General features: G+C 48.1%; 1 protein-coding gene across 1 annotated transcript; it reads left to right on the top strand.

Moving 5' to 3' along the window:
• Positions 1 to 34,573: 34,573 nt before the first annotated feature.
• LOC148592319 (olfactory receptor 6C4-like) lies at positions 34,574 to 59,595 on the top strand. The gene is made up of 3 exons (XM_088535193.1): positions 34,574 to 35,481; positions 43,777 to 43,939; positions 59,515 to 59,595. The coding sequence occupies exons 1-3, from the start codon at positions 34,574 to 34,576 to the stop codon at positions 59,593 to 59,595; spliced, it is 1,152 nt and encodes a 383-aa protein (XP_088391319.1).
• Positions 59,596 to 71,736: the final 12,141 nt, after the last annotated feature.

Raw genomic sequence — 71,736 nt, 5'->3', positions numbered from 1 at the left:
GTACCACCGCGTTAACGGAATATGGTATGTCTAAAGGGAGTGCGAAAGATCTAAAGACATGGGGAGTGATATGGCAGCTCCTCCAGAGAGCAAGGGAGGAGAGGGAGACTTGGAGGGCAGCACGGGAGGCGCTCGGGAAGAGCGAAGCAGTGGGAGTGCAGACGGAGGCTGATGAACAGACCCTCTGCAAGCTTTCGATCTGGTGCAGAGAGAATGGGTTCAAAGCCAAGCCCCACCTAGTATTCAAACCCGATGTGAAAGCCAAAAGCAAAGTGGCCGTTGGAGCCACGGCAGCCTTTGCAAGCACTTCAGGACCGGGACCGCCACGCCACTGAAAACCGCTGGTGTTTGGAGATCCATCGCTAACCCCCCCGCCTGTGCCTGCCTCTGTGCCTGCACCTGCGGCGCCTACACCGTCTGTGCCCCCGCTTCCGCTTGTTAGATCGCCTTGAAAAAAGGAGAAAGGGGGGCCAGGGAAGAGAAGGCGAATGAGATCAAGGAAACTTATGTTGCTGAGGGCTTGATGAAAGCCAGGAGGGAGGTGCAGAGGAATTTGATCTGTCTTTAAAAGTGGGGGTTGAAGAATTGTAATGCTTTAAGTGAGGATAGAAACCGTTATTAGGGCTATTATTTCTGTTTGCTATGTTCATCTCTATTATGTGTTGTATCCTTTGTATATTGATGCCGACACGAGGTATGGTTGAAAGGTGGAAATTTGTATGAGCTGTAGAGTCATAAAATTGTTGTGAGAAATAGAATCCAAGACCCTGAGAAAGAAGATGTTTGCCTGCCCAGGCTGAGCGATAAGGAGTGCGGAGGCGGCTTCCCAGCCAGGCTCAGAGCCGACCTCCTCTGAAAGCAGTTGAAGGCGGCTGCTCAACCGGGCTTGTAGCCAACTTAACTGCAAACATCCTCTAAATTAGTTTGAAGGTCAAACACCCGAGAGGGAGGGAGATGAGAAAGGCAGGACCCTCAGATTGACGGCTGAGACAATTTACTGGCATGCGCACCTGCGCACCCACGGGGGAAGGTTATGTGACTGAAGGCGGAGTTTGTCCGCTCCCTGGTCTGCCTGCTGACACGTACTGGCCCTACGTGGCAGGATGCACCGGGCATAAACAAGACAGGGCAGAGAGAAAGGAGGGGTGAGACTCCTAACACTGAGACCCACGTTGTCTCTGCGGGGACGCCCGCCGAGTTAGGAGCCTGTCAGCAACCCTCTCATCTGCCAACTCGAGAGAATGTTCAGTCTCAGTGTCCTGCTGACAATCAGTGGAACTCACCAGTGGAGTGCACAGCTACGTGAGGTCGTGCCACTGGATGGAAATTGTGTTTGTGCTGTTTGTGTGTGTGGTCTTTAGATCTCTATTATGTAATATATATCAGCAGAGAGGGCTAAATAAGCACAACAAGAAAGTGAAGAATTTGAAAGCAGGAAAGCCAGGAATAACTCAGACTACGGCGTTCCCCCCCCACCTCCCCCGCCCACCCCCCCCCCCACCAATGGAGGACTGGGAGCCGTACTCTGACTTTTATCCTTGGACAGAGCTTAGGGGAATACTTAATTGATTTAAAAGATCGTTTTTTCACCATACTATTACATCCTAAGGACCATGACATAGTGGACCATATGAACCAAATGCTGAAATGCCATATATATATTAAAAAATAAAATAAAATAAATAAAAGAGAGAGAAGAATTGGGAATTATGCCTGCAGAAAAGTTGGCAAGAGCAGAATATGTTTTAAAAATTTTTGAGATTGCCCCAGGATGGCCTAGTCCCTCTGATGGTCAAACACAGGGCTGGGCTAAAGGGAGCCCTGACAGAAGTAAAAACGGGTCCGTGTAAGGTGATGCTGAGAGACTGGAACACGGGAAAATGGACGGGAGCTTTGGACTTGATAACCTGGGGGAAAGGGTATGCTTGTGTTGTTACAGATACTGGAACCAGATGGGTGCCAGCAAAATGGGTGAGACCTTGGCTGGAAGCAAACTCGCATACATCAAACGTAGCAGGCAGGCAGCTGGTACCCTAGCTGTGGAAAGTGTGAGCCTGCAGAAGAACAACATGGGAGGAAGAAGTGTTACTGTTATTATTAGCTGTATATTGTGGCTTTTAGGAGGTAATGTTGCTTTTAACGCTATTATAGAAGCTGATGCTACTTTTAACACTAATGGATATGTTATGCTTCTTAGGCGTATTGTTAATTATACCCAAATTAAGAGTTGTTGGCTTTGTAGGACAGCAGATCAATTGATGCACTGGTGTTAGGTATTCCTCAAAGCAACTGGACAGACCCGGACAGACCTGAATCCATATAGCCTACTCAATACATCATATCAGTGCACACAGGAGAGTGGTCTCCAACCCAATCTCGGTGTTTGCCCTCATCATGCAGTGGCAAAAGAAAAAAGGGGGAGAAGACTACCTTGCGGTTTTAGAATGGATTTTCTCCTCAGTTCAACTGCGCAAGAGCGTGACCCCTCGGTTGGAAGCGGTGGCTCACATGGTCTGCCGTGGGAGAACTCGGGTGCTGGCAGTCTAGGGGGGTGAGCCAGCGGCGATCCACCTTCCCCTGCAGGCGGCGGATCTGGAATGGGCCCTGTGGCACTCCACTGCGCTGCAGCTAGCGCTCCTGGAGTTCCCTGGGGAGGTGACTTCGGAAAGGCCTGCAGGAAAGCTTGGCCACTTCCTCACCAGCTATTCGTGGGTAGAAAGACCAAAGTGTGTAGAAAGACCTCTGCGTGATGGCCTCACGGTATTCACGGATGCAGGGAAAACCTCCAGAAGGGCGGCCATCACCTGGAAGGAGAAGGACCTATGGAAAGCCCACACCCTACAAGCGGTGGAAGGTGACTCGTTGCAGACTTTAGAATTGGCGGCTGTCGCATGGGTGCTGATGCACTGAAGGGACACCCCATTGAATATTGTATCGGACTCCCTGTACGTCGTCATCGTAGTACAGCGAATTGAGGATGCTCTTTTGAAAGAAACTCGTAACCAGCGATTGTTCCAGTTGTTTCTACAAATCAAAAGAGCTGTGAGGTGGCGCTCGACGGCGTTCTGTGCCATCCACGTCCGGAGCCATCAATGGACACTATGTTTGGGGGAAGGTAACGATTGGGCTGACCAGTTAGTGAGCTTGGTGCGTGAACATGGGCCACTGAATCGTTTTGAAATCACCCGAATTGCTCATGAACAGTTCCACGCTAATGCCAAAGGCCTGACATGGATGTATGATATAACTGTATCTGATGCCTGTGGAATTGTGCAGGCCTGTCCCCAGTGTAGTCATCATGGGCCAGGTCTGGACATTGGTGTGAACCCCGGGGGCCTGAAGGCATTAGAGATGTGGCAAATGGACATCACACATGTACCTGAATTTGGACGCCTCAAGTATGTCCACGTGTCCATAGACACCTACTCTAAGTTTGTGTGGGCCACAGTGCACACCGGTGAAAGGGCCCTACATGTCTGCAGGCATCTAACCACATCTTTTGCAGTCATAGGCTCGCCCGAGCACATCAAGATGGATAGCGGTCCGGCCTATGTCAGTGAGTCTGTCCGATGCTTTCTGATGCTTAACCTGATAGCCTTCTATGATGAAGTGACCGGTCAGGTGAGGGAGGACCGAGTGAGGGGCCGAGAACCAATCGGAGCGACCGTTTGAAAAGCGCGCCTCCGCGAGCAGGAGGCGGGGCGAGCTAGGGAGGGGGGAAAGTAGGCGGGGCTGGAGCCCAACGAAAAGGTACCGGAGCCCGGAAGTGACCAGTCAGTCGAGTTCCAGCTCCAGCTCCGGCTCGGACACTAGTGAGGATGGGTGGCCCACAACTGATTCGAATTTGGGGAGGGAGAGAAGGAAGGTGAACGGGGCTGGGAGCCAAAGAACTAGGAGCCAGGGTATTCCCATTCGAATTAAAGAAAAACCGCGAAAGGAAGAAACCCCTCTCACGGACTGGAAGGAAATAAAGATCGCGTGTGCCGAGTGGGCCCCATCGACCGCGCTAGCATTCCCAGTCCGGGTGACAGAGGCGGGACAGAGGGTCTACACGCCGATAAACCCTAAGGATGTGCAAACGATTGTTAAGGCAATTGCAGATAAAGGGATTAATTCTGCCATGGTCTCAACTCTCATAGACGGTATCTTCGGGAGGGGCGATATGCTCCCGTTTGATATAAAGCAAACTTGTAGGCTAATCTTTGATGGAGCAGGGATGATCGTTTTCAGACAAGAATGGGAAGACAACTGTACAAAGTGTTTAGCCCAAGTAACTGGGGCAGATCATCCATTACACGGTTCCAGCCTGCAGCGGTTAATGGGTACAGATCCAACAATGATCACCCCCTAGGCGCAGGCCCATGGCCTGCGGGCCCACGAAGTTATGACAACTACTCGTGCGGCCAGAGAAGCTATTCGCACAGCCTGTAGAGTCGTTGCCAGACCATCGCCATGGTCCTCAATAAAACAAAATGAAAGTGAGAGCTTTACACAATTTGTAGATCATCTCCAAGCAGCGGTCGACTCTTCGTCCCTGCCTGCGGAGGCAAAAGGCCCGGTCGTAGCGGAATGTTTACGCCAACAATGCAATTCCGCAACCAAAGAAATCCTGCGATCATTGCCGGTAGGGGCAAGTATCGCAGACATGGTTAAGCATGTTGCAAAGGAAGAGCATTTGACCCCAATTCAGGTGGCTGTTCACACCACAATAGCCAACGTAATGATATGTTCTAAATGTGACCAGGCAGGCCACGTTGCAGTAAACTGCCCTTGGCTGGGGGACTTGCTGGCAGCGCTCCCCCCCATGCCAAGATCGACCCAAAGGTCACTGTCAGGAAAGATGGCAGAATCAAGTGGTGCCCGCTTAAGTCTATTAAACCAGACCTTCAAGATAAAACTAATGAAATTGTGAGTTTCTGTTCACAGGACCGGATCATCGGATGCCCCGGTGACAGGCGTCCCGCCCGAGCCTATGAGTTCCACGCCGACTGAATCCAGAAAACAACAAAACAGCCTTCACAAGAGGGGGCCGCAATGCCTTTGCGTTATCTTAACTTTGCAGCTTGTCACTATAGGTTATGATACATAATTTTAAGATTGTTATAAACTATAAGAATAGAATAATATAATACTAAGAATAAGTAAGAGTAATATAATAATGAGAATAAGTAATTAGAATAAGATAAGTAAGAATAAGATAGTTATATTTTAGCTAGTTTTGTTATGCATGGGTGGGGGGAGATGTTGTAGATAGTTAGGGTCCGGCGGCCGGAAGATATCGTGCTGTACGGAAAGATAAGGCCCCTAATAGCCAATAGTGTTTAGTCTATGATGTAAGCAGACGGATGTGACATTGTAAACCTTAGCTATATAACACCTTGTTACCCATCAAGAAACGCCATTTGCAGCATCCTCATATTGGTGTTTGTGCTCTTTGGCCCTGGCACAGTTCGGGCGTGCTTGGCCGTCTCGGCGGACGGAGTCGATTGCCAATGTCAGGCAACACTGTTGGAATGACCTGTTCCTTCAGGGGAAGAAGAAAATTTCTGAATGAGCCGTCCCCACAACTGCACCTGGGCTTTTCCTTGGTGCAAATAAATGGAATAGTCTTAGTGCTACAGTGACTTTGAGGAGGATTTTTCACAATAAGGTGTCTAAGGTAGCTAAGCTAAATCATTACCTGTGATTCCAAAGTCTCTCCTGTGAAGATGTGTTGGTGGGATTCTTTGCCAGCTTAAAAGGAATCGGAATCATCTAACTAACTTCAAAATTTCAGTTATAGGTATCTAAGACTAAACTCCCCTATCCTGGTTTTCTGTACTATAAGGAGGGAGTGATTTAAATAGTAAAAAAGCCTCTCAGACGGGATGGCAATCTCATATTTTTATTGAAAATGAATAAACAAATCTGATTTTGATTCTTATTCCAATTCAATATATTTTTCTTGCAAATCACAAGTGAAAACTAATCCATAGGAACTACAAAACGGCAACACCAAGACCAGGATAAAAAGGGGGGGTGGGTTGTTTGGTTTTGAGGATTTTGTAGAGACCTTAGTTCTAGATCTAATTCTTGGCACTGCAATAAGGATGGGCCTCATTGAGCTAGAGCCCCTAACCTATGTAATATATGAGATATTGCCCAGCATGTGAATCACTGCACCCAGTATTTCCTATTAAAAAGTTGAGCTTCAAATTCTCTGCTTAGCATATGTCCTTTGAAGGACTATAGTCAACTAGCACAAGAGAAGATATAATCCTCTGGACTGTTGATTCTCCACCACTGGCTACTAAAGGAGGGCAGGCAATGAACTCGGCTTTGGACATTTAAGTTACAAGTGTCTATTTGTGGACAAACTAATTCCACTGCATGAATAAGTTCTATGAACTAAAGCATTGGCTCTGACAGTACTGTGTCATAAAGACTGGATATTTATTTCATTAAGCTTGATCTGGGGACAACTGCCTTTTTTTTTTTTTTTTTTTCCCCAGCAATCAAATTAGTAACCAATATTCTGGATTTTGTTGAAGCTTAAGAGACAGGTGATGTTAGATGGATAATTTAGACTTTAATTTGGCTAACTTCTTGTCCTAACCAGAAGGCTAATGTGGAGAAGCAGTGTTTGGTAGAGAAATAAAGCCATTCTTCTTTTTTGTGTGTGTGTATTTCACTTGTTTTCTGTCTCTTTCTGAAAACAAAGAGGTTCAATAATAAAGTTCTGCCCTGCCACTGAAATAAGCAGGGAAAACAGGTTTTGTGACAATAAGAATTATCCAAAGCTGAGGAAGATGATCTGTCTCGGGAATTTGGTGTGCTAAAAACAGGAGAAACTTTTAGCTTTTACACGTAGAAAACACCATCACTGGGGTATTCACTAGGATTTGTAAAGTGCTCTTAGACCATTTGAAAGGCTCCCCTATCTAAGAATTTGCCTTTAATATTGCCCAGTGAGGAAGGGATAGCATTAGGGAAGCCAAAGCTCCCCTGTTATAGACAATTCCATTGTCTATACACATGTCCCAGCACGTCATGGGAATAATGAAGAGTTGCTACTGCTTCAGTTACCATAAAAAGGAACACAGAAACTGTGATGTCACTGCTGAGTGGGGCTGGGAATCTAGTACTAGCAGGTGCAGGGAGGTGTGAAGAAATAAATGGCTACTTTTCTTTAGTCCTCAACAGACAGGTCTCCTGGGCTGCTGTGCCTTAAATTGGGGTGGACAACCAGATGGCTGAAGAGCTGGTTGGAGAATCATGTTCAGAGAGCAGGGGTCAGTAGCACTCTTCCAGGAGGCCAGGCTGAAGTAGAGCACACAGGGTCTCTCCAGGAACATATCCTATCTAATACCTTTACTGGCAACATGGAAGTAGATACTGCAGCTGGGATGAACCAACACTCTGTAACAGGCTGGGGGACTGGGAAGTGGCTCTGAGGGAAAAGACCTCAGGGTCCTGGCAGGCAGAAGGCAAAATAGGAGCCAGCAGTGTGCCGTGGCTGCAAAGCAGGCCAAAATCAGCCAGGGCTTTATGAACAGGAGTACAGAGAGGAGATCAAGGAAAGTGATTATCCCCCTCTTCTTGGTATTCATTAGACCGTGTTTACATTTCCCGGATGTATGGTGTCAAGATTGTGTTGTGGTGACACATGACCCAAAGGAAGTCTGTGGTGAGCCCATGACTTTGTGTGTAAAGGACCTGCAAGAATAGAGAGACACTGGTAAAGGCGGGGAGACGCCAAGGTGAGAGTGAAGTAGGGAAGCAGATTGGGTGTCTACAGGCTATGGGGAAACAGGCCCAGGTGGGGTCTTGCTGCTTCCTCATCTCCAGAGAGACCAGGAGATGCTGTACTGTTGTCCAGCACTCAGGGTTGCATACCTCGACCTCTACGGTGCCCCCAAGGAAGAGCCCTGAACTAAATGTGAGGGAAAGGATCACCCTAACCAGGGCCTGCTTGGCACATCTGCTTGACTAACCCATCAACTTTTCCTTGCCATCAGAGACATCTGCACATTGCCTTTGGCTACCAGCAATCAGTGCCTCCAGCTTCTCACTCTAATCAGTCCCTGGAGAAGCTCTGTTGGTAACGGCCCTCAGTGGGACCCATTAATGCTCCAAGAAACTTTGACATTCGATTCTGATTTTAACTTCTTGAGAAGTTTGTTCAGTCTTGTCTCCGTAGCTGAGGTTCATGGACTCAGCAACAAATACATCAGAGGCATCATTAGAATGACAAAAGCCTTAACAACCCATGTTACTCCCACAATTTTCTTCAGTTCTTCTGCAGCTAATTTGAGAAGTCTCCAGAGTGCATTTAAAAGAAAGATTTCATTGAGCATGTAAAGAAAATAGTATTTCTGCTTCTTAAGTTTGATTTATTTTTCAGCTTACAGAAGAAGTGATATCAATATTCTCTAGTTCATATTGTTTTAGAGTGTCTCCAAAGAAATCTTGATGTGCCGGCAAACCACAATATCAAAGTATTTTTGATATGAGTTATGTATGGACAACCTTGCTCCTCACCTCCCGAACCCCACAATTTCTCTCATCAGCCACTGGGGACTTACATCATTCTTGTTAAAACTTAAACTTTTTTTTCCACTTGAGTCTGTAGCTGAATGTTACAGCTCATACGAGCCAACTCCCAGCTGCTTTCCTTAAGGAAGTAGCTGCCAATTGATACAGAAGGATTTTGATCAATTCAGGATTTTTGATCAAACCCAAATAAAGCAAGACAGAGTAATTAAAATAAATTACAGTTGTATTATATGTACAGTTATTTTTCACATATTTCCTACTGTCATTCAGAATGGAGAAATTTTCTTCTGAGGAGCTACTATATTTAAATTCAGACATTTCTTCTCTATTCATGCTCTCTATGAATGGAGACCTGTGGACATCATCTAGTCCAACCCCATTCTCAAAGCAGAAGAAACTGGATGAAACTGCTTGGGGACTCACCCAATTATAAGTTGTCCAGAAACATCCTCAAGAGTGTGCTCCATCCTGCCATCCAGGCCAGCAAAACAGTGTTGCCCCACTCTTTAAGAACCATTATCTGGGACCATGAGACTTCCTCCAGTTGCCTAGAGAAGGTTTCAGGTACCGCCTCTTTGGCCTCAGGCAGCCTGTAACAAATGCACACCACAGCATGATGGTACTGGTTCCTTCTTACCCCTACTAAAAGCTGTTGACTGGCATGTGACCTGCTCCAAGGCAAAGGTCTATGCACTCCAGCCACATAATTCCACAAATCTCTCTCTACTTCCTTGCTGTCCTAGCCTGCCTTCCTCAGGAGCCTAGTTCCATCCTGCTGCCTGACTTGACCCTCTACATTTGTGCAATCCCACTGGTGGAAAAGAGAGAGATGATCTCGAAGGGCAGGGCTCTGGAGCGGATGCTCGTCCCGGAGCTCCTTGTCTAGAGGCAAACAACAGAGTGAGAAGCAGCCCCAGCGCCGACCCCGTGCGGGCAGTGCTGAGCTCCCGGCCAGAGGCAGCTCTGACTCAGCGGGGGCGGGGCCAGCAGGGCAGACAGGGTTTTCAAAAGCTGCCCCCAGGGAGCGCAAGCGACCAGGAGCGCAGGGCATCAGGCAGGGCGTGGTGCGGCAGTTGGTGCAGGCAGGGGTCAGGGAGTCTCCCCCCAGGTGTGGATAAGAATCTTTTCCCCAGACTCTTCCAGCAGCGGGAGATTAGGTAAAGCCATGGTCTCCACTCGGCAGAGAGCTTCCACCAGGAAGGCTGTGGCGACACAGACTGAACCGCCACAGAAACATGCAGCGGTCCAGGTTTCTGGCTGTGGGGAATGCCTGAGCCTCTCCATGTTACCGGGGAGTGGCAAAAACACAGCCTGCCTTAGGTGTGATCAGGTGGACGACCTGCTCAGCCTGGTGGCGGAGCTAAAGGAGGAGGTAGAACGGCTGAGTGTTCTCCTCTATCCTGTCAATGAGGGGGATGGATTCAAGGAGGAGAAGGTGGTTATGGCAGATTAACAACTGGCTGTGCTGCTGGGCTTGGCAACAGAGTTTTGGCTTCTATGACCATGAGACTCTTTTTTATAACCACCAGCTAGTGGGAAATGATGGGATCCATCTCAGCAAGAGGGGCACACGTCTCTTTGCCAAAAGGCTGGCCAACTTGGTTAGGAGGGCTTTAAACTAGAGAAGAAGGGGGAAGGCAAGTGTCACACAGACACGGTGAACAGTACCGCGCAGCCTAGGTCAGATGGCGTCCAGCGGGACTATGGTAGTGGAAAAGTGCAGATAGGAAATAATCACGGAGCATTCTCTTTCACTCCTCCTGGGAAACCTGCAGGCTCGGTTACTTCCCTGAAATGCCTGTACACCAATGCGCGAAGCATGGGGAATAAGCAGGACGAACTGGAGATCTGTGTGCGGTCCCAGCGTCATGATCTCATTGGAATCACAGAGACGTGGTGGGATAGCTCGCACGACTGGAGCGCTGCCATGGAAGCCTATGTGCTCTTTAGGAAGGACAGGCTGGGAAGGCGAGGTGGTGGAGTTGCTCTTTATGTGAGAGAGCAACTGGAATGCATGGAGCTCAACCTGGGAGTGGAGGATGAGGGAGTTGAGAGCTTGTGGGTAAGAATTAGAGGGCAGGCTAATGTGGGAGACACTGTGGTGGGTGTCTGCTACAGGCCACCTGACCAAGACGAGGAGGTTGATGAGGCCTTCTATAGTCAGCTGGTTATTGCCTCACAGTCACAGGCCCTGGTTCTCATGGGGGACTTCAACTACCCCGACATCAACTGGAAGGACAACACAGCCACGCACAAACAGTCCTGGAGGTTCCTGCAGAGCGTCAACGATAACTTTTTGACGCAGGTTGTGGAGGAGCCAACGAGGAGAGGTAGGCTACTGGACCGCATGCTATCAAATAGAGAGGGACTTGTAGGAGATGTTAAGGTGGGGGGTAGCCTTGGCTGAAGTGACCATGAGTTGGTGGAGTTCAGGATCCAACGAGGAGGTGGCAGGGCTGTAAGTAGACTTGCAACAATGGACTTCAGGAGGGCCAAATTTAGCCTCTTCAGGGAGCTTCTCGGAAGAATCCCATGGGCTAGAGCTCTAGAAGGTAGGGGGGCCCAAGAGAGCTGGTTAGTTTTCGAGCGGCACTTCCTCCACGCCCAGCAACAGTGCATCCCTGTGTGTAGGAAGGCAGGCAGAGGGGGCAGGAGACCTGCGTGAATGAGCCGGGAGCTTGTGGCAATGCTCAAGCAGAAGGCGACGGTATACAGAATGCGGAAAAAAGGACAGGCGCCCTGGGAGAAATTCAGGAATGTAGTCAGGGAATGCAGAGATGCGACAAAGAAAGCTAAGGCGCGGTTGGAACGCAATCTGGCAAGGGACGTTAAAAATAACACGAAAAGTTTCTTCAAATACATGAACAGCAAAAGGAAGATCAGGGAAAACGTGGGTCCGCTGGTGGATGAGATGGGCACCCTGGTTACAAATAACACAGAAAAAGCAGAGTTGCTGAATGCCTTCTTTGCTTCGGTGTTTACCAAGGGCAGCCCTTTAGAGCCGCAGGCCCTAGGGACAAGAGAAGAAGCCTGCAGAGAGGAAGACTTGCCCTGGGTAGGGGAAGATTGGGTCAGAGAGCACCTAAGGAAACTCAATTCCCACAAATCCATGGGCCCTGATGGGATGTACCCCAGAGTGCTGCGTGAGCTGGTGGATGTCATAGCTAAGCCGCTCTCCATCATCTTTGAAAGATCCTGGAGAACGGGGGAGGTGCCGGAAGACTGGAAGAAGGCCAATGTCACGCCAGTCTTCAAAAAAGGCAAGAAGGAGGACCCAGGCAACTACAGACCAGTCAGCCCCACCTCCGTCCATCCTACTTTCCTTGCTCATTTGCTCTGGATGAAGAGCAAACAGGAGGTGATGAGGAAACAGCTCCTCTCCTGCTCCTCCTGTACACGTCACCTCAGCCCTGTGCTACTCTGGCTGCCTCTCGCTGGTTCCCGCTCAGGGTCGTGGGCTCCTCGCAGCAGAGCAGAGCCGAGAGCAGTCCCAGCGCGTGGGCTCTCCCAGGCTCGTCGCGACGTGTGAGGAAAGGTCGCAGTGTGCGCTCTGACTGCTGTGCCTGTGACACGGGATGTCCCCTGTGAGCACAGCCCATGTCACAGAGGGGTCTGACCCTCCTCACCACGGGCCGTGCCAGGGCTGGCCCTGCAGTTGGCAAGCGCTGCATGGAGCACTCAGGGGCTGCCCCATGCAGATTGTGCCACAGGGAATAACCCCCTTGAGTCTTGTTCTCGCTGGGCACTGTAACTGCGCTCACATGGCCACGGCTGCGCACACAAAGCCCAGCCAGGGCTTTGCCAGGGAGGGCAACGAGCATCACGCCACATTCACCCCATAGCCACACAGTGCAGGTGGCTGCTGCCACCGTGGGAGGGAGCGCTAACCACTGAGGCCACCAAATCATCCAGATGCTCCTTGGCAGCCACAACACTCTTCTTGCTGTGGCAACCAACAGCTCCTTCCCTTGATAGTTCCTCAGCCACAAAACCTGCAGGAACCTCTGTTCATCCATGGCCATCCTGCAGACGCCTTTTGGACCTCATCACTGCAGCATCCTGGTGTCTGGGGTGGATGGGAACTGAGCAGGGCAAGAGAGAGCAGGCAAGAGAGCTCAGCATCTCCTAGCAGGAATGGCTCTGAACATAGAGCAAGCAATTGATGTCCCAGGTGCTTGGGGTCACTTAACTCTGTACAAGACATACAAGTATATTTTTTTAATGGTGTGGACCTGAATATGAAAAAATGTCAATCAAAATGAAATAAGAAATAAACTTTGAAAAGGATGTCAAGAAGGAGGTGGTTAGTCAACCCTCTTCACACTTTACCGTTCTTTGCTTTTATAGCCCTCCTTAATTATGTTTATTTCTTTTGTTGGTGGTGGTCTTTGGAGGAGATTTTGTGTGTGATCTTTTTTAAGGAGAGGGATTTGCAGTGGAATGCAATCACAGGGTCATAGAGATCTGGATCCATTGCAGGTTCCCTTGTCCCCCATGCTGAGCCTCTGTGGGAAGCCCTGTGGGGCTCTGGTCTCCCACAGGTATTCCCAGGATCGGTAAGATATTGCAATAGCTCTTTCATGACAGAAACTCTGCAATTTCCTCTCATTTATAAGCAGGGAGTCCTTTAGCCTCTGCTGCTGCCCATTTTCCTCTCCAGTCATGGAGCGAGTGCACCTGAGAAGCTCCTATTGCAAATATGGAACTCATTTGCTTGGAAATGAACATCTGTGGGTTTGCCCATGTTTCTCACAGTTCCTCACAAACGCTTGGCTTTGCCTCTCATCCCAGTGCAGAGCTGCCTGTGCAGATTCCCCACAACCTGCAGACAAGCTATCTGCACTCTCTGGTTCAACCACTGCCTCTCGGGCTCCCTGGCCCCGCTCCTCTCATAGACAGAACTGCATGTTTGCTAAATCACTCCCAGGATACCTCCTGGACTGCCTCCATTTGCCATAGCTTTCCTCAACTCTTCCCAAATCTTACACATTATCCTAGGACTGAAGAATGCCACATCTCCCCAAGGAGAAACTTGCCGTCATGTGATGCTAGGAAAAGGAGAGAAGGGAAAAACACAAGACATGCAGGAAGCAGAGCTGGCAGGGAAGGGGCACATGACAGGCACTTTACTCTTCTCCATCAGCGCAGCACGGGTCAGAGCCCAGCAGCAGGGAAGCAGCCAGCATGAGCCCCCTGTCAGAGGATGGTCTGCTCAGGAGGAGACCACACTCACGTGGGCAGGCCGGAGGCTGTGGCCACAGGGCTTTTCAGGAGGCACCTTTGTGCTGGCACCATCCACCCCTTTGCTGGGTTTTGTTCACGCTCACGCACGGACACGGGCCATGCATGGGCAAAGAGTGATAAAATGCAGACAGACGCTCCAGGTTTTTGTCAGGCCCAAGACCAGACCTCCCCCTCTGGAGCCAAATGTCTGTTCTCGGCAGAGGGAAACCGTGTGCCTCCTCTGAAGCTCCAGTCAGAGTTAATGACAGGAGTTGCTGGCTCTATAAGCGGAAGGGGGTGGTTCAAAGAATCCACTTGCTTCGCAGATGTTCAGGCACAGAGTGTCATTTTAAAATCTGGAGTTTTTTGGGAACTTTTTATTTGGCATCTTTTACTTGGGCAATTGGTTGCTGTCCAGCTGATGATGGCAGCCTCTGTCAAAAGATGTTTCAGTGAACTCTGACAATCCAGCTGGCCTGTAGTCCTCTGTAATCCATTCAGAGCCTGATGCTCTTGATCACCTCACAGTGCTCCCAGGTGCTAAGGGCCCATCTGGCTGATGGAAGGAGCTCACCTCACAGTCAACATCCCCAACATGTCGCTGTAGCCCACCTCTCCCTTCCCTCTGAGCTCTCCTCTCCATGGGGAAGCTTTTCTGATCCGCTTCATGACGTCACAGTGCCTGCCTGCCTGCTGCCCAATCAGACTGCTGCAACGGAGGTGACCCCAGCAAACATCTCCCAGCCAGGCCACCTTGACCTGCCTCTGCCTCTCCCCTCTCCAGGAGCTCTCCTCTCTACTGGGCCTTTCTGCTGCCCTCAGTGACATCATGATGCCCACCTGCCTACCTGCCTGCTGCTGGCCAATCAGGTTGCACCAGTTTGTGTCCAAAGGCGCCTCCAAGCACCACTCAGGGCACCCCAGAAGCCTCTAAGCACATTTTGGGATGCTCCCTTGGCCTCTGTCTTTCTTGTAGTTTGCTTTGTCCAAAGCAAACAGACAGACTAGCTGTCCTCACTCTGCACCAAGGGTCAGGGAACCCTTTCCTCTCAGCAAGAACATTTATATCCACAAGAAAAAAAGATGCATATAAATGTCTTTGTGTGTGTATGTATGAATATATATACACACACACACACATATATATAAATATGTAACTATGTACTCATATATATAAATCCCTAAAGCTGTTACTCTGTTCCTCAAAATCTCATTAAACTGGAGATGAAGATGCTGAAAAGGCCTTCCGAGAGAGCAGTTCATTTCACCTGACAGAATTTCTGTGTGTGAGAGCTAGTCTATTTCCTCCTTCCCACCACTGTACAGCAGGACTAAGCGCTCTGCAGCCCATGGGTAGAGCCCCTGGCTCCTCAGCGCCCACTCAGCCACTGCAGAGCAGAGCAGAAGCAAGAGAGTTGCTATGAATGGAGGCATCATGGCCTGTTTGGATGGTCTCACCGACTTTCCCCTTCAAATCTATGTGGGCAGAGATACGTCTGTTAAAAGGGTGTTACAATGGGAGGAAGAATGGGTACAGATGGACAGTGTGGGCCTCTAAATGGGACTTTAAGAAGACTGTGTCTTCCTTATAGATCACAAGCTGCATTTCTGATGGTCCCTTGCCCCTTACAGACCACAGAATCACAGATCGGTTGAGGTTGGATGGGACCTTTAGAGATCATCTAGTACAACCCCTCTGCTGAACAGTGACAGCCAGAACACAGGGCACAGGGTCACATGCGGGCAGGTTTTGTTTCTCTTGTTTTCTCTTACAGTGATCCTCGAGACGGAAACAAAAATGCTGTGTCTGAGCTGCTGTGCTTTAGTCTCTCTAGCATGTGCTTTTGTTCTTATTGTGATTGCATTTCTCATAGTAATTTTAATGTGTTGGCTCTAATCGTAGTTCAGAAATAACAGCCTGTTCCAGCATATTATCTCTTCTTATTAACATACTCTGTTTAGTAGCTCTCCATTCTTATCTTCTGCACCGCTTTAACACCACTACTTTTAAATAAAATATGCCTATTTCCTTACTCCCATCAGAAGAAGAGAGGGTAGGATTGTCCCCTTTCAAAATAATCATAGCTTAAATTGCTCTTGGTTTGGGGAATTTCAGGACTTCACAGGTTTTACACTATTTGGACCAGGATTTTCTTTCGGTTCAATATCAAGCAAGCCAGTGTTGTGGTATTGCTAAAATGTGATAAATTGCTCTAATTCGGAACAACACAATTGGGTCAGACACTATTGGCCAGTTTACATTTCCCTCAAAATAGGCTGTCTGTGCCATAATCGCAGCATAAAATATAAATCAGTAAGTGAAGGCTTTGTGCCTCGTAATGATTGCTGTATAGCTTCTGGTGATGCTCTGGCTGGTTTAACCTGTGCCTGCAGTGCAGGCAATAGGTATACCTCCTCATGGGCTGGATTACCTGAACACCAGTGTACCTTGGGCCTTCCAACATTGTGCCCCAGGTGGAGGAGGACTCCTCTGACCCCACTGGATGGCTCGAGCAAAACGGGCAAAAATAGAACTGTCAGGACTGAGAAGAAACCAGGGTCTTCCCATCATGACTGGGATCCTGGGAGCTCCAGTTTGCACACAGTAAATAATAAATGAGGGCTAAATATTTAGCACAGGTATGGTTAGATGTGTTACAGAATGTTGGAGAAGGTATGTGCATGTTAAAAGATGTTTGGGGGGAGATGTATTGGGATCAAAGAGAAAAGAACAAGGTTTGAGGGGATAAAAAAAAGGCTCTGTGGAACATAAGAAAGAAGAAACCACAGATTAGTTTTGAAGCTCTTCCCAGGATCCGTCTTAGATGGAAGGACTTATATTTTTTTTGGATTTGGTCTTGCAAATGCGATTATGGTTAAGTAAGCAAGCTAGCCTATCAAGTAGAAAAAACAGCTAATGCCACCAATACTAGTATACAGTTGCTCAATCATCAATCACAAGCGACATCAAAAATGACTCTTCAGAACCGGATGGCACTGGACTTGATGCTGTTACACCAAAATGGACTTTGTGGCTACCTAAACCTCTCCAGTACTGACTGCTGCATTTATATTGCTAATGTTACACAGGACCTCGATATCCAATTAGAGAAGATACGACAGGTGGCGAAAGACACCCATGAACTCCAGGAATCAATGAACACTAGCTGTCTGGCAAAGGTGTTTAGTTGGTTTGGATTTGGTGTCACTGGTTAGATCCAAAGTTTAATAGAATATGTGGTGATGTTCACTGCGATGATAATTATCCTAAGTATAGCAATATCTTGTGTAAAATCTACTATAATGAAAGCTATTATCATAAAGATGATTCAGTTCACCGCTTATACTGTTAGGTCCGGTATCCGAATTGACAGGGAGAGAGACAACCACCATAGATATATTGTCTTTTATTAATAGAAGAAAGATAATAAGTATTACCAGGTAGCTGGGGTCTGGGCTTTCCCACGCAGGGGTCACACCACGGACCCCGACCATTTCAGGCACCCCTCTTTTATACCGTTCTTACCCAAGAGTGTTCCCCCTCCCGTTTTCCTGTTTTGCATTCTTGCTAATATTATCTATTTTGCTGAATTAAAACATCTGGATAAGCAGCCCCTCTATCATCCTGATTGAGGGCAGGGCACCCTAACCCCGCCACCTATCAAGGGTCCAGACCTTGCCATGAGCAGGGCATCCTGACCCTGTCATCTATCAAGGGTTCTGCCCCTGCCATGAGCAAGGCATCCGGACTCCGCCAGTTATCATGGGTCCTTGTGCTCTAAGGCTCAGCTTATTCTACATTAGCTATTTAACCCCTACCTTCCCTGCTAATGCACCCTACAATACCTCTTTACAAGTGGATGACCCAATTGATGTCCCAAGTACTAAGACTCTAATTTGAGACTAAATTTCAATATACAATGGTAACTGGAGTCACGGGGTGGATACAAAGTTTGTTATAATCATTACTTACTATTGTAACTGCAATATTTTCTGTATATATATTCTTATAGAACTAGACTCCCTGCCTTTTCTGTAACTTCCCATCTAATGTACCAATGTGCAATCACTCACTTAACTGCATCATGTTTAGGGCACGTACTATTAACACCATGTGAAGCTTGAGTGACTATAGTCACGGGGTTGATAATGTGGAAGAATCATTTGTGGAAGAATTGTTTGAAAGCAGGAACTGAGAGGAAACCTAGGCAACACAATCTGCCCTCCTCGCAGCTGCAAAGGGGAGTAACAGAGGATGGAGCAGAGTGAAGACACGGCAGCCAAACTCTGTTGCACTCCCTGTACTGGGCTGCTGATAAGCTGCACAGTGGCTGTCTAATGGGAGATATACGATAACATGTCCGGTGCTGAGCCAGCAAAGGTGGTAAATCACTCCTTTCAGATGAACTTTGCTTGAACTTTGCTCATTATAATGTGAAAAACACACCTCCATCCCAAAAGTTACCCGCCTCCGAGGTACGACCACCCCTCACTGAGCGTGCATTCTAGATTTTCGGTTGACTGTACCTTTAAATGAAAGCGAGAAACTTTTTCACCAATCAATTAATAATATTAAGTATGACTCTAGTCACTCAAGCTCCACCTGAATGTAAAGAAAAGTATAAAAGGTGAACTAAAGATGAAAGAAGCGGGGGAAGAAACCATTTTAACTCCTGGGTCAGTCGACAGGCTGAGCCCCCTTCCCTCCCCTTGCATCAGGACGCTGCCTGAGGAGACTTGAGACTGAGAGCCCTCTCCCGTCTTCTGGGGTGAGTGATGATTGCACATTTGTACATCAGAGCTAGCTAAAACCCCACGCTCTAGTAGAGAATTTCCTGTACTGACATCCAAAACCTGCTTTGTAAATGTTGCATTTGAATAAATCATACTGTTGGTGAACTCGGCTACTTGTTTGGGGGGAGGCAATCGCACCTACAGTTGACAGACTGTTCGTGAATCCGATACTGCCAGAGTCGAGCTTATAGTTGATCACACTATTTGGGAACTCGATTCACTCCTAGGAAGGCGATCAGATCTACGGTCCACAGACTGTTTGTGAATCCAATACTGATTTGATATCTCCTTTCCCCCCCACCACCACTACCACTACGGCTTTCAAACTGCAACATTTTCACAATCCCCTCTCAGTCTTCTCTTCTCCAGGCTAAAGAGGTGCAGATCGCTTAGTCTTTCCTCATATGATAGATGCCAAAGTCCCTTAATCATGTTCACTGTTCTACGCTGGACCCCCTCTAGAAGCTCCACTGTTGCAGATAGTTAGGGTCCGGCAGCCGGAAGATATCGTGCTGTACGGAAAGATAGGGCCCCTAATAGCCAATAGCGTTTAGTTTATGATGTAAGCAGACGGATGTGACGTTGTAAACCAAGCTATATAACACCTTGTTACCCATCAATAAACGCCATTTGCCGTCCACCACATTGGTGTCAGCGAGCTGATGGCCCGAGTGGCTTGGGGGTGGTCGCCGTGCTATCCTGAACCAGGTCGCCGCACCGTTTGAACTGCAACAAGTGGTGCCGAAACCCGGGAAGTCATCGCCGGGACGGGTGAACGGCGGCCAGAGTGAGTGGACCAACCCGGCGGAGAGGACAATATCAGAGCAACAAGGAGGATGGAAGCCTTCGTGAAGGTCGTATCGCAATTACATACGCATTGGGGGATTGATTGTAAGCCAAAAGATTTTACTCTCGCTGTTGCGAGGCTTTTAAAAAATAAGGTTATAGACCAGCCGGTGGATATTCTGAAGTCCCTGAAGCGTGTCCCTGAAGTGTGGGACAAATGTACTAAGGCGTTAGCTGAGGAGATGATGTCTTCAGGTTGTGGGAAAAACCTTAAGGCTTGGGGAAAAGTTGTGCAACCCCTGCAGAAAGCTAGAAAAGAGCAGGAGACTGGGGTAGCAGTAAGGGACTGTTTGTTAGCCACCCCGAAAATGGGAGTCGGGGCAGCCGCACAGACTTTCCACCCCCCAGATGATGGCAATTCTGCTGAGCCTAAAGGTCAGCAAGAGGGTGATACATCCCCTCCATCCCCGAACCCCGTCCCGCTTACAGAGGAGCAGAAACAGCCGAAATCTGTTTGGAGCGAGCTAGCCGAGGAAGCTAGGAACATTGAAAAGAAGTCAGAGCATGGTGACATCTGGGCCAGGCCACCGCCCTATGCCCCTCAAAATGGCGCCGAGTCGCAAGGGGAAGGGCGGGGCGAGGGTGCCCCCGGCGCGAGTGAGGCGCCGAGAACCAATGGGAGTGACCGGACAGGTGAGGGACGCGCGAGTGAGGCGCTGAGAACCAATGGGAGTGACCGGACAGGTGAGGGACGCGCGAGTGAGGTGCTGAGAACCAATGGGAGTGACCGGACAGGTGAGGGAGGCCCGAGGGAGGGGCGGAGTGAAGGCCCGAGGGAGGGGCGGAGAGAAGGCCCGAGGGAGGGGCCGAGAACTAATCAGAGAAGCCCGAGTGAGGGGCCGAGAACCGATCAGAGCGGCCATTTCAAAAAACGCCGGAGCCCAACAAAAAAGTACCGGAGCCCGGAAGTGACCAGTCAGTCGAGTTCCGACTCCGGATCAGACACTAGTCAGGATGAGTGGCTCACAACTGATTCAGACTTAAGGAAGGAGAAAAAGAAGGTAAACATCCGAATTAAAGAAAAACCGGCGGGGGCAGACATGATTAAGCATGTTGCAAAGGAAGAGCATCTGACCCCAATTCAGGTGGCTGTTACCTTCAAAATAAAACTAATGAAAATTGTGAGTTTCTGTTCACAGGACCGGATCATCGGACACCCCCGTAACCCGTACGCCCCAGTGACAAGTGTCCCGCCCGAGCCTGTGAGTTCCATGCCGACCGAATCCAGAAAACAACAAAACAGCCTCCGCAAGAGGGGGCCGCGATGCCTTTGCGTTATCTTAATTTTGCAGCTTGTCACTATAGGTAGAGGTACAGGTAGAGTCACACCAGCTCTTTAAATGGGGTACTTGAACAGATCGAACAATCTCGAGCAATTAGTACAAAAATAACTACAGGGCCACCAGTTTTCAGTGCCACGCCTTGCCAACTAGCACCCATTGAACCCTGTTCCAAATGCAGCTGGTACGAAAATTTGTTCACCAGTTCGCCGTGGTTAACCACCCTGATATCCACCTTGATAGGGTCGATCATAATGATCATGATGACGCTAATCTTTGGACCCTGTATATTGAATAAGCTCATGCCGTCTGTCAAGAAACATCTAGAGAAGGTTAACATCATGTTAGTAGAACACCGACAACTGCTTTAAGAATATATCCACTCAGTATTACCCCCAAGTTATCCCAAGGTACACCCTATTCCTACACCCTGGTATTACCTGTCATCCCCTACCTTCTACGCGCCTTCTTCTTTGTGCCTTATGATTTATGTCAAGTTTATGATATATAATTTTAAGATTGGTATAACTATAAGAATAGAATAAGATACTAATAAGAATAAGTAAGAATAAGATAGTTGTGTTTTAGCTAGTTCTGTTATGCATAGGGATGGGGGAAGTTGTTGCAGATAGTTAAGGTCCGGCGGCCGGAAGATATCGTGCTGTACGGAAAGATAGGGCCCCTAATAGCCAGTAGTGTTTAGTCTACAATGTAAACAGACGGATGTGACGTTGTAAACCAAGCTATATAACACCTTGTTACCCATCAATAAACGCCATTTTGCCGTCTACCACATTAGTGTCAACTAGCTGATGGCCCGAGTGGCTTGGGGGTGGTCGCCGTGCTATCCTGAACCAGGTCGCCGCACCGTTTGAACTGCAACAACTGCACATTTGTACATCAGAGCTAGCTAAAACCCCACGCTCTAGTAGAGAATTTCCTGTACTGACATCCAAAACCTGCTTTGTAAATGTTGCATTTGAATAAATCATACTGTTTGTGAGCTCGGCTACTTGTTTAGGGGGAGGCAATCGGACCTACAGTTGACAGACTGTTCGTGAATCCGATACTGCCAGAGTCGAGCTTATAGGTGATGACGCTATTTGGGAACTCGATTCACTCCTAGGAAGGCGATCGGACGTACGGTCCACAGACCGTTTGTGAATCCGATACTGATTTGATTATCTCCTTTTCCCCCCACCACCACTACCACTACGGCTTTCAAACTGCAACATTTTCACAATCCCCTCTCAGTCTTCTCCAGGCTAAAGAGGCGCAGATTACTTAGTCTTTCCTCATATGATAGAGGCCAAAGTCCCTCAATCATGTTCACTGTTCTACGCTGGATCCCCTCTAGAAGCTCCACATTCCTTTTGTACCAGGGTCTCCAGAACTGTACACAGTACTACAAGTTTGGCCTCGCCAGAGCTGAGAAGAGGGGCAGGATGAGCTCCCTCAACCTGCTGGCAACACTCCTGAATGCAGGCCAGGATCCCATTGGTCTTCTTGGCTAAGAGGGCACATCATTGCTACCTCACGGTTACCTTGTTGTCCACCAGGACTCCCAAATCCCTCTCCACAAAACTGATTTTTAGCAGCTCAACCACTAACAGATATTTCTGGAAAACATGTCTCAGGAAATAGTGGTGTTTATTCCAAGGAGTTTCTCAAAAGGGTGCTTCTCTCTCATTTCTGTCAATTTCCTTCCTTTTCTCTTCAGCAAAAGGCAAAGGAAAGGGAAATTGTCCCAAGGCTTCAGATTGGAGGAAAGGCATGAGTCCCTTTCCCTCTTCCTCTGAAGTGATATTGCCAGGCCTGTGGGGACACAGAAAAGAAATAAGAAACATTAGGACTGGCAGGTGTTCTTTTTCAGTGCATGAAGATCACTTCTCACCCCCTCTTCTGTCCCTTCACTTGAACCTTCTTCACAACCCTCTAATGCCCCTAAGGTAATCCTAACAGGTCAGCACATGTGCACATTGTCCTTTGGATGTGACTGATGAGCTGAGCTAAACCAAAACTGTGCATGCCCTATCCCTGAAAGACCTAGCAGGTACCTTCCCACGAGAACCAAAGAGGGCTTTTTCATGTCTTTCCTGGCAACGCAGTAGTTACATATGTATTGCAATTTGTATAACATATGTATTGCATATAGTATGACCTTCACCCTTTATAGCAAAGCCAGGACAATGTCAGCCAATGGCCAAATGAAGCCTCAGGAAGGCATCTTTCACACTCACTGCCCATAGAAGTGAGTTTGCTTTCCCACAAATCCACAGGGCATATGGATTTTCTCAGTCAGTAGCACATACCTCTTCCACCCACTTCTCCACTCGATTGTTAACTGTCTCAACTGGGGGCATGGCTGCAGGATGGCCCTTCCTCCTGTCCTTTCTTGGCTTCTCGGAGGATGTGCCGGGGATGGCTGGAAATATGCTGAAATAGACATTATGGAGAGGTGCTGTGAGCACAGAGGGACTTGGCTCTCCGTCCTGTCCTCACAGGATTCTGCAGCTGAAGGCAGTTCTCTTGGCTGTTGCCATGAATGATGTGGGCTCAACTGACTGTGTTCACATGAACAGACATCACCCCCCACTGAAATGCCCAGAGCTGCAAGATGTGCCCACAGGAATGCTCTGTATGCCCAGGTACAGGCTCTCTCTTGATGCAGCAAGGAGAAGAGCAGGTTTCATTACAGATGGAGCCTCTAAGGGATACAGATCCCCCGGTCTGGCAAACATATTGAACACTGTCTGACAGTCCCAGCTGCTTCATGGGATCTAAAACTCTAAGAGCTGCCTGCAACCTGTTGCACAAAGGAAGAATCTCACCCACACAAGCACACGGCTACAGGGTCACCCTCATGAGTTCCTCCAAGTGTCTCACCTGCCATAAGTTCCTTTTCTCTCAGGTTTCATCCCCTGTTCTCTTGGCATATTCATAAGAGTAATTGTGGGTGGTGGATCACTTGATCTGAAGAGGAGACGATTGGCAGGAACATTTCCTGTAGGCAGAAGACAAGAAAACCCTTCAGGACAGCATTGCAGAGGGCTCTTGAAAAGGAAGGCTATGCAGTTCTTCTCAGCCTGAGGTCAAATTGTGAGGCGTCAGGCTGATTCCTCTGAAGCCTTTACTCCTGGCTGGACTTTGGCCATTCTGGACACTGCCTTCTCTCTGTCTTTTCATTTGTACTTTACAGCATCATTTCTTTGGCTAGTGCTTTTCTCACTCTCTGTCCTATTGTGAAAAAGGAGACCTGCTGGGATGTATGGGTGGCCTAACAGAGTCTCTGTGAGGGCGGTCATTTAAGGCAAGGGAACAGATCCTTGGAAGTGCCTACTGATGTCACATGCCGAGAGTTCCTCTGTTGACACAATCAAAAGAAATGAGTTGTTTTGTGGGTGCTTATGAGGCATGTTTAGGAGACCAGGATGTGGAAATGGAGGAAAGTTGAACTTGGAGATATTAATACAGGTGGGAGTGTTGTGCTGCACTGAGCTCTTGTTCCCTCAGGACTCACTTAAGATTTGCCCTATTGGGGGAGCAGCGTCACATCTAGCGTCTCATGCTACCTGAGCCATCGCAGTGTCACTTGGGTTCCAATGGCCTACCCAGGAGCACAGAAGGAGAAGGCACAAGCCTCCACCAAGAAGCAGCAGCTCCATTACCTTTCTGGACAGTGCTGGCCTCTCCTCTCCTCTCCTCCTCCTGCCTGGGCTTTACAGGTGCGCCAGGTGGATTTCGATCTCTGCTCTCCAGCTTGTACCTGGAAAGCAGAAAAGGCATCACTCTAAATGCGAGGGGGCACTGCACTTCCTTTGCACCTGGTGTGAATAATGGGGACTCAGGAGCATTTGGGAGGTGCTGGGAAGTCCCTCTTTTCTCAAAGCGCAATAGGCAGAAGAGGCCAGATGCTGGAGGAGTCTCTCAGCAAGGTGAGAGGCATCATGAAGACCTCCAACGCCTGGAGGGGTATGACCTTTCTCCTCTGACTCTTCCCTGTCCTTCCTGTGAAACTGCCAAACCAATTTCAACCCAAATCCCCTGTGTGCTTTTGGGATCATCACCCATCTCCTGCTCCTGCTCCTTTTCAGGCAGAACACTTTAGTCCTCTTTCCTACTCCTTTCCAGCATCCTTTCTAATTGCTGTCTCACCCTCCGGATCACTTGCAAGCCTTCCCAAGCTCATCTCCGTGCATGTGTAAAAAAGAACCTGTATCTCCCAGACACGTAATGGAACAAAACACTTAGCACCACGGGAGCCAGGAGAAAGCTTTTTACTTGACTAGGTACAGGCTTTACTTTGGCCTACATACCTCTTTGCCCCTCCGCCAGAAAAAAAAAAAAAAAGAAAAAAAAAAAAACGAAAAGAAAGAGATGACTCAAGTGAATATTTGAAAACACCATTGTGAAGCATTTCATTCATGCAGATGTCACAGAAGAACAGAAGACATGAAAATGTCCCAAGGTAGCAACTGCCAGGAACCTTTACTTTGATGCACATTTGAAAGGGTTGCTCATGAATGGCTTTCTCAGCAGTCTTCACAAGGCTTGCAAACACAAGGTTACAAAACATGCCATGAGCAGCTGCTTGCTTGGCCAGCCAGGGGCTAAGAAGGAAACATACTCACTCAGGAAAGACAATGACATGACCAGAGCAGGTCTGCGAAAGAGCAGTTTCAGAGCCTGAGAGCACCGAATTCCTCATCTGCGGCATCTGCAAACGAGACAAACATCAGGGACATGGTACTAAGAAAATTATCTAAGTGTTCACAGTGGAAACAAACTCTTCTACTGCTTAGAGAAGAAGCTGCTTTTGAAACTTTAAATTGTTCTATTCCCATCAGCAGCCCCTCACTTATGAACCATAAGAAGTGGAGAGAAAAAAAGGAGAAGGGGGAGGAACATACTCAGGACTTTGGCAAGACTCAGCATTCAGAGAGTCAGTTTGCTTAGGTCTTTCCAAATGCAGCAATCAAGGGAGGCAAGCACGTGAGAAGGCATTTCACTAAGTGGACCACTGTGTTTTTCCTGCTGTCTAGACCTGATGCCTCCTCAGCTGATGAAGAAGGGGTCAGATGTGGGGTTAACCCCACAGTCTCTCCCAACATCCTCTCCCTCTGGGCCTTGCTCGTTCTGTGCCTCTGCTTCCTGCCCAGAGAGTGGGGTAAGCACCCATCACTGATTTAGACACTGAACTAGGAATGCTACAGAGCAAGAGGACCATGAGAATCCAATTTTGTGAGCAACTGCCATTTGGTAGCCACCTGGGAGAGGCACACTCAGGCCCTCCAACTTCAAAGAGAAAGGAATGCAACACAAAGTTGACAGAGAGGTCTGACATCTCCACTGCTCAGGCAAGTGTATCCGATGAGGAGATGAGGCTGAGCTTCCAGGGGGACCCAGAGAAATAATTTTCAACAGCTTAAGGGGAAACAGCTGAGCTTGCTGCCTTACCACACCAGACATGTTCTAGGGAAACATGGTTTCTGAGGCCATCCTCACAAAAAGGGGCACTAAAGCAAGGCTTTTTGCAAGGAGCAAAGTCTGGTGGGACCAAAAAAAAAAACAAGGCCTCCTCTTGTTTTGGCCTTTTTTCCTGAGAATGTGGAGATTGGCTCCTGGGTTGTATGAATCTTGGGTGGACCCATAACACTTTTGCACAGGTTTAACTTCATTGCCAAGTCCTCTGAACGCCCAAGACAAACTGTCCGGGTAGCTGGCATTCCTCTCAGCCAGGACTGTCTATGTCCTTCAACAGTTTATGGCAGGCTAATAGAACTGTATTCCCTTGGGAATTCAAAAAGATGACAGGGAGCACTGGAGAACTGGAGAACTTACCGCAAGAAGGGCCGCTAGCATCTGGTCGGTCCTGTTAAGTCTTTCCAGGAACTCTTTGTAAAATCGCATTTTCATATCTGCCCCTTCAATTATAAGCATGCCAATGTTCTTCAACACAAACACAACATTCTTCCCACTCTTGATGCAGCGGCGGAAGAGGCGCAGGGTCTCCTCTATGCCAGCCTCCACCCTTTCACGGGGAAGAAGGGTGTCTGCGGCTATGTGAGCATATTTCAGGGGCTCACAAAGCTTATGACCTAGAAAGCAGACCAAGAGGAACAAAGTCACTAGCAGGGCACACTAAAACACAGCATCAACAGCTTTGTGGTCTTCAAGCAAGCAGCTGCTTGAGAACTTCTTGCACTTTCTGGGAAAAATCATGCGGGAAGATGCTCAAAGCACTCTGCAAGCTGATGTGCCAAGTGGGCAGCAATGCCTTCTTCCCTACAAAGTTGGAAAGAAATGGCCACAATCATCTCCTACGAATGTGAGGCTCGAATGTGAGGACAAGGAGAGGAGGAAGGGGGCTAGCTGCCTTAATGGGTGCCAGGTCACAGGACTTAGGCCAAGCTCAGTCCTTTCCACATTGAGAACGATTTCACGGGGCTATGTCACATGGATGAAAGAAAGAGGGAAAAAGAAAATACACACTAGTGTCCCCTTCTCTATTTGAGGGCTCTATAAACCTGACTGTGACCTACTACAAGGTGCAAGGGGAAGGGAAAAAGCAGCATGAATGCTGCTATTTGCCTTTACAGAATGGCAGCTAAAATGAGGTCAGGGAGAGAGGGAGTAGAATGGTAATCGCCATGCTGAGGTCCTGAGAGCTACAAATGGAAGCTGTTTGGAGAACGTGGTGATGGAAGTCTGGAGCTCTAACAGTCACTGCTGAATGGAATTTATGCCCTGCTCAAAGATGTCCCAAAAAAAGGGAAGCTCAAGTTTCAGCATGTCCTCTTACCAGGAGCATAGGCCTTATCATAGGTGAGGCCGTGAACCTCCGCAATACTCTTTGAAAGATGGAACACGGGTCTGTGAACAGTCACAAAGCCGTATTTCCTAACAGCAACTTGCTCAGTCACCACACCAAAGGTGCCAAGCCGAATAACTCTGACTCCCTGCAAACAGGAAGGAAGAAAAGCATTACTCGAGTGCTAGGTGAAGAGGCTTCTAACTGGTCAGCTGCATGAGGATGGAGCTTGGTGTCCTGCTCAATCCTGCTGTGCAAAGGGGATGAATCCAGGACTGGGGAAAGCTTTGGAGAACCCTTGGAGAATGTGTTTAGAAGAGCACTTGAGGTGTTTTCATTCCACCTCTTCTCCATGCTCTCAAAAAATGCAAGGAAACGTAGAGAACTCATCCCTCAAATACCTCCAGTGCAGAAGAAGGGCTTCTGGGGGAGATGCAGAATGGCAGACCCACCTTGTTCAACATCAGCTGATCTCGAATGTAGTCGGAGACTCCTTCCCAGATAGCAAGGGTCTCTGGAAAAAGAAGTGGAAGGCACATCAGGCCCTGTGTGGCCCCGCTCACAAATGTGCAGCACATGGTTAACCAAGGTGGTGATGCCTGCAGTTGTACTCCATGAGCAAACTGAACCCAACCCTGAGAGGGTCTCAGCAGCTGAGATTGAGATGGCATTAATGGGGCGGCCTGGCAGCTCAGGTAGGCCTTCTCCTTCTCACAGGTAGACACCTGTGGCAGGGAATCCTGAGTAGGGTGTCCCGGAACAGTGGGGATAGCGTCAGGGTTGGGAGCCAGGAGTCCTGGCAGCCACACTGCCAAGTGAGGCAGAGGGGACCATGAGCCTGGGCTCTGGCAGCAGTCCCAGCCCCATTCACGCTCCTCCAGCCCCAGGCTTTCCACAGCCATGTTCACAGATCATGATCTCTGTGAGAGATCCCGAGATAGAGCTCCAAGAGGCCTTACCCTGTGCTGGCAGCACTGGCAATCGCTGCCCATGAGACCTGCCATGGCCAGGGTCCCAGAGCTCCATCCTAGTTTCTTTGCTCATTTGCTCTGGATGAAGAGCAAACAGGAGGTGATGAGGAAACAGCTCCTCTCCTGCTCCTCCTGTACACGTCACCTCAGCCCTGTGCTACTCTGGCCACCCCTCGCTGGTTCCCGCTCAGGGTTGTGGGCTCCTCGCAGCAGAGCAGAGCCGAGAGCAGTCCCAGCACGTGGGCTCTCCCAGGCTCGTCGCGACGTGTGAGGAAAGGTCGCAGCGTGCGCTCTGACTGCTGTGCCTGTGACACGGGATGTCCCCTGTGAGCACAGCCCATGTCACAGAGGGGTCTGGCCCTCCTCACCACGGGCCAAGCCAGGGCAGGCCCGGCAGTGGGCAGGGACTGCATGGGGCACTCAGGGGCTGCCCTTGTGCTACACAGACTGTGAAACAGGGATGAATCCTCCTCTCACCGTGGGTCTTGGCTTAGTTGGGCACTGTGACTGCGCTCACATGGCCTCAGCTGCGCACGCAAAACCTGGTTGTCAGGGAGGGTAACGAGCATCACGCCACACTCGCCCCACAGCCACATAGTGCAGGTGGCTGCTGCCACCGCGGGAGGGAGTGCTAACCACTGAGCTCGCCAAATCATCCAGCTGCTCCTTGGCAGTCACCACATTGCTCTTCTCGCTGCTTCAACTAACGACTCCTTCCCTTGACAGTTCCTCAGCCACAAAACCTGCAGGAACCTCTGTTCCTCCATGGCCAGCCTGCAGATGCCTTTTAGACCTCATCACTGCAGCATGCTGGTGTCTGGGGTGGAGGGGAACTGAGCAGGGCAAGAGAGAGCAGGCAAGAGAGCTCAACATCTCCTAGCAGGAATGGCTCTGAACACAGAGCGAGCAATTACTGTCTCAGCTGTTTTGGGCCTCTAAAATCTGTGCAGGACATGAAAATAACTTTTTTAATGGTATAGCCCTCCTTGATTATGTTTAGTTCTTCTCTTGGTGGTGGTGTATCTTTCGAGTTACTGGTCTTTGGAGGAGACTTTGTGTGTGGTCTGTTTTAAGGAAAGTGAATTGGAGTGGAATATCATCAGAGGGTCAAGGTGATCTGGATCCATTGCAGGTGCCCTTGTTCCTCCCTGCCGAGGCTCTGTCTGCAGACCTGAGGGTCTCCCGTCTCCCACTGGTCCCTGCAGGATGGGCAAGAGCTGCAATAGCTCTTTCACGCCAGAAACTCTGCAAGTTAGTATAATATGCAACCAGGGATTCCTTCAGCCTCTGCTGTTGCCCATTTTCCTCTCCAGTCATGGAGGGAGCGCATCCATGAGCAAAAGCCAGGGTGCCAGGCAAAAGGTGCCTTTCCCAGGCATCCTACCAAGGGTTCACCATCCATGACTGGGCTTGAATCACTAACCTTTCAGTTCACAGGCAAACTGAGTCTCCCACCGTGGCACAGAGAGTCCTGCCTGGGGCTCTCCTGCGCAGCTCTGACATCACGAGAGACGCCTGTGCTGCAGGAACGGGATCATCCCTGAGCCCAGCAAAGCCCCAGCCTCAAGGAAGGGGGTGCTGCCCTCGGTCCACTGCTGGCTGCTGGTGGGCAGTACAGTGCAGGGGGAAGGCCTGGTGCCCAGGGAGGGGCCGTGCTCTGCTCCCTGACCAGGATCAGCTCTTCCTGCTCTCCATGGCCCCTCTACCACACAGCCTGGGGGCAATTAGAACTGTGGGGACATCACCCAGAGGAGGGCACTTCCTCACCCCACTCACTCCTGCTGCTGGCATCAGGGACAGCTGTGACATCTACACAAGTGCTGCATGCAGGGGCAGACATAGCTCAGGGAAGGGCTTTGCTCCTCTCCATCCACACTCCCCCTGCAAGGGCAAGAGCATGGGAGCAGCACATACAGTGAGAGTCTCCTCCTGCCACAACAACTGCAGAGATGTCAAAGGGACAGTGCTCTGTGGTTTGGCCCTGGTCCAGATCCAGTCTCTCAGGGCACCAGGAGGCTACTCTTTTCTGCACTATTGAGAGGGAGTGATCAAGTAGTAAAGAAGTCTTTCAGATAGATTGACAACTTCATATTTTTTATTGGAAATGCACAAACAAATCCTGCTCTTGATTCTTGTTCCAAAACAACACAGTTTTCTTGCAAGTCATGAGTGAAAATTAATCCATGAAAATTACTAAATGGCAACACCAGGACAAGGGGGATCAGATTTCCCACCCCAGGCTTCCTTACCAGGGCAGGGGTGGACTTTGCAGCTTAGGGAACAGCTTCCTCACACATCTCAACCCCTTTATCTGCCTGCAGTATGGGAGTCCCGTCTCGGTGGATGGCGTTTGCCACTGGTGCACACGGCTGACTTCTGCTTCTTCCCCAAGAGCCCCAGGTCATCTTTTAAAAAACTCTTCTCTCACCGATTGGCCCCAAATCTACCTTTTGCAGGGGGCCTTTGGGTTTCTTCCACCCCAGGTGAAGGACTCTGAAGCCCTTTGCTTGGCTGAATTCCAGAAGGCTCCTGGTTAGCATGAGTAAAATACGTAGTAACCCTGAATAAAATGAATAACAGCAATCCAGTCCTTCAGCATTTGGATAACAGAGACCAGAGCTCTTGGATCACTGATTGATGGGCATTGAGTTTATTACTCTTTCTACTGCCTCTCTGCAGAGGGACAAGTACTACTGTGCAACCAGTCACAAGGAGATAAAATTATCTGAGGTTTCCTGGGAAAGAGCAAATTCCTTGTGGGATATTGAAGCAGCTATGTGGGACTGTGTAGAATTTGTTGAGGACATTTTATAGGTATTGTGGGACTGAACAAAGCTTATGCTGGGATGTTCCAGTGATGGGTCAAAGGCAGGAAGGAGATCCAAGTGTTCCTGCTCAAAGACAGGAAGAAATTGCTCAAGAGTTTCATCAAGTCTTGTCGATGAAGGATGAAAACCACACAGCCTCTCTGGACTGCCTCTCGAGAGCTTTCTTGTTTCAGTTTATGTCCATTGCCATTCCTCCTCCCACCATATACCACTGTGAAGAGCTTTACTTTGTCTTCTCAAAAATGTCCCTGTTGGTATTGAAAGGCTGCTCTGAGATGCACCTCAATGTTCCTTTCTCCACACTGAACGAGTCCCATTCCCTCTGCCTATCTTCCCGGGCACAAAATTCCTGAACACTTTGGTGAATATTCAATGAACTCCCTCCTGTTTATCCACATCTTCCCTGGACTGAGGGTGCCAAAACTGGAGGTAGAATTGCATATGTAGTCTAATGAGTGCAGACAGAGTGGGATGATCACTTTGCCATCCTTGTTGCCAGGACACACCTGTGCCAGGGCACATGGCACTGTTGCCAGGGCACATGTTCACTTCCGGTCCATCTGGATCTTCCACTGAGCCTTCCCCACAGAGCTGCTCCCAGCCAGGTATCCATAGCCTGGATCACAGCAGGGGGCTGTTCCTTCCAAGGGCAGGAGTTTGCATTTGTCGCTGTTTGAACTCATATGGATTCTGTTGGCCCATTTCTCCAGCCTGTCAAGGTCCCTTTGGATAGCATCTATGCCCTCGAACTTACCTACAATCCTCTCTCCTCAAGGACATTTGCCAACATGATGGCAGCACTCTGTCACCTCTGATATGATAAAATTAAGAGGACCATCCAGACCAAAACTAAGAAAACCATTCAGACCATGACATCCTAACACTGATACAAAATGATTGTTGGACGTCATGTCAAATCCCTTCTTCAAGTAAACAGAAAATGACTTACAGTGCTTGATCTCCTCCACAAATCTAGTCTTTGCATCATGTAAGACACACAGGTCCAGCAAGCAGGCAGGCGGGTATGTCAGCCAGATAGGTAGGCCGTAACCTCGGTCACTCCACGTTGCCTGTTCCTCCTTTATTTGTCCAGAAATATCTTCCAGGAGGACTCCAAGAATTTCCTAAGCACTACATTGAGCTTAATTGACCTTTAGTTCGCAGATCATCCTTATGGTCATTTTTGACAGTGGGTGCAAATTTTGCTTTCCGCCCATCATCTCAGTTCTCCCCTCACCTCCAAGCATTATAAAGACAATAGACATAGATGACAGATGCCTTGAAAGGGTGTTGGACACGTCTCCTAGCACCTTCTGATGCAATGTTTTTAGCCTCCTCTTTGCCGCACTGAAAAAGATCTGATGCCCCAATATTGTCTCAATGGAGTTTTGCAGTCGGCACGTTACCATTTCCTGCTGGATTCTCCAAAGTTTCCCCCATCCCTCCTGGTCTGGAGGCCCATAACTGGGATCAGTATTCAAAATGTTGCCTTGCCATCTGTGAGTCTGAGGCAATAGCAACTCCCCTTGACGTGCTGGCCACCGTCTTTCTCCAGGCATCTGTCTGGAATAGGACCCCTCAGAGGGAAAAGATGAGCACATGGCCAAGTAAGTGTCCCAGGATGCACTCCAGCTGTATTGGCTGTTGTCACATAGGAGAGTTCTGTGAGACCTCCCCAACAAATTCACACTCTCAAATGTCCCTAGAGGCTGTCATGCAGCAAGCTCGGACATACAGCCTCAGCCTTAACAGCATCAAGCCAGAGCCATTTTCCTATTGATGAGGGTAGCACAACAAAGATACATACAAAAAAAATATGTTGTTTGTGTCCAAGAGCACAAGAGGACTGCCCAGGAGACCACCATATGCCATTAAGGATATCTGCTTCAAGTGTTCATCAGAGTGAATGTGAAAAGCATTAACATACGAGTCCTCAGCTAGCCCCATTCTAGCCTCTAATAGATAGACCATATCTTGGAAAAGCCCATGGTGGGATCCTTCCACATTAGCTCCATTAGGTGAGCTGATTCTCCTCATTACTATGGTCTCTCTGAAAGACAAGACCCTTGAAGTGATTGTTTTTTCATCAGAAATACTGGACAATGCTGTTGTTCTCTACAAAGAAGAAAAGTTTTCTACTTTTGCAAACTTCAGGTGAGAATTGTCTGCCTGAATCCCCTGAGTCAGAAATTGCCAGCTTTCAAGGTTCAAATGTTTCTAAGGGAGCCAATTATCATCTCTATGTCATTTCTAAGACTGTCTATCAGGTATAATTGGCTCACTCTGAAATGTGCTGTCTTCACTAAAAATAAATAATTAATTAAAAAAGAAAATAAAAACACACGTAAGAAGAAGACTTCCGTCTTCCTCCTGAACTTTATCTTCTGGACAACATGCTTTGGGTGGTTTCAAAGTTATAAACTGCTTCAGTTTTCTCAAGACGACTAGGTTGGCTCCCGTAGGATTTAGCAGCTAGAGCTTGCACAATCTACAGAATGTGTGTTTCAGTTCTCATGCTATGGTGTTCAGATTATCAGAGCCCACATATAACAGCTCTGCTTATACCATCAGCAGGGGTGAAAAATGTGTTTTACTCTAGTACTCTGAGTCTTGTGGCTTACTATATCATGGGATTGCTCCTTCGTATTTGTCCTTCTCTGGGCCATGCTGTAACTCTGTCAGAAAGTGAGTTCCTCTGCTGTTACAATATAAACTGGGAATGTAGGATGCATCCACTTCTATTCTGTAACTCTCCACAATTTGCTGGAACAGAAGAATGCTGCAACTCCACAGGTTCCTGAAACTGCAGAGCTCTTTGGGAACTTGGACACAGATAGCTTCAGCAAGTTATCAAATGTAAATATATGGGGTGTTCTTTGTGCAGAAGGTAAGTTCAAAAGCACAAGCATAAGAGGAGAATATTTTCCTTGCAGCTGTTTTTCCTGCTTTGTGCATGCATGACCTGCAAATAGGGAAGTTGGAAATGTAGCATGAAAAGAATGCATTGCATATTGTGATTTGACGGCAATTTTGACTGGGTGTTACAGAGGTGGAAGGACCTTGGCAGCAAAGACCTGCATCTTACATGTATCTCTCTCTTCCCCCCTTCCCCCTTTTTTTTTTTTGAAGGAAAGAACAATAAAAAATATTTGTGGAATGGGGAGGAATGGAGAAATGGAGATGTAAGTAGTGAGGAAAGATTTTTGTTTGAATGAATGAATGAATTGAATATTCAAAGAAACTGTGTTGCTCTCTTCCTCTCACCATGACAGAAAGCACATTTGGATGGGGAATGTCACGCCTGTGGCAGAGTTTGTTCTCGTGGGATTTCCAAACCACTATGAAGTGGAGATCATCTTCTTTGTGGTGTTCCTGCTCGCTTATTTAGTGACTGTTTTGGGAAATGCTCTTGTCATTGTACTGGTCTATACAGACTGCCATCTCCATTCTCCCATGTATTACTTCCTCAGCAATTTGCCCTTCATTGAGATGTCCATGACTTCCTCTGTTGTTCCAAAAATGCTGGCAAACTTCCTGTCAGAGAAGAAGACCATCTCCTTTGCTGGCTGCTTTAGCCAATGCTACTTTTATTTCTCCTTGGCTGCAACAGAGTTCATCCTCTTCGCCATCATGTCCTATGACCGCTACGTGGCAATATGCCACCCCCTGAGATATCCCACCATCATGACGGAAAGGGTGTGTGGCCAGCTTCTCCTGGGTGCGTGGGTGGGTGGTGTGGTCTTGATCTTGCCATTAGTGGTCCTGAAAGCCAAGCTGCCATACTGTGGTCCCAACGTCATTGACCACTACTTCTGTGACAGTGCACCTCTCCTGCACCTCGCTTGCACGGACATCTGGGTTGCTGAGCTGAGGGGTTTTGTGGTGTCCATTCTCCTGCTCCTCGGCTCCTTGGCACTGACTGTGTTCTCCTACACCTGGATCATTTTGACCATAGTCCGTATCCCATCTGCCCAGGGCAGGCAGAAAACCTTTGCCACTTGTGCTTCTCATTTCACTGTTGTTTCCCTGGGTTTTGGCATCTCCATCTTCATCTATGTCACGCCTTCCCACGTGAACCCTGGACACCTCAACAAAATCCTCTCTGTTCTCTCCAGCATTGTGACTCCTCTTTTAAATCCCTTCATATTCAGCCTAAGGAATCAGCAAATGAAAGAAGCCTGGAAAAATGCTTGGCACCATTGTCTGGGGATTGGTGAGGAGGCCAGAAAGCCATGAGAATCATCATGGCTTGTAGGAAGTCAATCCTTGACAAATCTCAACAGGATCTCAGCATTCATGGTGTCTTCCGTCAGAATGTGGCCCGTTACAGCCAATGTTGAGGAATAGCACGTCTCAAAGGTCATCTTCATGGCAGTACTGTTGTGTCAGGCCCCACCAACATTCTCCTGCACTTCAGGCAGTGATGGAGGTCTGTGTGGTGCTATGTGGTTGTTGGGCACAAAACAGTCTCCTAATCAGAACAAAAAGCTTTAAGACTGAAAGGAACAGAAAGACTACTCAAAATGGAGTGGTAAAGTGAAAAGAAATGGCTGTCAATTTTTTATTACTAGTTTTACTAAATTTTCATCATATAATCATGTTTTCAAATAAAGTTTTCAAATTTCAAATAAAGTGTTCTGCTGGAGAGTAACATCAGTTAATGCTTCTTCTTTGAAGTGCAAGCTATAGCTGATAGAAATAAGATGGGAGGCTCTCAAAAATTAGATGCAGAAAGAGAAGAAATGCTGAGGAGTGCCAGAAAGAGAGGGGGAAACTGAACAGTGAGATGGAAGAATTCAAAATCTGATCTGTGCCTGTAATAGAAAGATTCTCTTTTAAGGCAAGGATGGGAACAATGAGTAAAAATTCCAATCTTCCTACTCATTCATATGCATAGGTAGGTAGATTAAGAATCAGATGCCGACCACTTTCCCCTCCTAAAACCCTATTTTTATCTCAGAGATTTGGCATTGCTAGAACTGCAAAAATACACACACACACACACACACACACACACACAAAAAAAAAAAAAAAAAAAAAAAAGTAAGTATGCCAGGAAAACAAACAAAGAAATATTAAAACTTTGTGTGTTTGTGAATTCAAGTCTTCTCTTAGGAAAACTACCCTGTGGTTTTCACTTGGATAATCTGAATGCATTTGTAAGTGTATATCCTAAGCAGCTGTTCTCATCCTTGATTCATCAGAGTTTAAGGCTATCTGCTACATATCAGTCACTCAGCTAGAAATGATGCTGGATTTTCTGGCAGAAGTTGGCAAGTTCTCCTTCCTTGACTGTGCTGCCCAGGTGCATTTTGTGGTTTTACTGAGCAACACCAAAAGCCTTCTCCTGGCTGCCATGTCCTGGGATTGTCCTGTGTGGCCAAAAATGACTCCCTGCATCATTCTCTCATCATGAGTGCAGGTCTCTGTGTCAGTCTGGTGCTCGAGCCAGAGTGTCCTACCAGAGCAGACAGGACAGACCTATCAGGTGTTCCCTTTGACTTCCTTGCACCCCATGCCATTCACCCACACCACCACAACCCCCCAGATTGGAACTAGCCTGGGCAGACACTTTCTGGAGCTGAGTGATGTTGTACGTCATCATCTTGGTGTTCGGCACCCTTCCCTTTTTCCTAGCAGTTATTTCTCATGCCAAAATCATTCAGACTGGTTCTGAAAAGGCCTTCAGCTGTGGGTAAACATGGAGGCTTTTCCACCTGGTGCTTATACCTTGCAGTGGTGACTCTGGCTCAGGCATGGCTGATACTTACAATGCTGAAAGGGGGCTTTTCAGACGTTGCCAAATACTTTGCCCTGGTTTATACAGTTGGGACCCCCATCCTGTCATCTGTAACCTCAGAAAAAAGGAAGTGAGAATTGTCTTCAAGAGATTCCTATAGAGAAAGTGATACTGCAAACTATATAAAATAGTCTCAAATAGGACCAAAAGTCCCAAGGAGGCATTTGGTTGCCCGAACATAGGCATCCCATGTTAAGCTTAGTAAAATCAGGTGCCCCCTTGGCTTTGATTGCCCTCAAGATTGGCCAGGTAGCTTGAGTCATTCCTGACATGTCTGAGAGGCCCCATAGCACTGCTAGGTGATGGTATATCCCAGGTGCAGGACCCAGAATTTGTTGTTCTTATTGTTATTGTTTTCCATGAGGTTCCTGACAATCCATTCCTCCCACTTGCTGAGGTCCACCTGGAGGGCAGTCCTCACGTATATGACTTTTCCGCCTAATCAAGTAACATTTACAAATGTGATGACATTTGCATCCTCCAGGTCATGAATGAACCAGTTAGACAGGATAGGTGGCAGTACAGAGCCCTGCATACTCTGCTTGCCACCAGCTTCCAGTTCAACACAGCCCATTCACCAAAACCCTCTGACCCTGATCATCCAATCAGCTTTTTATCCATCTGGTTCTCTCTCCATCCTATCATAACATCCCTACTTGTCTCCAAGAGTATTGCGGTGGACAGTGTCAACCCTCTTGCTAAATTCATGTTAAATAGCATCCATAACTCTCTGCTCCTACACAAGGTTAGGATTTCTATCACAGAAAACAATCGGTCCAGTGGGGAATGGTCTGCCTTCAGTTAATCCATGTTGACTGTTCCCAGACATCTTCTCATTCATGTGGCCAGAAATGTGATCCAAAAACATTGCTCCATGACACACTCCTCACCAAAATGAGACTGAACAGATCACGGTTCCTCAGGTTGTTTTTTTGGCCCTTTTTGAAGATAGGCAGACCATACTCCTTTTTTCATATATAGTCTTTGAGATCTCCCTTGATCTCCACAACCTTTATCCCAAAGATGAAAGAGAGTGGCCTTGCTATGACAGTGGCCAACTTAGTGTCCACAGATACCATCCAATCATTTCCAGAAATGTGTATAGGTTTAGTTCTTGCACATAATCCCTCTTTCAGCATTGCTTTTGCTCATCATTGCACATTGCTTTTCTCATCCGGATTCCCGAATCAAGGCAGAAAACCTGGAGCACCTTATTGGTGAAGACTGAATCTAAGAAGGTCCTCAGACCTAGCTACATCTACTGTTACTCAAGCCCTTGCCCCATTCAGCAGTGAGCCCATGAGTTCCTTGTTATTCTTTCCCTGTTAGAGCAGTAGTAACTGCACTTCCTCATACCCTTGAAATCCCCTGCAAGTGGCAATCTTAGAATAGCTTTGGCTTCCCTTCAACCAACAGTACATCATCACACCATACAGTATTTCTGACTTCCTCCTCTGCAGCCTGCTCCTGCTTTTACCTCTTCCATGAAGACTTCTAATGCACGTCAGTCATGACTTCAGTGTTTAGCCAGGCTAGTGTCCTGAAATATCTACTGGTTTTACTGATTATGGGAATGGAACATTCTTATGTCTGGTGGGTGCTGTCCTTAAAGACCTAATGCCTTTCCTGACCCCCTTTGCTCTTCAGAACTGTCTCCCTTGGGATTCCACCACCACTCCCCTGAAGAGGCTCAAGTCTGCTCCTCTGAAGGTCGAAGTCTGCAGGATGCTACTGCCCTTCCTCAGTCCATTCAGGATCTGGCACTCCACACTCCACTATTTCATGGTCATTGCAGCCAAAGTTTCCACTGCTAATCACATCCCTGATCAGTTCTTCCTTGCTTGCGAGTACTAGATGCAATTGAGCACCACCCCTGTTGTCCTGTCTTACAGCTATGCTAATTTGTCCTCAGGCCCTCCACAAACTTCTCTACTTCATTTCACTGAAAGTTGGAAAAAATAAAGTCCCCCCATAAGAAGCAAGGCCTGTGATGCAAAGACCTTCTCAGGTTGCTTGAAGATGTTTGCATCAACCTCCTCACCCTGATCCAGTGGTCTGTAAATCTCATCACAAAGCCACCCTGATGCTCACCCACAAGCACTCAGCCCCTTCTATATCCCATGGAATATGGGATATATCTCCTTATGTTCCAACTGCCCCTTCACACAAATGGCATCTCCCCATCGGTAACGTCCTTGTTGGTCTTTTCTGATGAGCTTCTGCCCTCCCATTGTAGCCCTGAAGTCATGTGAGTGAGACCATCACTTCTCAGGTATTCCAACAAGGTGGCACAGCTCCTGCATCTCCATCGCCTCCTATCTGTGCCCCAGGCCGCATGCTTTTGTGTGAATTTAGGCTGCAGAGCAGCAGTTGTGGCACAGAGCGCAGATTGGTCAAGGTGAAACCTGTTACAAAGAGCCAAGAACATCATGTGTGCAATGGCCCTGCTTCAGAGCAGAGAAATGCTGGCATAGAGAGCAAGTGGCAGTAAATAATAAGTGACATTGCCATATAATTTTGTTAAGCCAGAGTCCATTTCCATAAAACCTATTACTATTTCTTTCACAGGAGTGAAGTGCATTCTGTCACTCACCCCCACCACCACTCGTTCCGTGACAGTTCCTCCCTAGGGGTCAGTACTTGGTCTAACTTTTATTCAACTTCATCAATGATCAGATGAAGGAACAGAATGCACTCTCAGCAAGTTTACTGATGATTCAAAACTGAGAGGAGTGGCTGAAACAACAGAGAGCTGTGCTGCCATTGAGGGAGACCTGCATAGGCTGGAGAGATGGGCAGAGAAGAACCTCATGAAGTTCAACAAAGGGAGGGGCAGGGTCCTGCACCTAGGGAGAAATACCCCCATGGGTGCCAACTGTCTGGAGAAGTGCTCTGCATAGAGGGACCTGGGGTTCCTGGTGGACAACAAGCTGGCCATGAGCCAGCAAGGTGCTCTTGTGGCAAAGAAGGTCAATGCTTTCTTGGGGTGCATTAGGAAGCATTTTGCCAGCAGGTTGAGGGATCCTCCCCCACTACTCAATCCTGGTGAGGTCACCTCTGGAATACTGTGTCCGTGTCCAGTTCTGGGCTGCCCAGGATGAGGGACATGGGAACTACGGGAGCAGGGCTACGAAGATTATGAAAGGATTGGAGCATCTCTCCTATGGGGAAAGTTTTGGAGAATTGGGTCTGTTCAGCCTAGAGAAGAGAAGACTGAGAGGGGATCTTATCAGCATGCACAAATATCTTAAAGGCCACTGTCAAGAAGATGGAGGCAAGCTATTTTCAGTGGTGCCCAGTGATAGGATGAGAAGCAATGGACGCAAAATGAAACACAGAAAATTCGATCAGAAGTTGAGGAAAAACTTCTTTCCTGTGACAGTAACGAAGCACTGGAACAGGTATGGAGTTGTGGAGTCTCCCTTCCTTGAGGATATTCAAAAGCCACCTGGACTCAACTGTGGGCAGCATGTTCTAGGTGAACCTGTTTGAGCATAGCGGTTGGACTAGGTCATCTCCAGAGGTCCCTTTCAACCTCAACCATTCATAGAATCATAGAATCATAGAATCATAGAATGCTTAAGGTTGGAAGGGACCTCTAGAGGTCATCTAGTCCAACCCCCCTGCATATGCAGGGACACCTAGAGCACGTGGCACAGGACTGCATCCAAGCGGGTTTTGAAGATCTCCAGAGAAGGAGACTCCACAACCTCTCTGGGCAGCCTGTTCCAGTGCTCTGTCACCCTCACTGTTAAGAAATTTTTCCTTAAGTTCCTATGGAATTTTTGGTGTTTCAGTTTCCGGCCATTTCCTCTAGTCCTATCAGTGGCCACCACTGAAAAGAGACCGTCACCGTCCTCTGCACTCCCTCCCTTGAGGTATTTATATACACTGATTAGATCCCCTCTCAGCCTTCTCTTCTCCAGGTTGAACAGGCCCAGCTCCCTCAGCCTCTCCTCGTAGGGAAGATGTTCCAGGCCCCTGATCATCCTTGTGGCCCTGCGCTGGACTCTCTCCAGCAGCTCCACATCCCTCTTGTACTGTGGAGCCCAGAACTGGACACAATACTCCAGATGTGGCCTCACCAGGGCTGAGTAGAGGGGCAGGATCACCTCCCTCGACCTGCTGGAGACGCTCTTCTTAATGCACCCCAGGATCCCGTTGGCCTTCTTGGCCACGAGGGCACACTGCTGCCTCATGGTCAACTTATCATCCACCATGACACCCAGGTCTTTCTCCGCAGAGAAACCATTCTGTGACTCCTTGTGCTATTCTGTGTTTGCACGTGAGTAACTGACCTTCAATCTCCAGGGATTATAATAAGAATTTAGACAACAATATGTGTTATGCACACATTAGTTTTGGCAACAGGAGAGCCACTTCTTTCAGAGCCACTTCTGAGTTTGCAGAGTGAACAAAAGGGATCTAAATCCTGCTCCACCCCAGGGCTTGAAAACCTGGCATGAGATGCCCAGGCTGACTCATCTGAAGGATGGGTAAATGAACTCACTCCTTGCCCCCATCTAAGTTTGCTACATAGGTAAGAGGTGGGCATAGGGCCTCCCAGAGTGCGATAGTTCCATCTTTCGTAGATAACCATCCTCTGATGATACAATTTCTAATGCTGGCTTCAGTCTGACTTTGTGTTTCAGGAGACCATAGATAATTAGTTGAGTCTGCTTCAATGACCATTTCCCAGGAGGAGGAGGAGGGAGCAAGAGGAGAAATCAAGTCACGCCTCCAGCTGTGCCACTCTTCCTAGCATGGCCAGGCTCCTGGGGTGGAGCTCGTGGCAACCTGGCAGCAGTGTGTCCAGAAGAAGCTCCTCCGCAAAGAGCAGCAGAGCTGCGGGCATTTCCTACAGGTGCCAACTTGAGACAAGCAAGATGAGCGAGACAAATGAGACAGAAAGAAGTTAAAGATGTTCAGAGGTGGGAGGATGTCTGAGAGCTCCATGGTGGAGAAATCTTCATAGCCCCTAACACAGTAAGTCTCTCCCTTGCCAGGCAATGACCATGAGGTACCCTGAGGAGTCCTCTACAGCTACCACATCCCATGGCCGATAGCATCTGCCAGGATGGCTCTCCTCATTTCCCTGGTGCAGAGCAGGAGGTGTTTGGAGCAGGGATTCCTTGCCACACTATCAGAGTGTCCCTGCCACCTCAGGGTGCTGTGTGCCTGGGGCAGTGACTCTGCTGCCTGCAAGGGTCAACACTCAGCCTGCCTGGGGACTGCAGGGAGAAGCTCTGGGTGGAAGGAGAGACCCCCTGCAGGCCAGGTCCAGTCTCCATTTGAGAAGGATCTCATACTCATGAGATCCTCAGCATCCTCTCCCTCTCCTTCTCCCTTCTGTTTTAAGCAGAAATATCATGGTATTGCTCTGTGTTAACCATTTGTCCATGCTGTTCCTGTTCTTGCCCTGGGACTGTCTGGCCAGTGTGAGCTTCAGATGAAGTTCAGACATCCACCCTGCAGAACATGACATCCTCTGAGGAAGGGTGCAGAGTTTGCTGATGTGCACTTTGGTACTAGATTCCTCTGTGCTCAGTGGTGCCATTTTTTTCCTGGGGTAACATGAGTGGAATGGTCCTGAACCTCAGAGGTGCAAGTACAGGGCAGCTGTGAAGAAGGTGGATGGCCAAGGAGCTGTCCTTGCCCTGCATTAGCACCACAGTGACTCCTTTTGCTCCTAGGAATCACAGTGTTTCACTCAGAGTGCTGGAGCAATCCAGATGATTTCTATGTCCTGACAGCAAACACAGCACAAAATGGGCTCAAGCCATGGAGCTCTGTGGCAGTTTTGCTGAGATGGGGAGAGATAAACAGTTTACTGCAGGGAAGGGAGTTAGGAGAAAGTTCTGCTCATGGCAGTCTTCACTAACTTGTCTACATCTCTACTTGCTTGAACAGCCCCTCTCAGTGCTGCAAGACAGCAGATGTCCAACATCAGCTACTTGAATGAGTTCCTCTTCCTAGCATTCGTGGATACACGGGAGCTGCAGCTCTTGCACTTTGCAGCGTTTCTGTGCATCTACCTTCTTGCCCTCATGGGCAATGGTCTCATCATTACAGCCATAGTCTACGACCACCACCTCCACACTCCCATGTACTTCTTCCTTCTCAACCTCTCTGTCCTGGATATTGGCTCCATCTCTGTCACTGTTCCCAAATCCATGGCCAATTCCCTGTGGGACACTAGGGCCATTTCCTACTTGGGCTGTGTTGCCCAGGTCTTTTTCCTCTTTTTCCTGCTTTCAGCAGAATGTTCTCTTCTCACTGTCATGGCCTATGACCGCTTTGCTGCCATCTGCAGACCCCTGCACTATGGGACCCTCATGAGCAGCAGAGTTTGTCTCAAAATGGCAGCAGCTGCCTGGGGCAGTGGTTTTCTTATTGCTCTCCTCCACACTGCCAACACATTTTCACTACCACTCTGCCGAGGCAATGTAATAGAGCAGTTCTTCTGCCAAGTTGCTCAGCTCCTCAAGCTCTCCTGCTCAGACTCTTACCTCAGGGAAGCTCCTATCATGGTATTTACTGTTTGTTTAGTATTTGGATGCTTTGTTTTTGCTGTGCTGTCCTACGTGCAGATCTTCACTGCTGTGCTGAGGATCCCCTCGGAGCAGGGTCGACACAAAGCCTTTTCCATGTGCCTCCCTCACCTGGCCGTAATCTCCCTTTCTCTCAGCACCCTCATGATTGCCTACCTCAAGCCTCCCTCCATCTCCTCCCCATCCCTGGATCGGGGGGTGGCTGTTCTCTACGCGGTGGTGCCTCCAGCAGTGAACCCCCTCATCTACAGCTTGAGGAACAAAGAACTCAAGGATGCGCTGAGAAAATTGCTTCAGCAGGTACAATGTGAGCACCGTTAAGTGTCCCATGTGCACCTCCTCCTCATTCCCAGGGTCGCCGGCATCAAGGTTGTTGTTCATTTCTTACTGACTTTTCCCTATTACATTCTTATTAAAGGAAAAATTGTGTTTGTTCATGCCACCTGTCTTCATGGAATCCTTTGAATCTGACCCAGAGACCTTGTTGAAGCAGAAAGACAGACTTCTCCCTTCCTCAGTAGAGATGTGGGGACCTCATAGCCTGCTAGTCTCAGCTCACTCAGATGCACTCAGTGCGATGCAGAGGGTTTCTCTGTGCGGTGTCTCTTTCAGCAATGACACCAAGGGCTTTGGCAAGTCAAGTTGGGCTGAGAGCACGGGTCCCCTGTCCCTTAGGAGAGCACAGCTCTCCTGGCCAGAGTCAGGGTGTGATCTCCCGCTCCTTCCTGCAAGGGTGCCAGCCTTGTGTCTCTGTGGGCTGGTCTTTGCCCTCCCCAGCGCTCCAGTGCTCACAGTGGAGTGGGAGTGGAGAGGAGGAGAGCCTGGATGCAGCCTGTGGGGACAGACCCTCTGCTCTTCAAGGCCCTCATTGCTGCAGTAGTCAATTCCTGGCTGCAGCCTTTGCATGAAGACTACAGTTTTCCTGCAGACACTTCCACTTCCAGCAGCAGGACTTTCTCTTTTCGTGGCTGTTCTCCTCATTCCCACACTCTCCACTTGTGCTCTGGTGTGTGTATATAGCCCAAGAGCAAATCACAACTTGGTGGTGTTACGGTTATGTTTCCATTGGAGTCCTGTGAGTAGTGACAGGGGCAGGACACCTTTAAAACACAAGGGGATCTCCTCAGACACATACCTGACATCTTCTTGAGAAGATGTAGTTGAAAATACACCCAGATCAATAAAAGGGTCTGTAGCTCTGCCTGTGAACTTAGTGGACTGCAGAGGACAAGCTCATAGTCCCTGTGTGATCCGCTAGTGACCACAGGCTGGATCCAGGCCATGAGCCTGGGGCAGGCTGCTCTGTCCTTGGTGCAGCAGGAGCTGCTGGACTGACTGCAGGGCCAGGGCTCTCATGCTGTCTTGGGGAGCATGGTGGGCATGGAGAGACATGCAGGAGAATGGAGATGGCCATTTGCCACTGCACTGCTGGAATCAGTAGCCAGTGCTGGGAAGGGGTGATGTGAGGGGCTGCTCTGGGAGGATGGACTAGGCACAGCTTCCCCAGTGTGTGCCTGCAACACAGGACACAACCTGGGCTCTGCTCTTCTGCACCCTGCATGTCCTGGTCCCTTTTCCAGAACACCTGCATTTGTCGGGTGAGCAGTCTAGTGTGTGCTTGCACACTCCAGTTCACACACACAGGAGCTGAATGGCAGCATTTTTCTTCTTTTATGACTGTGTGCACCTGTGCCAGGTTGAGATATTTGGTGTGAACTGCTCAGGGGGAGGTAACAGGTAGAAAAGACTGACAGAGATAATGAGGCTTCAAAACAGGTGGGTTTTGGGTTGGGGGTATTGGCTGCACCTGATGAACATCTCAGTAAGACCATGATTTACAAACACCTTCCAAGGCCATCCACTCCTCCAGCTTAAACACAATGCTGGGTGAGGGGTGAAACCACTTTGAATTTCTATGCGAGATTTATCTTTCACCAGTTTGTGATGTTTCCAACAGGAGACCCATTGTGGCACCACACTGCAGACCCAGGTAATGTGTCCCAGGACTGAAAGCAGAATTTCACCCTCCAAGCATGCTGCAAGAGTGAAAAAGCTCTCCATATTAACAGACCTATATGTATCTCCTACACAGACAACTCTCTTTTCCAACCATCTCTTTGACTTGCAGATAGTTTCACAGGGGCAGACATGTTCAGACAACAGAGATTTAGTTTCTTCAGATTTCTTTCCATACCAGAGGCTGATTCACACAGACTCCTTCAATCTCAAGTCAAGTTTTCTTAGTTGATTGGTTGGTGGTTTGGTTGTGTTTTTTTCCCAAACACATATTGCAGGTGGGAAACCCCAAAAAGGGAAAGCCTGATTTGAAAGGTGGGGGAAGCCAAGCAACTGAGTCTGCGCTTGACCATCTTCTGCAGGGTCACCAGCAACGGTGACATCAGAGACTGTGACATCATATCTGGGTAACAAGCCACAACCATCTTAGAGGCCATTAGGCACTAACCTGCTTTCCTGTGCCCTAGCAGAGGTGATTAGCTGAGGGACTGGTTCAAAGCAGGTTCCTAATAGAACAGGGAAAACTGACTTTTTTTGTCCTACTCAAAGCTGGAGTTGGTCATTTCTGCTGAATTTCACGACATCTGACCACCTTCAGTCCTGCTCCCTGGTCGCCTACATCTGGGGTGGCTCCTTGGGCATGTCTCTTGAGGAACAGGAAGGAGCGACTTTGTGTCCATCCTGCTAGCAGGGTAATGGGTACTCAGAATGTCTCCTTTTCCTCAGAGCTCTCCTCTGGACACACTCCGCAGTGTGCTCATTGCCGTAGTGTTACCGAAGGGAAGAGACTGACCTGAATCACTTCTACTGTCCACCTCCTGGAGGGCTTGTGCCCTGCTGTGTTGCACCTCCTGCAGATACAGAGAGGGGACAAGTCCCTGTGAGGACAAGGTCTTGCAAATGTGTCTCTTCTTCCTGTTGCCTGAAGAAGGTAGGCCTTTGCAAGAAGACATCACATGTGTGAGGATGACACCCAGCACATGTTTCTTTGCTTGCTCATCCTGACCCAGAAGCTCTGGCCCTCAGGATGCAAGTCACTCTGTGCAGTTATCAGTGGATTGAGAGCCCTGGGGAGGGAATGTCTGCAGGGACATTGGACTTTGCAGGAGATAGACAATAACTTTGTAAAGATGCAGTCTTGATTATAACAGAAATTTTTAGAAAATATCAATAAAAATAGAAAAAGAAAGAAATTGAGAACATGATCTAATACAAAGAATGTATTTTGATACACTTTTCAGCTTTTACAAAACTTTGTGTTCCTTTCCCACTCTTAGTTTTGTTTTATTTTACTATACTGGCTTTGAGGATGAGAAAACTATTGTGATTTGTGTGATTTTTTTTTCTTGTTCTGAAAAGGAAAGTTATCATCAGAGCTGGTATAAGATGCAGTCACAAGATCACGGATGTCTAGTGTCATTGTAGGGGCCCAGGACTCCTTTGCCCAATCTCCACCTGCACCTAGAGGGCTCTAGTCTCCCACATGCCCTCTGCAAGACTTGGCAGCCCCAAGTAGGTGCCTTAGATGCAACAGAGCCTCTTCAAGTGTCACAGGATGCTTGTGGTTAGACACTTGAGCTCTGCCTGAAAAGCTGAGGAGTGGTTTTCAACATTGAAAAAATGTTGAGCAAACACCCTTTTGTCGGATAAAAGGGTTGAGTAATCCTAATGTCATTGGTGTCCCATGCTGAAATTGTGGAACTTTTCAGCTAGCCAATGAATTTCAGGAGAGAAGCATATTGATCCACCCTTCAGCTTGTGTTACTACTGCTATATCTTTTAAACTGTGGATGTAATCTCTACATTCCTCAGTTAAGGAATGTATTTTATTTCTTTATCAACTATACAATTTCTTTTTATATTTATAGTTAAGAAGAAAACTTCCTGCGTCTGCAACTAGTTGTCTAAGGAAAGCAGGTGGGAATTGGTGTAGAGGAGCTGTAACATTCAGGTACAGACTTGAATGGAAAAAGTTATATTTTAACAGGAGAGATGCAAGTCCCCAGTGGCTGATTAGGGAAATGGAATGTTGGGACGTGGAGAGAAAGTTTGTCCACTAATCCTCATACTGAACATACTGCTTTTCCTACATGTCCAGATTTCATTACAAGATCCTGTGGGTCAATATGAATTGGAGATATCATTTATTCTGTAAGAAAAATAAAGAGAGCTTAAAAAGCAGGTATCCTTCTTTTCAGGTGCTCACTGGTATGTTCCTCTGGTCTATACACTGCTGAAAACTCTCCAAGTAGCCATCAAGAATTGAAGAACTGAAGAAAAATAGGAGAGTCATGGGTCCTTAGAGCTTTGTAGCACTTTAATGACCCCTTGGGTGTATTTGGTGCTGAGTCCATGAACCTCACATCCTGAGAGGAGATTGAACAAAGCCCTCAAGAAGCTGAAGTCAGAAGAAAACCCAAAAGCTTCTTGGAGCATTAATGAGTCCCATGGAGGGTTGTTACCAAAGAAGGCTCCCCAGGCACTGATAAAGCAGGATGTTAGAGGTGCTGATTGTAGATAGACAAAGGCAATGTATAGGTGGTTCTGATGGCAAGTCAACCTCCACATGCTTTATCCAGTAGACTGAGCAGGCACTGACACCCAGCCCGTGGGGAGGGTGATCCCTTCCTCCATATGTTGCTCAGGGCTCTTTCTGGAGGCAATATGAGGGTAGGGACATGCAAGGACAAGTGCAGGACAGCAATATGGCACCTCCCGAGTTCCCTGAATGTGAGGAGGCTATGAGGCCACAGGGATTTAAGGAAGCAGCATCTTCTTCAAGGCCTCAGTGACAGAGATAGACAAAGAAAGTTCTGTTGGGTCCTTGCAGCTTTGGCAGTGCCCATAGCGATCTCCACCACAAGCTGTCCTGTGGTGTCCCATGCCTGTGCCTGTTTCCCAGAAAACAGCAGATAAGCCAACTGCTCTGTCACCTTACTCGCACCCATTGCCCCCTCTACCTCTGCTCATGTCTCTCTGTCCTCACTTGCTTCTCCTTGAAACACAAATCACAGAGATCCCTCAGAGAGACCTGGAGCACCACAGGCACAACATGGCAAGTGCTGTCTCCTCTGTGTCACTAATACAGATTATAAAAGGGTCAGGTTCCTGAAGTCATCACTCTTGCTCCATTTCTCTCTGCGCTCCCCAAGAGGGTTATCCGTTCGTCACTGCCCTCTCAGCCTTACCATCCAAGAAGCTTTCTATGCATGAGGCTGTGTAACCCTCTAAATGGTAAATCCCTAAGTTGCATGCAAAACTATGGTAGGAGACGATGTCAAACCCTTTGCTAAATTCTGGATAAAAAATGTTTGCTCTTCTTCATGTGCAATGCAGCTATTTAATCAGAGAAGGCAATAAAGTTGGTGAGGCACAACTTGCCCTGGGAAAACCATGTGGACTCTTCCTCTACATGAATGTGATGTGAAAGGATTCACTTCATGGTACATTCCTCACCAAAGTGAGGATGAAATGCTTGCAGCTCCCCACTAAGTCCTGTGGGCCTTTTATGAAGATGGATGTAACATTTGCCTCTTGGCAATCTTTGGAGCCTCTCCCAGTCTCCACAAGCTTTCAAAGATGATAGAGAGAGGCCTTGCTATGACAGAGTCAGCTCTAAAAGTATCCTCCTATGCAGTCCATGAAGCACCGTTGATGGTCATTGTATAGTTTGAGTTCTTACGAGTAGTCCCTCAGTAATCTCACAACCCTGCTGGTTGTTTTTCTCCTCAGTCATGACTTGAGGCACAAGACTGGGAAACCTTTCAGGTGAAAATGGAAACCAGCATTGTGATGAGTTCCTCAGACCTACCTGCATTCCCTGTCCATTCAGCAGTCAGCCCACCTTCTCCTTTTATTTTTACTGAAGCAGTAGCAGTTCATCCTTATGCCTTTAACATCCCCTGCCAGTGTCAATCCTAGGGCAGCACTGTCTTCCCTAACACCATGTCAATGCCACAGTTCTAAATTTCTGATGTGCAGCCTCTCCTCCATCCCCCTACCATGTGCTACCTTTTCGCCCTGATGCTTAGCTGTGAGTTCCCTGTTTAGCCAGGCAGGTCCTCTGAGATGCTTACCAGCTTTACTGCCTATCAGGATGGAGCATTCGTGTGCTTGGTGGGTGTTGCCCTTAAAGACTTAGGGGCTTCCTGGAGTTCCTGGGCCCTTCAGAGATGGCTGCCTTGGGATTCCCAAGGCTCAGGTCTGCTCCTCTGAAGGCCAGAGTCTGCCTCTGTCCTTCCTCACCCCTCTTTTTCAAGGACACTGTAGGCAAGGCTGGCACTGGCTATCTCATCCCTCCTCAGTTCCTCTTTGCTTGCAGTTTCCACAACCAGGAAAGCCCTTGTGGCCCATGTTGGCTCTGCTAGGAAATATTCCCTGACACCTTCCAAAACCCTGCTGCAGTCCTTGCACTGCACTGATTGTCCTCCAGGGCATGTCAGAGAGATTACACTCTCCCCATAAGAACCATGGCCTCTGAGTCACAGATTTGCTCAGGTTGCTTAAAGGGGTCTGTGTCAACCTCACCCTAATCAGGTAGTCCAGAACTTCCATTGCAGTGTCACACTTATCCTCTGATACTCACGCACAAACCCTCACCCAAACTCTTGTCTCCCCCAGCATGGAACACGACACCTCTGAGCTTCCCCTTCACACACAAAGGGCATCCTCCCATCCTCCTTGCCTTCCCTCAAAGCCTCTCCTGAACAGCTTGTACTGTGCTATCATAGCCCTACAGTTCTTTGAGTGATCTCATCACATGCCAGTTCTTCTAAGAAGGTTTCAGCCCTGTGAGACCTTGTGACCCTCCATCTGCTCCTGTTTGTGCCCCAAGCTGCATTCACTTATGAACAAATGGACTGTAGAGCTTCTGCTGTGGCACAGAGTGTGCACTGACCATGGGGAAACCTGTTCCCAAAGGCTAAGACCATGTGTGCAATGCCTCCACTTCAGAGCAGTGACATCCTGGCATAGACAGCCAGTGGCCAGCCAGTACCTGAGGCCAGTGAGAAAGAGAACTGGGCTGTTCAGAAATGGCAGGAGAGGGGTTTCTGCCTGAGCTGACTTCATAGCACCTTGGGCCCTGTGACAGAGGTGAACCAGTCTCCAGGTAGGACAAAGTGCCATTGAAGAAGACTGTAATCCAGTCACACTACAGGACAGCCTGTAACCCAGCCACTCTGTGGAGATCATCTACACAGGCCCTGGTCATACCATCTGTGGGTGAGAAGAGGTGCAGCAAGCGCAGAACTAGAAGAGTTTGAGAATGTAGAAACTACAGTGCAGGCTTTGCTGTGATGTGCCTCTCATGTATGAAACATGCTTGGCTGTGGGTGGGATGGACCTTTCCTAAAAACAATAGCAGAATTTAGTTGTTTGGGCACAGGTTGGTAACCTGGGATGCCCAGGGGCACTGGCCCAGCAACCACCCAAGAAGGGAATGGCTTTCCCATACGTCTCATGCTGTACCTGCTAGACACATGTGGTTGTGCTGGACAATGCAGCCATTTGACAAGGCCCTGAGGACCTATTTTTATGTCACTGAATTAAGTGTCTGCACTGAATTACATGAGCTATTTGCACAGTAGGGGTCTGCCGGTGTCTCAGTTCTGTAGTGTGTGGAGCTGTAGTAGTAGCAATAGGCCTCTAGAACAATTGCAGATAGCCAAGGAAATTCCAGACCTGGCCCCCATGTGATGCTCTAGAAGCATGAAGGTCTCGCACTTGTTCTATCAAAGCAACAAAACACTGGCACAAATCTGGGACCACCTTGTTTCTTCAAAGGTCCCATGGTATTTGTGTGTGGGCAACTGGCTCCCAACCTCCATTTCCCCTCATTTATAATAGGAGCTTGGACAAGGAGCTTGCATGCACACATCTCTGTTGTGTACCCTGCAGCTTTGGTACAGCTCCCACACCTCCTGCGTGTTTGTGGGAGCCAGCTGAATCCCACTCCATCCCAAAAGTTTATAACTGGCATGGTATGTCCAGATTGACTATCTCAAGAAACATCTGAACCCAGGGAAAATGAGCTCCCTTCTTGTTCCTGTTTAGGGATCCACTGTAGCTAAGAGATAGGAAGAGGCATCTCCAGAGTGGGTTACTTCCACCTCTGGTAGTTAAATATCCCCCGATTTGACAAACTGCAATGGTGGAATCAGTCTCTCTGCACTGTTCAGAGAGAAACCATAGGGTGACCTCGTTGACTGCTTCCCAGCAGGAAGAGAAATTTATGCCTTCAACAGAGTCTCTGCCAGGCTCCTGGGATGGAGGGAGCTCATGGAAACCTGGCAGCACTGCCCAGACGCAGCTCTGTGTGAACGTATGCTCTTCCTCCCCCATCTCCTCCTCATGTGCTCTACCTCCAACCTGAGCACTCCATAAACAGTACATAGGCAGGGGCTCATTGAGCATGCCCCAACTAAAATCCATCTAGTATGCAAATATGACTATGAGTCCATCATCTTTTCTCCTCCCCTCCATAAATAGCGCGCGCAGCCCAGAGCACCATGAGCTCTCCTTCACTGCAGCGGGCTGTATTGCAGCACCTCCTCTGCAGCAGGGACACCGCTCAAGGATACTCCTCGACTTTTAAGATTCCTTCCCCACGACAGATCCTCAGTAAGTGACTCTTGAGGCTTTGCAAACCTTTGAAACTTTCCTTAGTTGTATCTCTGATCGATTGGGCGCATAATCCTTTAGATGTCAACTGCTGGCCACATATGAGAATAGGATTGGATTCAGCGACCGCCAGGTTCCCCTGACAAGGAGTTTGGAAAGCAAGGGGGTCCATTGTGAAACTGATGATTCAACAGGAGGGTCTGCTTGACACTTTCATCTGACCCTGTTCTCCATGCAGTACATAAGTGAGTAAACCTTGCCATTGTTCATTTTTAATCATTGTCTTATTTATCATGGAACTATGTTAATTTAGTGTATCTTACCTCAGTAAAACATATTAGTGCTTCTCTCTTATGGGACAACTGCATCATTCCTCACCATCCTCAACACTCTGCCCAGGAGAAGCTCCTCAGCAAAGAGTAACAGGGTTCCAGGCACTGCCTGCTCTTGCTGCCATAAGGTGAGAGAAGGCAGAGCGACGTGAAAGGCAGTCTGGAGGAGGAGGGCAGAGGAGAGCTCCTTGGGGGAGAAATCTTCACAGCCTTTTGCATGGGAAATGTCTAGTTGTAGATGAATGCTACAGAGAACACTGGAGGAGTCTTCTAAGCTTCCATTCCATTACTGTCTTTTAAGGATAATCCTCCCAACTTCTGCAGTAGGGAGGAGGAGGAGATGTTACCATTTGGAATTCACTGCCACATGGTCAGAAGGACAGGGTGTCCTGCTACCTTCTCCCTGGCACAGTGCAGGAGGAGGAATCTAGCGGATTCACACAGGTCTGTCTAGAGCTGTGATTCAGAACAGTTCTGAGTGCCCAGTGGATGGGATGTGGTCTGTGAGCACTGAGAAGGGAGAGATGTGGGAAGAGAGACACTGCTTCCTGCAAGGACACCTCCAGGCATCAGAGTCCAAGTGTGGGTGGAAACTACAAATTTCAGCACCTCTTCTCCTCTCTCAACCTAAGTTGAGTCTAAGTCATGAGCTATATCTTTGGTGGTCTCATATCCAGAGGAGGAGAAACACAAGAGTGCCTTCATGTCTCTCTGTGTCCCTGCCTCCCTTGGCAGTAATATCATGCCATTGCTCCATGTCTCCCCACCTGTCTGTGCTGCTCTTGTCCTTTCCCTTGGACTCCTTGGTGAGGGGGATTCAGATGCAGTTCAGACAAGGCACTTGTGGCACCTGCCATGCAGACCTGCCTTGACAATGAGGTGCCCAAGTCCTCCTCTAACCTGTGGGGTTCTAAGCAATGAACTGTGGGGTGAGAGGAACTGTCTGGGAATGAGCCACCTGTCTCTTCAGGACACCCCATCTGCAGGAGAATTGACCATTTGACTCTGAAGGGTCTTTGACATTTGACACTGCACAGAAAGCAAAGATGGGGAGGGGTAATATCTGCTTTTGTGAGGAGGGCAGAGGTGTAAGAAGCAGAAAGCAGCACTCAGAGAAGTCTGTCCTAACTTGTCAATGTCTTTCTCTCCTTGGACAGTCCCCATGCCCAAAGGGAGCAAATGTCCAACAGAAGTTCCTTCAATGAGTTCCTCCTGCTGGCATTCTCAGAAACGCGGGAGCTGCAGCTCTTGCACTTCTCGCTGTTCCTAGGCATCTACATTGCTGCCCTCCTAGGGAATGGCCTCATCATCACAGCAATAGCCTGTGACCGCCACCTCCACACCCCCATGTACTTCTTCCTTCTCAACCTCTCCCTCCTTGATCTTGGCACTATCTCCACCTCTGTCCCCAAATCTATGTCCAATTCCCTGTGGGACACCAGGGCCATTTCCTACTCAGGATGTACTGCTCAAGTCTTTCTGCTTGTCTTTTTAACTTTGGCTGAGTACTTTATTCTCACTGTCATGGCCTATGACCGCTTTGTTGCCATCTGCAGACCCCTGCACTATGGCACCCTCCTGGGCAGCAGAGCTTGTATCAAAATGGCAGCAGCTGCCTGGGGCAGCGTTTTTTTCTGTGCTGTCCTGCACACTGCTAATACATTTTCAATAACACTCTGTCAAAGCAAATCTCTGCACCAGTTCTTCTGTCAAATTCCCCAGATCCTTAAGCTCTCCTGCACAGTCTCCTACCTCAGGAAATCTGGAGCTATTGTGGTTACTGCCTGCTTAGGCTTTGGATGCTTCATTTTCATTGTGGTGTCCTATGTGCAGGTCTTCAGAGCTGTGCTGAGGATCCCCTCTGAGCAGGGACGACACAAAGCCTTTTCCACGTGCCTTCCTCACCTGGCTGTGGTCACCCTGTTTGTCAGCACACTTGCGTTTGCCCAGCTGAAGCCCCTCTCCATTTCCCAACCAAATCTGGATCTGGTGCTGGCTGTTTTGTACTCAGTGGTGCCTCCAACAGTGAACCCCCTCATCTACGGCTTGAGGAACAAGGAGCTCAAAGATGCCAGAAGGAGACTGAACCAATGGGTATATTGGCAGCACTAGTATCTATCCCATGTGCCTCTACTCCCCATTCCCAAGATATTGGATAACTAAGCTTTGTGTTGTTCAGTTCATTCTTAAGTTACTTTGATGTATTCTTGTGAAAAGTAAAGGTTTTGCTTCTTGCCACTTAGTGACCGACCAATAAAACCCTACCACACAAGAAGATGCAGAGGAGATGGGCAAAGTGTGAAGTGCCTAGGAAGCTCCAGTACCATGTAGCATATAACTCACTAATCGCTCTTGCTGTACGGAGAACTTTATCCCAACAAACGGAGCACCAGAAGAAGACCTTCATGTTAGAGAAGCAGCTCTAAGTCTTGAGTGGATTAAATGGTGTAAACATACGGAATAAAACCTGAACAACTAACAAAGGAATTTTTAAGAGATCAGTGACTCATCCCGTGTATTCCTTTTCTGCCAATAGGGATGCCCAGCATCATGAGCGTGATACTGATAAAAGCGATCACATTGGTATTGCGACTCAACTATTTAAGTGCATTTGTGATTTCTGTACATCATGGAATCATGCTGCTAAATCAAAATCTCTTGTAACATCAACTATCTTCAAAATAAACTTTTCTATTAAACGTTGCAATCTCTGTATGTATTGAATATCAAGAAGAGCCTGCTCAAAGAGTACTGGACAGTTCCTGAGCAACAACTCCAAAAGGGCATGGTTCTCTTGTGGGTCCCCAGCTCTATCCACTAAAGACATGCTGGAGTGGCAAGCATGTGACATGATGCTGGGCTATTTTTTGTCACTAAATCAGGTGTCTGCACAGAATTGTATTAGCTGTTTTAATGCAGAGATCTACACGATTATTCTATTTTGCCTCAGGGAGTATCAGCCAGGAGGAGAGAGTACAAAGGAGAAATCAAGTCATCTGTTGAGCTGGGCCACTGTTCCCAAGTGAGAAAAGGCTTTTGGTATAGGCTGAACTCATGGCAACCTGGCAGCGAAAGCCAGATCTGTCCAGGAGCAGCTCCTATGTGAAGAGCAGCAGAGCTCTAGGCACTGCCTGCTGATGGTAACATGAGATAAGAGAGGACAGAAAGGGAGAGAAAAGTGAGAGGGTAGAGTGGAAGGACAGAGGAGGGGTCATTATTGGAGAAATCTGCACAGCTGTTGACACACTAAATCTCTGGCAGCAGAGTAGTGCTACTGGGGTGCCTGGAGGAGTCTTCTCAAATCTTCTCAGGGTTGTAATTCAGAGCAGTGTCCTGTGCCACAGGGTGCTGCGTGCACAAGCAGGACAGGGACTCTGCCACTTGCAAGGGTCAGTGCTCAGCCAGCCTGGGCATGTTCTCATGGAGCAGCAGGGAGAAGTACTGGGTGAGAGGATCAGGTTTTCTCCAACCTGCTCTTCAGGACCTGCATGCACAGAAATGTTCCTGCCCAGTGCCCAGAGCCAGGGGGTTTCAGGAGAGCACAACTGAGCACACAGAAGATGGAAGGAGATCATAACATCAAAGCATCTCTGTGAGTGCTGTCAGGGAGAAGCTGTTGGGCCAGAGGAACAGCTCCTGGCAGGGACAGTTCCAGGCAGCACAGAAGAACAGAGAATGAGAGGAACTAAGAGAATTGTCAGGGGAGGATTGATTTGGGCCAGTCATGGCCAGTCCTGCTCGGGCAGACCTCTTCCTCTGATCAAGTCTCCCCACATATGGGCAGCTGAAAACACCTTGTGTGTCCTTGGCTAGAAGGGCAATGTGCACATCTCCCTTGGGGGTTCTGAGAAAGGGCCGGAAGCTTGAAGATCCTCACTTCCAAGCTAAATTCCTCTGCACTCAGCAGTGGCTGGTTTCTTTTTCAGGTGTGTGATAAGTGTGATCATGCTCCAGTGGAAAGAATTGGAAGCCCCCTACAGCTGGGACAAAGCTAATGGACAGACTAGCTGTCCTCACCGTACACCAAGTGTCAGTGAATCCTTTCTTCTCAGAAAAAAAAAATTTCCACAAGAAAAAAAAGGTTGCATGAATATATATATATGCACGCACATATAAATATATATATGCACACACACACATATATAAAAATCCCTAAGACTCTGTTACTCTATTCCTCAAAACCTCATTGAACTGAAGATTAAGATGCTGAAAAGGCCATCCAAAAGAGCATTCCATTTCACCTGACAGAAATTCTGTACGTCATATCTAGTCTATTCCCTCCTTCTCACCACTGTACAGGAGGACTAAGTGCTCTGCCGCCCATGGGTAGAGCTCCTGGCTCCTCACAGCCCGCTCAGCCGCTGCAGAGCAGAGCTCAAGCAGGGGAGTTGCTATGAATGAGGCATCATCGTGTGTTCAGATAGTGGCACTGACCTTCCCATTCACACCTTTGTAGGCAGAGATAAGTCTACTAAAAGGGTGTTACAGTAGGATGAAAAAAGGACAGAGATGGATAGTGTGGGCCTTTAAGTGGGCCTTTACAAACACTGCGATCATGTGGACCACAAGCTCCATTTTTGATGGTTCCTTGCCTCTTACAGATCACACAATCGCAGAATGGTTGAGGTTGGAAGGTACTTCAAGAGATCATCTAGTAGTACCCCCCTGCTCAGCAGGGAAACCAACAGCACATGGCACAGGGTCACATCTGGGCAGGTCTTGAGTATCTCCGGAGAAGGAGACTGCACAACCTCTCTGGGCAGCCTGTTCCTGGGCTCTGTCAGCCTCACAGTAAAGAAGTTCTTAGTCATATCGAGATGAAACTTCCTGTGTTTCAATATATATATATTACCCCTTGTTCTGTCACGCCACCACGAGAAGAGTTTTGCCCCATCCTCTTTACATTCTCCCCTCAGGTATTTATACATACTGATAAAATCTCAGTCTTTTCTTCTCCAGGCGAAACAGGCACAGCTCATAGAGTACTTCCTCATATGATAGATGTTTCAGTCCCTTAATCATCTTTGTTGCCCTACGCTGGTCCCCTCTAGAAGCTCCACAGCGGCCTTGTACTGGGGAGCTCAGAACTGCACACAGTACTACAGGTGTGACCTCACCAGAGCTGAGTAGAGGGGGAGGATGACCTCCCTTGACCTGCTGTCACCACTCCTCCTGATGCAGGACAGGATCCCCTTGGCCAGCTTGGCCACGGGACACATCGCTTCCTCATGGTTAACTTCTTGTCCACCAGGATTCCCAGATCCCTCTCCACAGAGCTGCTTTCCAACAGGTCAATCCCTAACAGACACTTCTGGAAAACATGTCTGAGGAAATACTGGTGTTTATTGCAAAGAGTTTCCCAAAAGTGCGCTTCTCCCCCATTCTCTTTCAGTTGCTTTCCTTGTCACTTCAGCAAAAGGCAAAGGGAAGGGAAATCTCCCCAGGCATTCAGATTGGAGGAAAGGCATGAGTCCCTTTCTCGTTAATTCTGAAGTGATATTTCTGGACCTGTGGGGTCAAGAGAAACAATGAAGATTAGGCCTGGCATCTGTTCTTTTCCAGTGCACGAAGATCACTTCTCACCCCCTCTTCTGTCCCTTCTCTTGAGCCTTCCTGACAGCTCTCTCATACCCCTAAGCTAATACCAGCAGGTTAGCATGTCTGCCAATTGTGTTTTTGATGTAACTGGTGAGCTGAGCTAAACCAGAACTGTGCTCTCCATATCCTTGGAAGACCTAGGAAGTAGCTTCCCACTGCAATGAAAGAGGGCCTTCTGATATCTTTCCTGAGAACACAGTAGTAAAAATTGCATTGCAAAACTAGAGCATGACCTGCACCCTTTATAGTAAAGCCATGACAAGGTTGGTCAGTGGCCAAAAGAAGCCTCAGGCAGGGATCGTTCACACTCACTGCCTAGAGAACTCTGCTTTCCCACAAATCCATAGGACATAAGGAGGATCTTCTCAATTCTATTTTCCACTTTCTCAACTTGGGGCATGGCTTCAGTACTCTCCTTCCTCCTGTCCCTTCTCACCTTCAGTGAGGATTGTTGCGGTTTGATGGGGGGCCAAATTTGGTAAGAGATGAATCCCCTTGCATTCCAGCCGATTCTCAAGTTCAGAAGGACTAGGGGGTGGCTGGACTCATCCTCCCTGTCTGGCCAAGCAAGCAGCTGCTCATGGCATGTTTTGTCAGCTTGTGTTGCCAGTCCTTGTGAAGGACACTCAAAAAGCCATTTATAAGCAACACCTTCAAATATGCATCGAAGTACAGGTTCCAGTTACTCTCTGCCTTGGGACATTTTCATGTCTTCTCTGAGACCTGCATGACTCAAATGTGTCCTGTATGTATTCTCTTGGGTGAACTTTCTTTTTTTGTCCTTTTTGTGGGTGTATTGGAGATGGAAATTTCTGTGATCTGTAGAGTCATAAAAATCTCCTGTGAGAAGAAGAGGCCAGACCTTGGGAAAGAAGATGTTTGCCTGCCTAGGCTGAGCGATAAGGAGCAGGGATGCAGCTGCTCAGCCCGCTTCACAGGCAGCCCCCACCCCCGGAAACCTGTTGAAGATGGCCGCTCGGCTGGGCTTGTAGCCAACTTAACCGCAGACGACCTCCAAACTAGCTTCGGAGGCCAAACACCTGGAAATAAGGAAGAAGAGGAGGAAGGCAGGACCCTCGAATTGAGGGCTGGGACCCCCGACTGGCATGCGCGCCTGCGCACCCAGACGGGAGAGTTGCGCAACTAGAGGTGGAGTTTGTCCGCCCTCCGGCCTGCCTCCTGGGTCGGACTGACCCTACGTGCCAGGATGCACCAGGCATAAAAGTGGACATTGCAGAGAGAGTGGGCAGGGCGGGGAGGGGAAAGGGGGAAAAACTCCTGACTTTGAGGCCTACGCTGTCTCCGCAGGAGCCCGTCAGCAACTCTCTCTCTCTGGTCTGCCAGCTCGAGAGGATCTTCAGGTCCAGATTGGCAGGTATCACCTCGTGAGTAGTTATCCATACTTGGCTTATTTTATGTGCTTTCACCTGAATAAATGCTTGATGTAGTCACCTCGTTCTGGCTGATTATTGCCGAATCTTGAGCCCATCCAGAACAGTGGGGAGACCTGTGTAGGCCACAGTGAAGTCTGTGCCCAGTGGGGTTTTGGAGAACTTTATCCTGGCTCCCATGATGCTCGGTGTTTTGTTCCATTGCATGTCTGGGAGATAGAGGTTCTCTTTTACTCATGCATAGCCATGATCAAGGGAAGGCTGGCAAGTGTTCCGAAGGGTGAGACAGGAATTAGAAAGGATGCTGGAAAGCTGTAGGAAAGGAGACTAAACTGTACTGCCTGACCATGAGCAGGAACAGGAGATGGGTAATCATCCCAACAGCACACAGGGGATTTGGGTTGAAATTGGTTTGGCATTTTCAAAGGAAGCACAAAGAAGCACTGCAAGAGTCAGAGGAGAAAGGTCATGGCCCTCCAGGCACTGGAGGTTTTCCTGATGTCTCTCAGCTTGATGAGACACTCCTCCAGTATCTGGCCTATTCTGCCTATTGTGCTTTGAAAAAAGAGAGACTCTCCAGCATCTCCCAAATGCACCTTTATAACCCAAAAGCCAGTCATAATCTTTGTTGTTTCTTTTCTGTGGCCCTCCAGGTAGAATATCAGAGTAATGGGGAAGGGACTCTTTCCTCCAATCTGAACGCCTGGGATAATTTCCCTTTCCCTTGTCATTTCTTGAAGAGACAAGGAAGGCAATGGAGAGGGAATGAGAGAGAAGCACAGTTTTGTGAGAGAGAAGTACACTTTTGTAAGAGAGAAGCACACTTTTGGGACATTTGAATAAACACCACTATTTCCTCAGATTTGTTTTCCAGAAGCACCTGTAAGAGGTTAGGAACCAGGAGGAATGGGGCTTGTGGCACGTGTGAGGTCACGGTGTTCTTAAAGACTGATGACTTGGCTGTCTGGTGCTGGGGAAGCTCAAGTGAGGCCAAGAAGCCTGAAGCTGAGAGGACAAGCAGAACAAGGGTGTTTCAGATCACTTGGTGTGATGTGCGAAACCCCCACACATCCTAGGGGAGGGCTACATTGCACACAGGCTTGTCTTGATCCCCCCCTGTTTTCTTACCAAAACCTCTCACCCATCAGACTGTTGTGGCCAGACCAGTTGCACCAACTTGCAGGTCCTAGCCCTGCACAGAGGGAGAAACCCTGCTCCTGCAGCCCCACGAGCCCCTTTGGTCCCCTCAGCAGCTCCTGCTGAACCCCTCTCTCCTATCAGGGGCTCTGCTATGGCTGCGACCCAGGAATTCCTGCCCTGTCTCCAGTCTGACGCTCCTTCCAACAAAAAGGGTAGTCCAAGGATAGTCAGTCCAAGGACAAAGCACAGACTCGACAGAGAGCATAGTCCACTGCTCCAATGTTGTGGGCACATGAAGGACTCACCCTGACACAGGAGTCTCTGGCAGAACTGTCTGCATATGAGGCACATGTTCGAATTGATCCCATATCCCCGTGGTCACTGGAGTGGAGACTCAGAGGGCCTCTGGCACTGCCCCATAGGACTGTACCCTTCCTTCTCCCCATTCAGTAATGAGAGGAACAGACACAACGACCTGGCACTGACACACACTATTGCAGATTCTGTGCTTCCCAGCAGCAAAGGGAATGGAACAACTCAGCTCAGCTCAGCTCAGGTTCAACAGGAAACCTGCATCCTCTGTGCTGCTCTCCAGCTTTTCTGTCCATGTCACATGCCTCAGAAAGGGTGTCCCATAGCAGCATATATGTCCTAGCCACCAGCAGATGTGCTGTCTCAGAGACAGCTCCCCAGGGATGGACCTCCAGAGAAGTCTGGCTTTTTTGTGACTGAACTGATGAGAGAAGTGGGCAGAGGAAGATGTTCATCCAAGCAAGGTTATTGTCTTGTCCCTTTTGAGGATCAGCTTGAAAAAGCTTGACTGTAGGAACAGGGACTGCAAGACTAGAACTGCTTGAAACAGTGCTTTCAGTTTGGTCCTGAGCTGGAAGCAGGAACATCTTTGACGAGGATGGGAATTGGGTCCATGTGCATGGAGCAGAAATCATTAGCAGTTTTTTTGTTGTAGCCTCTTGCCCACCTCGTTGCCATGCTGCTATTGTCAGTTTATAATTTTCAGGTTTGCACTGAGCAAATCAAGCTATGGTAGGTACTTCTGGCCTCCTCGTTTTGCTTTTGAATATCAGGGCTGACCTGCAGGGAAGGGGTGTGACACCAGTGTGTCCTGCTTTCCTGTAGGTAACATAGAATCCATCAGCCCTGCACATTTTCCTCCAGTGTGGGGAGTAGAATTTTCCCTTTTCCCTCTGGTTTCACATTTCAATTTCTGGGAATTGAAAAGAACCTTCCCTGTGAGCAGGGGAGATGCAGGGATGTTCCCAGCACATCAAGGAGCTGGTGAAAGGTGCTTTGGGAAGGTGTTTGCAATTAATGCGTGGCTGTCCATGATTCCCTTTCTTCTCTTCTTTGGAGGATGACACTGAGCAGAATGGACAGCGCTCAACTCTGATTTTATTTTATTAATGTGTGTCATGTGCTTGGTGCTGCTCCTAACACTTTCCGTCTCTGTCTTTTTTCCTCCCAATGTAACATCCCTTGGCAAGGCCTATCTCTGCACATACAGGTGTGAGGGGGAAGGTGACTGGCAGCAGCCCCAGCCGCGACAATGTCTCCATTCACAGCAGCCCAGGTTTGGGAGACAGGTCCTTCCCTGAGCAATTCACCAGCCTGATTCAGAGACAGAGGGCTACCACAGGTTTTATTTTTCTCCACTAGTTCATGCTGATCATGAGCAAAAGCCAGGGTGCCAGGCAGCACAATCTTCTGGGCATCCTACCAAGGGTTCACCATCTGTGTCTGGCCCTGATCCACCAACATTTCAGTTCACAGGCAAACATGGTTGGACTAGATGACCGCTAGAGGTCCCTTCCAACCTTAAGCATTCTCTGATTCTATGGTCTCCCATGGTGGCACAGAGAGTCCTGCCTTGGGCTCTGCTGAGTTGCCCGTGCTCCAGGAACAGGTACATCCCTGAGCCCAGCCTTGTCCTCAGCCCCAAGGAAGGGGATGCTGCTCTTGGTCCATTGCTGGGTGCTGGTGGGTAGAAAGGTGCAGGGGGAAGGCCTGGTGCCAAGGGGAGGGGCTGTGCTCAGCTCCCTGACCAGGATCAGCTCTTCCCGCTCTCCAAGGCCCCTCCACCACACATCCTGGGGGCAATTGGAGCTGTGGGGACATCACCCAGAGGAGGGCACTTCCTCACCCCCCTCACTCTTGCTGTTGTCATCGGGGACAGCTGTGATGCCCATAGCAGTGCTGCATGCAGGGGCAGACATGGCTCAGGGAAGGGCTTTGCTCACCTCCATTCACCCTCCTCTGGGTGGGCAAGAGCATTGGAGCAGCACATACAGTGACAGTCTCTTCTTGCCCCAACAACCACAGAGATGTTGAAGGGGCAGTGCTCCGTGGTGTGGCCCTGGTCCAGATGCAGTTTCTCAGGGCACCAGGAGTCAACTGTTTTCTAACCAACTGGGAGGGAGTGATTAAGTCGTACAAAAGTCTTTCAAATAGAATGACAACCTCATACTTTTTATTGGAAATGAATAAACGAATCCTAGGTTTGATTATCATTCCAAAGCGACGTATTTTTCTTGCAAGTCACGGGTGAAGATTAATCCATGAACATTACAAAATGGCAACACCATGACAAGGAGGATCATGCTTCTTACTAATCAGCCCCCAGTCTATGTTTTGCTGGGGACTGTTGGGTTTCTTCCACCGCAGGTGAAGGACTCTGCCCTTTCCTTGACTGAATTCCAGCAGACTCCTGGTTAGCATGAGTAACAGCAACTCGGCCCTACAGCGTATCAAGTAGTAGATAACAGAGACCAGAGCTCTTGGATCACTGATGGATGGGCATTGAGGTTATTATCCTTCCTACTGCAGCCTTGCAGAGGGTCAAGCACTTCTGTGCAATTAGTCACAAGGAGATAAACTTATCTGAGGTTTTCTGGGAAAGAGCAAATTTCTTGTGGTATACTGACGCATGGATGTGGGACTGTGTAGAAATAGTTGGAGGTGTTTCATAGGTATTGTGGGACTGAACAAAGCTTATGCTGGGATGTTCCAGTGAGCCAGATATCCACAGCCTGGATCACAGGAAGGGGCTGTTCCTTCCAAGGGCAGGAGTTTGCATGTGTTCTGTTTGAACTCATATGTTTTCTGTTGGCCCATTCCTCCAGCCTGTCAAGGTCCCTCTGGATGGCATCCATACCCTCGAACTTATCTGTGGTCCCTGACGCGGGGCTCTCCGGACACCACGGACACGGTCAGTGTGATCAAGCAGTGCCAGTTTATTAAGGATTCCAAGCGCGCTTATAAGCAGTGCTTCCGTGGAAACGCGAGCACTTCTTTACAATGACTGGTTAAGACCCTGCGCCCACGTGTCTTGGCCTGCACACAGTCCTCTATCCTGCACTGATAAGCTTGTTTACAGGTTCTTCCTCTCCTACTTCTCTGTTCTTGCAGCTGGTGACTTTCCCATGATGTTTTCGCCTTGGGCCTAGTCTGGCTCATTGTATCCGTCTTCTATTGGGAAGCCTCTGTTACTTAGAAATGCTCCCACAATTCCCCCTTTTTGTTCTTGAACCAGCCAAACCTTCTTTACAGCATTCTCGATCATATTGGATACACATTTCAATAAACAAGGCACAACTAGTAGAATGCAACACAGAATCAACACCACCATCCCAACACTTCTAAATAATGAGTGAAACCATCCCAAAATTGCCTATCCACTTAATAAATTGTCCAACCATGACAGACCCTCATCCTCTGTGACTTTATGCAAAATCTTTGTGTGATCCCAAATGTCTTGGACATCCGTAAGTATTTTGCCGGACTGATCAATATAGCTGCAACGTTTCATTTATCAGGGTACATACTCCTCCAGCCTGTGCGGTTAGGATATCAAGGGCCCTTTGATTTTGTAAGACTATTTTTCTCAGGGAATCCACCACTGTTTGCAATCCAAAAATTGATTCTGCTCTTCTGTTAGCGATAATTTCCATTTCACCTGAAATATTTAGAATCGCCCTTTCTAACTGAACAATACCAAGGGCTGGCAAAAGTGCCTAACAAAGCTATGGAATCCGGTGCTGTATCTTATTAAGGGATTACCAATCTCTCATTTGGGTCTAGACTTTCCCCAAAGTCCCCTTTACTATTCCCCTCATGTCTAAATGGTTAAAGACTGTTAGCGGGCGGAGGGCTAAAACTCCCATAGTACATTCTCTTGACCAGTTGCCTGGGAGCTCTATTCGGGCAACTTGGACTCTGCACAGCCACCAATGACCCCCTGGCAAGTTGCAGGTTGCGTTTAGTCTTAGATATGTATTCATGGTGGCTCTTCCCCATAAGTAGTCAGCCTACTCCCACAGAATAGCTACTTGCAGAGTTTTTGTTTTGAAACGTGCCTAGATTTTGGCCCAATAAGTTATAATCTATACAAGGCACCGTGTTACTAACGAATTGAAGTGTAAAAGGCGTTCCTTCTATTGCAACATTCTCCTGTGTACACTGATACGACATATTGAGTAGGCTATATAGGTTCAGGTCTGTCCATCTGCTTAGAGGAATACCTAACACCAGTGCATCAGATTGATCTGTTGTTCCACAAAGCCAACAACTCTTGATTTGGGTATAATTAACAATCCACCTAAGAAGCATAACATATCCATTAGCATTAAAAGCAGCATTAACCCCTATAATAGCATTAAAAGCAACACTACCTCTTAAAAGCCACAATAACAAAAAGCCAGCTAATAACAACAGCAACACTTCTTCCTCCCATGTTTTCCTTCTGCAGGCTCACACTTTCCACAGCTAGGGTACTGGTTGCTTGCCTGCTGCATCTGATCTATGCAAGTCTGCTTCCAGCCAAGGTCTCACCCACTTCGCTGGCACCCATCTGGTTCCAGTATCTGTAACGACACAAGCATACCCTTTCCCCCAGGTTATCAAGTCCAAAGCTCCCGTCCATTTTCCCATGTTCCAGTCGCTCAGCATCACCTTACACGGGTCCGACTTTACTTCTGTCAGGGCTCCTTTTAGCCCAGCCCCATGTTTGACCATCGGAGGGACTAGGCTGTCCTCAGGTAATCTCAAAAAATTTAAGACATATACTGCTTTTGCCAATCTCTCTACAGGCATAATGCCCAATTCTCCCCCTTTTTGTTTCTGTAGCTGGCATATAGGGGCTTGTTTGTAAATGGAGGGTACAGAGAACGCAAATTTTTCATGGTCCTCAGGATGCAATGGTATGGTGAAAAAACAATCTTTTAAATCGATTATTAAGATGTCCCCATCATTTTGGAAGGTTCTCTATTTCCATTTCTATTTGTGTTTGCATAGTTTCAATTTGGTTTCCTCCCCAGAAATTGCTTGGGATTTCCATATATTAGGGAGGCCTCTGCTCCAGTAGCAATTGAGGCTTTTACAGTTTGTAAGGACTGTTGCAGGTCCTTCCGTGCCAGTCGCACTGGAGCTTGGCTGTCGCTTCATTCTTGCTTCCTATGCTGAAGTATTTCCCTAGTCTCTTTCCAAGGATACACGTCAGAGTATGGCTCCCAGTCCTCCACTGGAAGTGGGGGGGTGGGTAGGGTGAGCACCGTAATCTGAGTTATTCCTGGCTTTCCCGCTTTCAAATTCTGCACTTTCTTGTTGTGCTTATTCAGCCCTCTCTGCTGATGTATATTACACAATAAAGATCTAAAGACCACACAAACAGCACAAACACAGTTTCTATCCAGTGCCACGACCTCACGTAGCTGTGCACTCCACTAGTGAGTTCCACTGCTTCAATTGCCAAATCCCATCCTCATCGCCAGTTAGGTTGTGGATGGGCTTGGGATTCGGCAATAATCACACAAAAGAAGGTGGCTACGGCGAGCCTTTATTCAGGTGAAAGCACATTGAAGAAGCAAAGTATTCGTAATTACTCTTGAGGTAATACTTGGCGGCAGGATACTGAGACTGAACACTCTCTCGAGTTGGCAGATTACAGGGTTGCTGACAGGTTCCCAACTTGGCGGGCGTCCCCGTGGAGACTACATAGACCTCAGTGTTAAGAGTCTCGCCCCACCTTTCTCTCCACACTGTCTGTTTATACCTGCTGCATCCTGCCACGTAGGGCCGGTACGTGCCAGCGGGAAGACCAGAGGTGGACAAACTCCACCTTCAGTCACATAACATTGCCTCCTGGGTGCGCAGGTGCGCATACCAGTAAGTGGTCCCAGCCGTCAGTCTGAGGGTCCTGCCTTTCTCATCTCCCTCCCTCTCGGGTGTTTGACCTTCAAGCTAGTTCAGAGGATGTTTGCAGTTAAGTTGGCTACAAGCCCGGTCGAGCAGCCGCCTTCAACTGCTTTTGGAGGAGATCGGCTGTGAACCTGGCTGAGCAGCAGCCTCCGTGCTCCTTATCGCTCAGCCTGGGCAGGCAAACATCTTCTCTCTCAAGATCTGGATTCTACTTCGCACAATAGTTTTATGACTCTATGGATCATACAAATTTCCGCCTTTCAACCATACCTCGTGTCAGCATCAGTATACAAAGGATATAACACATAATACAGACAAACATAGCAAACAGAAATAATACCCCTAATAATGGTTTCTGTCCTCACTTAAAGCATTACAGTTCTCCAACCCTCACTTTAAAAGATGGATCAAATACCCCTGCACCTCCCTCCTGGCTTTGTCAAATCCTCAGCAACATAAGTCTCCTTGAGCTCATTCGCCTTTTCTTCCCCGGCCCCATTCTCTAATTTTTCAAGGCGTTTCAACAAGTCCTGGACCCAGCCTGGCTGTTCTTCAGGCGCGACGGAGGAGTCCGGAAGCGGGGTACAGATGGTGTAGGCGCCGCAGGCACGGGTACACGCGCAGGTGCGGGGGCGAGGGCACGGGCGCAGAGGTTGACCATGGATCTCCAAACACCAGTGGTTTTCGGTGATGTGGCCGTCCCGTTCTTGAAGTGATCACAAAGGTTGCTGTGGCTCCAGCGGCCAATTTCCTTTCTGCTTTCATATTGGATAAGCCACCCGGTGGCTAATTTGGCAGCGTCTTTTTAAACCTTATTCACTTCTTCCCACAATTTGGACCCGATCCGGTCCCATGTGGACATCTCAAAAGCTGCATTTACCAAAAGGATCAAATCCTGCTCATGGGCCCATGTCAGCTGTAGTTGGATCACATGATGTAGTGCATCACATAGTGTTGCCAATTAAAAAAGAAAGAAATCAAACTGATAAAAAATGAAATTGTGAAAGTTTGGATTTTTTTTTTAACTTCTTGCCCAAAGTTACTCTTAAAATAGCTTTCATATTTATAAGAAGATGCATTTAGGCCTTCACTCGTTTGTGCACACACAGAGGCTACTACCTTCTACTGCTGCCCAGCATGCCCTGACACGGCTGTGTTTCCATGTGGTACTGGGAAATGTGACCCTAGACCTATGTGAACCTTTCTGGAGCACGAGCTGGGCACCAGGAGTCTTTTTAGAACAGCCAGTCAGACAACTTCTTTCTCTTCCTTCTTTAGAAAGGGAAGTCCAGACAGATGGATTAGACACAGATGTCTGCACTCATGATGTCTAGCAGGGGGTGAGATCAGTCTCATCCCCCTTGTCCCCTCAAATGGAGTTGCACTTCATTTGCTATGCTGGGAATGAAAAGGCAGTGTGACTAGACGATCAGAGACTCCTTTAATACATCAGTCTCACAGTTATTTTGAGATTTGTGCCAATTCTGTCATCTAGAGATGCAACTTTTCAGTGAAGCTCCTCACCACACTTTCCTCTGTCAGTCAAGGGAGCTCGACACGTCAGGATGGAAGTCACTCCCTGCAGTTAGAAGTGGATGAGCAGCCCTGAGGAGGAAGTCTTTCTAGTGACATTGAACTTTGCAGGAGACACAGAATAACTTTGGAATGCTGCAGTCTTGATTATAACAGAAATATTTAGAAAATGTCAATAAAAATTGAAAAAGAAAGAAATTGAGAACATGATCTAAAACAAGGGAAAAGTTTTGAGGCACCTTTTAGTTTTTGCAATATTTTCTGTTCATTTTCCTCTCTTGGTGTTGTTTTGTTTTACTATCCTGACTTTTGGGGTAGTGAAACTATTGTGATGTGTATGATTTTTATTTCTGGTTTTGAAAAGGAAAGTGATTTTCAGAAGTAGTTTAAGACGCAGTCACAGGATCATGGATATATGCTGTCATTGTAGGTACCCAGGACTCCTTTGCCAAATCTCCACCTGCACCTAGACGGCTCTAGTCTCCCACATGCCCTCTGCAAGAGTCATCAGCCCCAAGTAGGTGCCTTAGATGCAACAGGGCCTCTTCATGTGTCACAGGATGCTTGTGGTTAAACATTTGAGCTCCACCTGGAAAGCTGAGCAATGTATTTCAACATTTAAAAAATGTTGAGCAAACATCCTTTTGTTAGCTACAACTGTAGAATAATCCTAATGTCATTGATGTCCCGTGATGAAATAATGGAAATTTTCAGATAGCCTCTGAATCTCAGGAAAGAGGCATATTGATCCACCCTTCAACTTGTGTTACCAGTGCTCCGCCTTTTAAATTGTGGAAGTAATCTCTATAATCACATATTTCTCATGTCCTGGCTATGCTGATCATTTCTAAATTTCCCACTGCATCAGACTATCTAAGTTTCTGCACTTTCCAATGCTTTCCTGTTCCCTTCCTTTCTCTTCATTCATTGAGATTCTTCTCAACCCTTTAGTTACTGCTCTGAGCTTCAAGGAGTCTTAAACATACTCCAGGGTCTTCTTGCTTCTGTAGTCAACTCTATAGTGCTTTTTCTATCTCTCCTTGCCTGTCTGTTAAAGATATTTCAGCAGTGGAATTCCTTCTGGGAGAAGGTGATTCCACACTGGACACAGCGTGGATTTAGCATACAGATGAGGAATATATTTAATTTTTTAATCAACTTGTAGCATAGTTTTTTAATTATTTTTGTAGTTAAAAAAAAGCTCCTGTATCTGCAACTAGTTGTCTAAGGAAAGCAGGTGGGAATTGGTGTAGAAGAGTTGTAACATTCAGGTATAGACTTAAATGGAAAAAGTTATACTTTAACAAGAGACACGCAAGCCCCCAGGGGTTGATTAGAGAAATGGAATGGTGGGACATGAGGAGAAAGTTTGTCCATCCTCAAATCCTCATATTGAGAATACTGCTTTTCCTACGTGTCCAGTATGAATTGTAGAATGTCAATGTCATTTGTTCTGCAAGCTGAAAAAGAGAGCTTAAAAAGCAGGCATCCTTCTTTTCAGGTGCTCGCTGATATCTTCCTCTGGTCTATACACTGCTGAAAACTCTCCAAGTAGGCATCAAGAATTGAAGAACGGAAAAAAAATGTGAGAGTCATGGGTCCTTAGAGCTTTGTTGCATTTTAATGGCCCCTTGGGTGTATTTAGTGCTGAGTCCATGAACCTCACCTTCAGAAAGAAGATTGAACAAAGCTCTCAAAAAGCTGAAGTCAGAAGAAGTCAAAAGTTTCTTGGAGTGTTAATGGGTCCCACTGAGGGTTGTTACCAAAGAAAGCTCCCCAGGGGATGATAAAGCAGAACGTTGGAGGTGCTGATTGTAGGTAGACAAAGGCAATGTATAGGTGGTTCTGATGCCAAGTCAACCTCCATGTGCTTTATCCAGTAGACTGTACAGGCACTGACACACAGCCTGTGCGCAGGGTGATCCCTTCCACCACAGGTTGCTCAGGGCTCCTTCTGGGGGCACTATGAGGGTAGGGGCATGCAAGGAAAAGTGCAGGACAATAATATGGCACCTCCTGGGCTCCCTGAATGTGAGGAGGCTCAGTGAGGCCACCGTGATTTAAGGAAACAGCATCTTCTTTAAGGCCTCAGTGGCAGAGAACCACCATAGCCAAGAGGACAAAGACAGTTCTGTTGGGTCCCTTCAGCTTTGGCAGGGCCGATAGCTACCTCCACCACAAACTGTCATATGCTGTCCCATGCCTGCGCCTGTTTTCCTGAAAAAAGCACACAACCAAACAGCTTTGTCACCTTACTCGCACCCATGGACCTCCCTACTTCTACTCATGTCTCACTGTCCTCACTTGTTTCTCCTTGAAACACAAAGGCAGGGGATGATCACAGAGATCCCTCAGAGAGACCTGGAGCACCACAGGCCTACTCTTCAAATTCTCTCAACCTCTCTGCATGGACACAGTCATCCCCCACTATGCGTAGGACTTGACACTTCTTTGCACATCTCCAGGAGGTGCCTGTTCTCCAAATCCCCCTAGTTTCACATGGACCTTCAGGACTCAAGCTTCCCTCTGCCACCCAACAAACAGTAGCTCAAGGAAGCTGACCTACTTCCACAGACAAGGGGAAGCTGTCTGCGGATACAGATAGAGAGAGGGAAGAATCATGGACTCGTTTAGGGTGGAAGGGAGCAGAGGGACTCTCTAGCCCCATCTCCTTGCTCCCGGAAGGGTCAGCCAAGTTGCTCTGCACTTGATCCAGTCTGATCTTATAAAAGTCTAAGTGGGGAGATTGCACAGCCTCTCTGGAAAACCACTTCCCAGATGATTAACCATCCTCCCTAGTGAAAAACTTTTCCTTATCTCCGTTAATAAGTTGTCTTTCAATTTATGCACATTACCACTTATCCTCCCACCATGCATCAGAATGAAGAGCCTGCCTCCATCTTCTTGATGACCTCCTTGCAGCAATGGAGGGCCCTCCAAATGAAGACCCTCCAAAACCACCTCCTATGGGGCTTGTTCAACTTGCAGATCTTCACAGTCAAAGTACTCCAGCTCCCCAGTTATCCTGAAGGCCCCCTGACATTTTCTCCAAGTTACAAACCTTTTATTTCTAGATGTGGTTTAGGGAATACTGATGAGAGTGGGATTAGCGTATCCCCCAAATCCAGGCTCTGTTCCTGCACATACAGGCCTGGATGCTTTTGGCCTTCTTTGCTGCCAGCAAAGGCTGTTGGCCCACGTTTTGCCTTCTGTCCACCTCTTTTCTGCAGATCTGCTATTCAGGCACTCAGACCCC

The sequence above is a fragment of the Tinamus guttatus genome, unplaced genomic scaffold, assembly GCF_059628265.1.
Source record: "Tinamus guttatus ecotype Peru unplaced genomic scaffold, ASM5962826v1 Tinamus_guttatus_pri_ptg000618c, whole genome shotgun sequence".
NCBI classification, from domain to species: domain Eukaryota; kingdom Metazoa; phylum Chordata; class Aves; order Tinamiformes; family Tinamidae; genus Tinamus; species Tinamus guttatus.
This window is presented reverse-complemented; position numbering and strand designations above follow the sequence as displayed.

Bases quoted from the DNA above. Each gene is read 5' to 3' on its own strand.
- LOC148592319 (XM_088535193.1), top strand. From the start codon at position 34,574: ATGGGGAATGTCACGCCTGTGGCAGAGTTTGTTCTCGTGGGATTTCCA. The intron at 35,482-43,776 runs GCACCATTGTCT...CCTTTCTCTCAG, and splicing joins GAAGCCTGGAAAAATGCTTG to CACCCTCATGATTGCCTACC. The intron at 43,940-59,514 runs GTACAATGTGAG...CTGTCTCCGCAG, and splicing joins TGAGAAAATTGCTTCAGCAG to GAGCCCGTCAGCAACTCTCT.